The following is a 72,089-nucleotide window of genomic DNA, read 5'->3' on the forward strand; positions in this document are numbered from 1 at the left end:
TGCAGCTTTTAAAATCAGATCCTTTTTATACTTCATCCTATGTTTCTGAAAGCAGATCGTGATCTGTCACATGTGGAGAACAAAGGTATAGTCAAAAATTAAAATTTTTTCTGTCTCTTCCGAAAACAGAAAACGTCTGACATTTCCAGCTTTTAAAATCTGGTCCTTTTTATAGTTCATCCTATGTTTCCGAAAGCAGATCGTGATCTGTCACATGTGGAGAACAAAGATATAGTCAATAATTAAACTTTTTTTTGTCTCTTCCTAAAGCAGAAAACGTCTGACATTTCCAGCTTTTAAAATCTGATCCCTTTTATACTTCATCCTATGTTTCTAAAAGCAGATCGTGATCTGCCACTTATGGAGAACAAAGGTAAAGTTAATAATTAATCTTTTTTTTGTCTATTCCTAAAACTGAAAACGTCTGACATATCTAGCTTTTAAAATCTGATGCTTTTTATACTTCATCCTATGTTTCTAAAAGCAAATCGTGATCTGTCACTTATGGAGAACAAAGATAAAGTATATAATTAATCTTTTTTTTTGTCTATTCCTAAAACTTACAAGGTCTGACATCTCCAGCTTTTAAAATCATATCCTTTTTATACTTCATCCTATGTTTCTGAAAGCAGATTGTGATCTGTCATATATGGGGAACAAAGGTAAAGTCAGTAATTAAACTTTTTTTTTGTATTCCTAAAACTGAAAGCGTCTGACATCTCCAGCTTTTAAAATCTGATCCTTTCTATTCTTCATCCTATGTTTCTGAAAGCAGATCGTGATCTGTCACGTGTGGAGAACAAAGGTATAGTCAATAATTAAACTTTTCTTTGTCTCTTACTAAAACTGAAAACGTCTGACATTTCCAGCTTTTAAAATCTGATCCTTTTTATACTTCATCCTATGTTTCTGAAAGCAGATCGTGATCTGTCACATGTGGAGAACAAAGGCATAGTCAATAATTAAACTTTTTTTTGTCTCTTCCTAAAACAGAAAACGTCTGACATTTCCAGCTTTTAAAATCTGATCCTTTTTATACTTCATCCTATGTCTCTGAAAGCAGATCGTGATCTGTCACATGTGGAGAACAAAGGTATAGTCAATAATTAAAATTTTTTTTTGTCTCTTCCTAAAACAGAAAACGTCTGACATTTCCAGATTTTAAAATCTGATACTTTCTATACTTCATCCTATGTTTCTAAAAGCAGATCGTGATCTGTCACTTACGGAGAACAAAGATAAAGTATATAATTAATCTTTTTTTTTGTCTATTCCTAAAACTTACAAGGTCTGACATCTCCAGCTTTTAAAATCATATCCTTTTTATACTTCATCCTATGTTTCTGAAAGCAGATCGTGATCTGTCACATGTGGAGAACAAAGGTATAGTCAATAATTAAAATTTTTTCTGTCTCTTCCGAAAACAGAAAACGTCTGACATTTCCAGCTTTTAAAATCTGATCCTTTTTATACTTCATCCTATGTTTCTGAAAGCAGATCGTGATCTGTCACATGTGGAGAACAAAGATATAGTCAATAATTAAACTTTTTTTTGTCTCTTCCTAAAGCAGAAAACGTCTGACATTTCCAGCTTTTAAAATCTGATCCCTTTTATACTTCATCCTATGTTTCTAAAAGCAGATCGTGATCTGCCACTTATGGAGAACAAAGGTAAAGTTAATAATTAATCTTTTTTTTGTCTATTCCTAAAACTGAAAACGTCTGACATATCTAGCTTTTAAAATCTGATGCTTTTTATACTTCATCCTATGTTTCTAAAAGCAAATCGTGATCTGTCACTTATGGAGAACAAAGATAAAGTATATAATTAATCTTTTTTTTTGTCTATTCCTAAAACTTACAAGGTCTGACATCTCCAGCTTTTAAAATCATATCCTTTTTATACTTCATCCTATGTTTCTGAAAGCAGATTGTGATCTGTCATATATGGGGAACAAAGGTAAAGTCAGTAATTAAACTTTTTTTTTGTATTCCTAAAACTGAAAGCGTCTGACATCTCCAGCTTTTAAAATCTGATCCTTTCTATTCTTCATCCTATGTTTCTGAAAGCAGATCGTGATCTGTCACGTGTGGAGAACAAAGGTATAGTCAATAATTAAACTTTTCTTTGTCTCTTACTAAAACTGAAAACGTCTGACATTTCCAGCTTTTAAAATCTGATCCTTTTTATACTTCATCCTATGTTTCTGAAAGCAGATCGTGATCTGTCACATGTGGAGAACAAAGGCATAGTCAATAATTAAACTTTTTTTTGTCTCTTCCTAAAACAGAAAACGTCTGACATTTCCAGCTTTTAAAATCTGATCCTTTTTATACTTCATCCTATGTCTCTGAAAGCAGATCGTGATCTGTCACATGTGGAGAACAAAGGTATAGTCAATAATTAAAATTTTTTTTTGTCTCTTCCTAAAACAGAAAACGTCTGACATTTCCAGATTTTAAAATCTGATACTTTCTATACTTCATCCTATGTTTCTAAAAGCAGATCGTGATCTGTCACTTATGGAGAACAAAGATAAAGTATATAATTAATCTTTTTTTTTGTCTATTCCTAAAACTTACAAGGTCTGACATCTCCAGCTTTTAAAATCATATCCTTTTTATACTTCATCCTATGTTTCTGAAAGCAGATCGTGATCTGTCACATGTGGAGAACAAAGGTATAGTCAATAATTAAAATTTTTTCTGTCTCTTCCGAAAACAGAAAACGTCTGACATTTCCAGCTTTTAAAATCTGATCCTTTTTATACTTCATCCTATGTTTCTGAAAGCAGATCGTGATCTGTCACATGTGGAGAACAAAGATAAAGTCTATAATTAATCTTTTTTTTTCTGTCTATTCCTAAAACTTACAAGGTCTGACATCTCCAGCTTTTAAAATCATATCCTTTTTGTACTTCATCCTATGTTTCTGAAAGCAGATCGTGATCTGTCATGTGGAGAACAAAGGTATAGTCAATAATTAAAATTTTTTCTGTCTCTTCCGAAAACAGAAAACGTCTGACATTTCCAGCTTTTAAAATCTGATCCTTTTTATACTTCATCCTATGTTTCTGAAAGCAGATTGTGATCTGTCATATATGGGGAACAAAGGTAAAGTCAGTAATTAAACTTTTTTTTTGTATTCCTAAAACTGAAAGCGTCTGACATCTCCAGCTTTTAAAATCTGATCCTTTCTATACTTCATCCTATGTTTCTGAAAGCAGATCGTGATCTGTCACATGTGGAGAACAAAGGTATAGTCAAAAATTAAAATTTTTTCTGTCTCTTCCGAAAACAGAAAACGTCTGACATTTCCAGCTTTTAAAATCTGATCCTTTTTATACTTCATCCTATGTTTCTGAAAGCAGATCGTGATCTGTCACATGTGGAGAACAAAGATAAAGTCTATAATCATTCTTTTTTTTTGTCTATTCCTAAAACTTACAAGGTCTGACATCTCCAGCTTTTAAAATCATATCCTTTTTGTACTTCATCCTATGTTTCTGAAAGCAGATCGTGATCTGTCATGTGGAGAACAAAGGTATAGTCAATAATTAAAATTTTTTCTGTCTCTTCCGAAAACAGAAAACGTCTGACATTTCCAGCTTTTAAAATCTGATCCTTTTTATACTTCATCCTATGTTTCTGAAAGCAGATTGTGATCTGTCATATATGGGGAACAAAGGTAAAGTCAGTAATTAAACTTTTTTTTTGTATTCCTAAAACTGAAAGCGTCTGACATCTCCAGCTTTTAAAATCTGATCCTTTCTATTCTTCATCCTATGTTTCTGAAAGCAGATCGTGATCTGTCACGTGTGGAGAACAAAGGTATAGTCAATAATTAAACTTTTCTTTGTCTCTTACTAAAACTGAAAACGTCTGACATTTCCAGCTTTTAAAATCTGATCCTTTTTATACTTCATCCTATGTTTCTGAAAGCAGATCGTGATCTGTCACATGTGGAGAACAAAGGCATAGTCAATAATTAAACTTTTTTTTGTCTCTTCCTAAAACAGAAAACGTCTGACATTTCCAGCTTTTAAAATCTGATCCTTTTTATACTTCATCCTATGTCTCTGAAAGCAGATCGTGATCTGTCACATGTGGAGAACAAAGGTATAGTCAATAATTAAAATTTTTTTTTGTCTCTTCCTAAAACAGAAAACGTCTGACATTTCCAGATTTTAAAATCTGATACTTTCTATACTTCATCCTATGTTTCTAAAAGCAGATCGTGATCTGTCACTTATGGAGAACAAAGATAAAGTATATAATTAATCTTTTTTTTTGTCTATTCCTAAAACTTACAAGGTCTGACATCTCCAGCTTTTAAAATCATATCCTTTTTATACTTCATCCTATGTTTCTGAAAGCAGATCGTGATCTGTCACATGTGGAGAACAAAGATAAAGTCTATAATCATTCTTTTTTTTTGTCTATTCCTAAAACTTACAATGTCTGACATCTCCAGCTTTTAAAATCAGATCCTTTTTATACTTCATCCTCTGTTTCTGAAAGCAGATCGTGATCTGTCACATGTGGAGAACAAAGGTATAGTCAATAATTAAAATTTTTTCTGTCTCTTCCGAAAACAGAAAACTTCTGACATTTCCAGCTTTTAAAATCTGATCCTTTTTATACTTCATCCTATGTTTCTGAAAGCAGATCGTGATCTGTCACATGTGGAGAACAAAGATAAAGTCTATAATTAATCTTTTTTTTTTTGTCTATTCCTAAAACTTACAAGGTCTGACATCTGCAGCTTTTAAAATCAGATCCTTTTTATACTTCATCCTCTGTTTCTGAAAGCAGATCGTGATCCGTCACATGTGGAGAACAGAGATATAGTCAATAATTAAACTTTTTTTTGTCTCTTCCTAAAGCAGAAAACGTCTGACATTTCCAGCTTTTAAAATCTGATCCTTTTTATACTCCATCCTATGTTTCTAAAAGCAGATCGTGATCTGACACTTATGGAGAACAAAGATAAAGTCTATAATTAATCTTTTTTTTTTGTCTATTCCTAAAACTTACAAGGTCTGACATCTCCAGCTTTTAAAATCATATCCTTTTTGTACTTCATCCTATGTTTCTGAAAGCAGATCGTGATCTGTCATGTGGAGAACAAAGGTATAGTCAATAATTAAAATTTTTTCTGTCTCTTCCGAAAACAGAAAACGTCTGACATTTCCAGCTTTTAAAATCTGATCCTTTTTATACTTCATCCTATGTTTCTGAAAGCAGATTGTGATCTGTCATATATGGGGAACAAAGGTAAAGTCAGTAATTAAACTTTTTTTTTGTATTCCTAAAACTGAAAGCGTCTGACATCTCCAGCTTTTAAAATCTGATCCTTTCTATACTTCATCCTATGTTTCTGAAAGCAGATCGTGATCTGTCACATGTGGAGAACAAAGGTATAGTCAAAAATTAAAATATTTTCTGTCTCTTCCGAAAACAGAAAACGTCTGACATTTCCAGCTTTTAAAATCTGATCCTTTTTATACTTCATCCTATGTTTCTGAAAGCAGATCGTGATCTGTCACATGTGGAGAACAAAGATAAAGTCTATAATCATTCTTTTTTTTTGTCTATTCCTAAAACTTACAAGGTCTGACATCTCCAGCTTTTAAAATCAGATCCTTTTTATACTTCATCCTCTGTTTCTGAAAGCAGATCGTGATCTGTCACATGTGGAGAACAAAGGTATAGTCAATAATTAAAATTTTTTCTGTCTCTTCCGAAAACAGAAAACGTCTGACATTTCCAGCTTTTAAAATCTGATCCTTTTTATACTTCATCCTATGTTTCTGAAAGCAGATCGTGATCTGTCACATGTGGAGAACAAAGGTATAGTCAATAATTAAAATTTTTTTTTGTCTCTTCCTAAAACAGAAAACGTCTGACATTTCCAGCTTTTAAAATCTGATCCTTTCTATACTTCATCCTATGTTTCTAAAAGCAGATTGTGATCTGTCACTTACGGAGAACAAATATAAAGTCTATAATTAACCTTTTCTTTGTCTCTTACTAAAACTGAAAACGTCTGACATTTCCAGCTTTTAAAATCTGATCCTTTTTATACTTCATCCTATGTTTCTGAAAGCAGATCGTGATCATGTCACATGTGGAGAACAAAGATATAGTCAATAATTAAACTTTTCTTTGTCTCTTACTAAAACTGAAAACGTCTGACATTTCCAGCTTTTAAAATCTGATCCTTTTTATACTTCATCCTATGTTTCTGAAAGCAGATCGTGATCTGTCAATTATGGAGAACAAAGGTAAAGTTAATAATTAATCTTTTTTTTGTCTATTCCTAAAACTCAAAACGTCTGACATATCTAGCTTTTAAAATCTGATCCTTTTTATACTTCATCCTATGTTTCTAAAAGCAGATCGTGATCTGTCACTTATGGAGAACAAAGATAAAGTCTATAATTAATCTTTTTTTTTGTCTGTTCCTAAAACTTACAAGGTCTGACATCTCCTGCTTTTAAAATCAGATCCTTTTTGTACTTCATCCTATGTTTCTGAAAGCAGATCGTGATCTGTCACATGTGGAGAACAAAGGTATAGTCAAAAATTAAAAAATTTTCTGTCTCTTCCGAAAACAGAAAACGTCTGACGTTTCCAGCTTTTAAAATCTGTTCCTTTTTATACTTCATCCTATGTTTCTAAAAGCAGATCGTGATCTGTCACTTATGGAGAACAAAGGTAAAGTTAATAATTAATCTTTTTTTTGTCTATTCCTAAAACTGAAAACGTCTGACATATCTAGCTTTTAAAATCTGATCCTTTTTATACTTCATCCTATGTTTCTAAAAGCAGATCGTGATCTGTCACTTACGGAGAACAAATATAAAGTCTATAATTAAACTTTTCTTTGTCTCTTACTAAAACTGAAAACGTCTGACATTTCCGGCTTTTAAAATCTGATCCTTTTTATACTTCATCCTATGTTTCTGAAAGCAGATCGTGATCTGTCACATGTGGAGAACAAAGGTATAGTCAAAAATTAAAATTTTTTCTGTCTCTTCCGAAAACAGAAAACGTCTGACATTTCCAGCTTTTAAAATCTGATCCTTTTTATACTTCATCCTATGTTTCTGAAAGCAGATCGTGATCTGTCACATGTGGAGAACAAAGGTATAGTCAATAATTAAAATTTTTTTTTGTCTCTTCCTAAAACAGAAAACGTCTGACATTTCCAGCTTTTAAAATCTGATCCTTTCTATACTTCATCCTATGTTTCTAAAAGCAGATCGTGATCTGTCACTTACGGAGAACAAATATAAAGTCTATAATTAACCTTTTCTTTGTCTCTTACTAAAACTGAAAACGTCTGACATTTCCAGCTTTTAAAATCTGATCCTTTTTATACTTCATCCTATGTTTCTGAAAGCAGATCGTGATCTGTCACATGTGGAGAACAAAGATATAGTCAATAATTAAACTTTTCTTTGTCCCTTACTAAAACTGAAAACGTCTGACATTTCCAGCTTTTAAAATCTGATCCTTTTTATACTTCATCCTATGTTTCTGAAAGCAGATCGTGATCTGTCACTTATGGAGAACAAAGGTAAAGTTAATAATTAATCTTTTTTTTGTCTATTCCTAAAACTCAAAACGTCTGACATATCTAGCTTTTAAAATCTGATCCTTTTTATACTTCATCCTATGTTTCTAAAAGCAGATCGTTATCTGTCACTTATGGAGAACAAAGATAAAGTCTATAATTAATCTTTTTTTTTGTCTATTCCTAAAACTTACAAGGTCTGACATCTCCTGCTTTTAAAATCAGATCCTTTTTATACTTCATCCTATGTTTCTGAAAGCAGATCGTGATCTGTCATATATGGAGAACAAAGGTAAAGTCAGTAATTAAACTTTTTTTTTGTCTATTCCTAAATCTGAAAGCGTCTGACATCTCCAGCTTTTAAAATCTGATCCTTTCTATACTTTATCCTATGTTTCTAAAAGCAGATCGTGATCTGTCACTTATGGAGAACAAAGGTAAAGTTAATAATTAATCTTTTTTTTGTCTATTCCTAAAACTGAAAACGTCTGACATATCTAGCTTTTAAAATCTGATCCTTTTTATACTTCATCCTATGTTTCTAAAAGCAGATCGTGATCTGTCACTTACGGAGAACAAATATAAAGTCTATAATTAAACTTTTCTTTGTCTCTTACTAAAACTGAAAACGTCTGACATTTCCGGCTTTTAAAATCTGATCCTTTTTATACTTCATCCTATGTTTCTGAAAGCAGATCGTGATCTGTCACATGTGGAGAACAAAGGTATAGTCAAAAATTAAAATTTTTTCTGTCTCTTCCGAAAACAGAAAACGTCTGACATTTCCAGCTTTTAAAATCTGATCCTTTTTATACTTCATCCTATGTTTCTGAAAGCAGATCGTGATCTGTCACATGTGGAGAACAAAGATAAAGTCTATAATCATTCTTTTTTTTTGTCTATTCCTAAAACTTACAAGGTCCGACATCTGCAGCTTTTAAAATCAGATTCTTTTTATACTTCATCCTCTGTTTCTGAAAGCAGATCGTGATCTGTCACATGTGGAGAACAAAGGTATAGTCAATAATTAAAATTTTTTCTGTCTCTTCCGAAAACAGAAAACGTCTGACATTTCCAGCTTTTAAAATCTGATCCTTTTTATACTTCATCCTATGTTTCTGAAAGCAGATCGTGATCTGTCACATGTGGAGAACAAAGATAAAGTCTATAATTAATCTTTTTTTTTTTTGTCTATTCCTAAAACTTACAAGGTCTGACATCTGCAGCTTTTAAAATCAGATCCTTTTTATACTTCATCCTCTGTTTCTGAAAGCGGATCGTGATCCGTCACATGTGGAGAACAAAGATATAGTCAATAATTAAACTTTTTTTTGTCTCTTCCTAAAGCAGAAAACGTCTGACATTTCCAGCTTTTAAAATCTGATCCTTTTTATACCCCATCCTATGTTTCTAAAAGCAGATCGTGATCTGACACTTATGGAGAACAAAGATAAAGTCTATAATTAATCTTTTTTTTTGTCTATTCCTAAAACTTACAAGGTCTGACATCTCCAGCTTTTAAAACCATATCCTTTTTGTACTTCATCCTATGTTTCTGAAAGCAGATCGTGATCTGTCATGTGGAGAACAAAGGTATAGTCAATAATTAAAATTTTTTCTGTCTCTTCCGAAAACAGAAAACGTCTGACATTTCCAGCTTTTAAAATCTGATCCTTTTTATACTTCATCCTATGTTTCTGAAAGCAGATCGTGATCATGTCACATGTGGAGAACAAAGATATAGTCAATAATTAAACTTTTCTTTGTCTCTTACTAAAACTGAAAACGTCTGACATTTCCAGCTTTTAAAATCTGATCCTTTTTATACTTCATCCTATGTTTCTGAAAGCAGATCGTGATCTGTCACTTATGGAGAACAAAGGTAAAGTTAATAATTAATCTTTTTTTTGTCTATTCCTAAAACTCAAAACGTCTGACATATCTAGCTTTTAAAATCTGATCCTTTTTATACTTCATCCTATGTTTCTAAAAGCAGATCGTGATCTGTCACTTATGGAGAACAAAGATAAAGTCTATAATTAATCTTTTTTTTTGTCTGTTCCTAAAACTTACAAGGTCTGACATCTCCTGCTTTTAAAATCAGATCCTTTTTGTACTTCATCCTATGTTTCTGAAAGCAGATCGTGATCTGTCACATGTGGAGAACAAAGGTATAGTCAAAAATTAAAAAATTTTCTGTCTCTTCCGAAAACAGAAAACGTCTGACGTTTCCAGCTTTTAAAATCTGTTCCTTTTTATACTTCATCCTATGTTTCTAAAAGCAGATCGTGATCTGTCACTTATGGAGAACAAAGGTAAAGTTAATAATTAATCTTTTTTTTGTCTATTCCTAAAACTGAAAACGTCTGACATATCTAGCTTTTAAAATCTGATCCTTTTTATACTTCATCCTATGTTTCTAAAAGCAGATCGTGATCTGTCACTTACGGAGAACAAATATAAAGTCTATAATTAAACTTTTCTTTGTCTCTTACTAAAACTGAAAACGTCTGACATTTCCGGCTTTTAAAATCTGATCCTTTTTATACTTCATCCTATGTTTCTGAAAGCAGATCGTGATCTGTCACATGTGGAGAACAAAGGTATAGTCAAAAATTAAAATTTTTTCTGTCTCTTCCGAAAACAGAAAACGTCTGACATTTCCAGCTTTTAAAATCTGATCCTTTTTATACTTCATCCTATGTTTCTGAAAGCAGATCGTGATCTGTCACATGTGGAGAACAAAGGTATAGTCAATAATTAAAATTTTTTTTTGTCTCTTCCTAAAACAGAAAACGTCTGACATTTCCAGCTTTTAAAATCTGATCCTTTCTATACTTCATCCTATGTTTCTGAAAGCAGATCATGATCTGTCACGTGTGGAGAACAAAGGTATAGTCAATAATTAAACTTTTCTTTGTCTCTTACTAAAACTGAAAACGTCTGACATTTCCAGCTTTTAAAATCTGATCCTTTTTATACTTCATCCTCTGTTTCTGAAAGCACATTGTGATCTGTCACTTATGGAGAACAAAGATAAAGTTAATAATTAATCTTTTTTTTTGTCTATTCCTAAAACTTACAAGGTCTGACATCTTCAGCTTTTAAAATCTGATCCTTTCTATACTTTATCCTATGTTTCTAAAAGCAGATCGTGATCTGTCACTTACGGAGAACAAATATAAAGTCTATAATTAAACTTTTCTTTGTCTCTTACTAAAACTGAAAACGTCTGACATTTCCAGCTTTTAAAATCTGACCCTTTTTATACTTCATCCTATGTTTCTGAAAGCAGATCATGATCTGTCACGTGTGGAGAACAAAGGTATAGTCAATAATTAAACTTTTCTTTGTCTCTTACTAAAACTGAAAACGTCTGACATTTCCAGCTTTTAAAATCTGATCCTTTTTATACTTCATCCTATGTTTCTGAAAGCAGATCGTGATCTGTCACATGTGGAGAACAAAGATATAGTCAATAATTAAACTTTTCTTTGTCCCTTACTAAAACTGAAAACGTCTGACATTTCCAGCTTTTAAAATCTGATCCTTTTTATACTTCATCCTATGTTTCTGAAAGCAGATCGTGATCTGTCACTTATGGAGAACAAAGGTAAAGTTAATAATTAATCTTTTTTTTGTCTATTCCTAAAACTCAAAACGTCTGACATATCTAGCTTTTAAAATCTGATCCTTTTTATACTTCATCCTATGTTTCTAAAAGCAGATCGTTATCTGTCACTTATGGAGAACAAAGATAAAGTCTATAATTAATCTTTTTTTTTGTCTATTCCTAAAACTTACAAGGTCTGACATCTCCTGCTTTTAAAATCAGATCCTTTTTATACTTCATCCTATGTTTCTGAAAGCAGATCGTGATCTGTCATATATGGAGAACAAAGGTAAAGTCAGTAATTAAACTTTTTTTTTGTCTATTCCTAAATCTGAAAGCGTCTGACATCTCCAGCTTTTAAAATCTGATCCTTTCTATACTTTATCCTATGTTTCTAAAAGCAGATCGTGATCTGTCACTTATGGAGAACAAAGGTAAAGTTAATAATTAATCTTTTTTTTGTCTATTCCTAAAACTGAAAACGTCTGACATATCTAGCTTTTAAAATCTGATCCTTTTTATACTTCATCCTATGTTTCTAAAAGCAGATCGTGATCTGTCACTTACGGAGAACAAATATAAAGTCTATAATTAAACTTTTCTTTGTCTCTTACTAAAACTGAAAACGTCTGACATTTCCGGCTTTTAAAATCTGATCCTTTTTATACTTCATCCTATGTTTCTGAAAGCAGATCGTGATCTGTCACATGTGGAGAACAAAGGTATAGTCAAAAATTAAAATTTTTTCTGTCTCTTCCGAAAACAGAAAACGTCTGACATTTCCAGCTTTTAAAATCTGATCCTTTTTATACTTCATCCTATGTTTCTGAAAGCAGATCGTGATCTGTCACATGTGGAGAACAAAGATAAAGTCTATAATCATTCTTTTTTTTTGTCTATTCCTAAAACTTACAAGGTCCGACATCTGCAGCTTTTAAAATCAGATCCTTTTTATACTTCATCCTCTGTTTCTGAAAGCAGATCGTGATCTGTCACATGTGGAGAACAAAGATATAGTCAATAATTAAACTTTTCTTTGTCCCTTACTAAAACTGAAAACGTCTGACATTTCCAGCTTTTAAAATCTGATCCTTTTTATACTTCATCCTATGTTTCTGAAAGCAGATCGTGATCTGTCACTTATGGAGAACAAAGGTAAAGTTAATAATTAATCTTTTTTTTGTCTATTCCTAAAACTCAAAACGTCTGACATATCTAGCTTTTAAAATCTGATCCTTTTTATACTTCATCCTATGTTTCTAAAAGCAGATCGTTATCTGTCACTTATGGAGAACAAAGATAAAGTCTATAATTAATCTTTTTTTTTGTCTATTCCTAAAACTTACAAGGTCTGACATCTCCTGCTTTTAAAATCAGATCCTTTTTATACTTCATCCTATGTTTCTGAAAGCAGATCGTGATCTGTCATATATGGAGAACAAAGGTAAAGTCAGTAATTAAACTTTTTTTTTGTCTATTCCTAAATCTGAAAGCGTCTGACATCTCCAGCTTTTAAAATCTGATCCTTTCTATACTTTATCCTATGTTTCTAAAAGCAGATCGTGATCTGTCACTTATGGAGAACAAAGGTAAAGTTAATAATTAATCTTTTTTTTGTCTATTCCTAAAACTGAAAACGTCTGACATATCTAGCTTTTAAAATCTGATCCTTTTTATACTTCATCCTATGTTTCTAAAAGCAGATCGTGATCTGTCACTTACGGAGAACAAATATAAAGTCTATAATTAAACTTTTCTTTGTCTCTTACTAAAACTGAAAACGTCTGACATTTCCGGCTTTTAAAATCTGATCCTTTTTATACTTCATCCTATGTTTCTGAAAGCAGATCGTGATCTGTCACATGTGGAGAACAAAGGTATAGTCAAAAATTAAAATTTTTTCTGTCTCTTCCGAAAACAGAAAACGTCTGACATTTCCAGCTTTTAAAATCTGATCCTTTTTATACTTCATCCTATGTTTCTGAAAGCAGATCGTGATCTGTCACATGTGGAGAACAAAGATAAAGTCTATAATCATTCTTTTTTTTTGTCTATTCCTAAAACTTACAAGGTCCGACATCTGCAGCTTTTAAAATCAGATTCTTTTTATACTTCATCCTCTGTTTCTGAAAGCAGATCGTGATCTGTCACATGTGGAGAACAAAGGTATAGTCAATAATTAAAATTTTTTCTGTCTCTTCCGAAAACAGAAAACGTCTGACATTTCCAGCTTTTAAAATCTGATCCTTTTTATACTTCATCCTATGTTTCTGAAAGCAGATCGTGATCTGTCACATGTGGAGAACAAAGATAAAGTCTATAATTAATCTTTTTTTTTTGTCTATTCCTAAAACTTACAAGGTCTGACATCTCCAGCTTTTAAAACCATATCCTTTTTGTACTTCATCCTATGTTTCTGAAAGCAGATCGTGATCTGTCATGTGGAGAACAAAGGTATAGTCAATAATTAAAATTTTTTCTGTCTCTTCCGAAAACAGAAAACGTCTGACATTTCCAGCTTTTAAAATCTGATCCTTTTTATACTTCATCCTATGTTTCTGAAAGCAGATCGTGATCATGTCACATGTGGAGAACAAAGATATAGTCAATAATTAAACTTTTCTTTGTCTCTTACTAAAACTGAAAACGTCTGACATTTCCAGCTTTTAAAATCTGATCCTTTTTATACTTCATCCTATGTTTCTGAAAGCAGATCGTGATCTGTCACTTATGGAGAACAAAGGTAAAGTTAATAATTAATCTTTTTTTTGTCTATTCCTAAAACTCAAAACGTCTGACATATCTAGCTTTTAAAATCTGATCCTTTTTATACTTCATCCTATGTTTCTAAAAGCAGATCGTGATCTGTCACTTATGGAGAACAAAGATAAAGTCTATAATTAATCTTTTTTTTTGTCTGTTCCTAAAACTTACAAGGTCTGACATCTCCTGCTTTTAAAATCAGATCCTTTTTGTACTTCATCCTATGTTTCTGAAAGCAGATCGTGATCTGTCACATGTGGAGAACAAAGGTATAGTCAAAAATTAAAAAATTTTCTGTCTCTTCCGAAAACAGAAAACGTCTGACGTTTCCAGCTTTTAAAATCTGTTCCTTTTTATACTTCATCCTATGTTTCTAAAAGCAGATCGTGATCTGTCACTTATGGAGAACAAAGGTAAAGTTAATAATTAATCTTTTTTTTGTCTATTCCTAAAACTGAAAACGTCTGACATATCTAGCTTTTAAAATCTGATCCTTTTTATACTTCATCCTATGTTTCTAAAAGCAGATCGTGATCTGTCACTTACGGAGAACAAATATAAAGTCTATAATTAAACTTTTCTTTGTCTCTTACTAAAACTGAAAACGTCTGACATTTCCGGCTTTTAAAATCTGATCCTTTTTATACTTCATCCTATGTTTCTGAAAGCAGATCGTGATCTGTCACATGTGGAGAACAAAGGTATAGTCAAAAATTAAAATTTTTTCTGTCTCTTCCGAAAACAGAAAACGTCTGACATTTCCAGCTTTTAAAATCTGATCCTTTTTATACTTCATCCTATGTTTCTGAAAGCAGATCGTGATCTGTCACATGTGGAGAACAAAGGTATAGTCAATAATTAAAATTTTTTTTTGTCTCTTCCTAAAACAGAAAACGTCTGACATTTCCAGCTTTTAAAATCTGATCCTTTCTATACTTCATCCTATGTTTCTAAAAGCAGATCGTGATCTGTCACTTACGGAGAACAAATATAAAGTCTATAATTAACCTTTTCTTTGTCTCTTACTAAAACTGAAAACGTCTGACATTTCCAGCTTTTAAAATCTGATCCTTTTTATACTTCATCCTATGTTTCTGAAAGCAGATCGTGATCTGTCACATGTGGAGAACAAAGATATAGTCAATAATTAAACTTTTCTTTGTCCCTTACTAAAACTGAAAACGTCTGACATTTCCAGCTTTTAAAATCTGATCCTTTTTATACTTCATCCTATGTTTCTGAAAGCAGATCGTGATCTGTCACTTATGGAGAACAAAGGTAAAGTTAATAATTAATCTTTTTTTTGTCTATTCCTAAAACTCAAAACGTCTGACATATCTAGCTTTTAAAATCTGATCCTTTTTATACTTCATCCTATGTTTCTAAAAGCAGATCGTTATCTGTCACTTATGGAGAACAAAGATAAAGTCTATAATTAATCTTTTTTTTTGTCTATTCCTAAAACTTACAAGGTCTGACATCTCCTGCTTTTAAAATCAGATCCTTTTTATACTTCATCCTATGTTTCTGAAAGCAGATCGTGATCTGTCATATATGGAGAACAAAGGTAAAGTCAGTAATTAAACTTTTTTTTTGTCTATTCCTAAATCTGAAAGCGTCTGACATCTCCAGCTTTTAAAATCTGATCCTTTCTATACTTTATCCTATGTTTCTAAAAGCAGATCGTGATCTGTCACTTATGGAGAACAAAGGTAAAGTTAATAATTAATCTTTTTTTTGTCTATTCCTAAAACTGAAAACGTCTGACATATCTAGCTTTTAAAATCTGATCCTTTTTATACTTCATCCTATGTTTCTAAAAGCAGATCGTGATCTGTCACTTACGGAGAACAAATATAAAGTCTATAATTAAACTTTTCTTTGTCTCTTACTAAAACTGAAAACGTCTGACATTTCCGGCTTTTAAAATCTGATCCTTTTTATACTTCATCCTATGTTTCTGAAAGCAGATCGTGATCTGTCACATGTGGAGAACAAAGGTATAGTCAAAAATTAAAATTTTTTCTGTCTCTTCCGAAAACAGAAAACGTCTGACATTTCCAGCTTTTAAAATCTGATCCTTTTTATACTTCATCCTATGTTTCTGAAAGCAGATCGTGATCTGTCACATGTGGAGAACAAAGATAAAGTCTATAATCATTCTTTTTTTTTGTCTATTCCTAAAACTTACAAGGTCCGACATCTGCAGCTTTTAAAATCAGATCCTTTTTATACTTCATCCTCTGTTTCTGAAAGCAGATCGTGATCTGTCACATGTGGAGAACAAAGGTATAGTCAATAATTAAAATTTTTTCTGTCTCTTCCGAAAACAGAAAACGTCTGACATTTCCAGCTTTTAAAATCTTATCCTTTTTATACTTCATCCTATGTTTCTGAAAGCAGATCGTGATCTGTCACATGTGGAGAACAAAGGTATAGTCAATAATTAAAATTTTTTTTTGTCTCTTCCTAAAACAGAAAACGTCTGACATTTCCAGCTTTTAAAATCTGATCCTTTCTATACTTCATCCTATGTTTCTAAAAGCAGATCGTGATCTGTCACTTACGGAGAACAAATATAAAGTCTATAATTAACCTTTTCTTTGTCTCTTACTAAAACTGAAAACGTCTGACATTTCCAGCTTTTAAAATCTGATCCTTTTTATACTTCATCCTATGTTTCTGAAAGCAGATCGTGATCTGTCACATGTGGAGAACAAAGATATAGTCAATAATTAAACTTTTCTTTGTCCCTTACTAAAACTGAAAACGTCTGACATTTCCAGCTTTTAAAATCTGATCCTTTTTATACTTCATCCTATGTTTCTGAAAGCAGATCGTGATCTGTCACATGTGGAGAACAAAGGTATAGTCAATAATTAAAATTTTTTCTGTCTCTTCCGAAAACAGAAAACGTCTGACATTTCCAGCTTTTAAAATCTGATCCTTTTTATACTTCATCCTATGTTTCTGAAAGCAGATCGTGATCTGTCACATGTGGAGAACAAAGGTATAGTCAATAATTAAAATTTTTTCTGTCTCTTCCGAAAACAGAAAACGTCTGACATTTCCAGCTTTTAAAATCTGATCCTTTTTATACTTCATCCTATGTTTCTGAAAGCAGATCGTGATCTGTCACATGTGGAGAACAAAGATAAAGTCTATAATTAATCTTTTTTTTTTTTTTGTCTATTCCTAAAACTTACAAGGTCTGACATCTGCAGCTTTTAAAATCAGATCCTTTTTATACTTCATCCTCTGTTTCTGAAAGCAGATCGTGATCCGTCACATGTGGAGAACAAAGATATAGTCAATAATTAAACTTTTTTTTGTCTCTTCCTAAAGCAGAAAACGTCTGACATTTCCAGCTTTTAAAATCTGATCCTTTTTATACTCCATCCTATGTTTCTAAAAGCAGATCGTGATCTGACACTTATGGAGAACAAAGATAAAGTCTATAATTAATCTTTTTTTTTGTCTATTCCTAAAACTTACAAGGTCTGACATCTCCAGCTTTTAAAATCATATCCTTTTTGTACTTCATCCTATGTTTCTGAAAGCAGATCGTGATCTGTCATGTGGAGAACAAAGGTATAGTCAATAATTAAAATTTTTTCTGTCTCTTCCGAAAACAGAAAACGTCTGACATCTCCAGCTTTTAAAATCTGATCCTTTTTATACTTCATCCTATGTTTCTAAAAGCAGATCGTGATATGTAACTTATGGAGAACAAAGATAAAGTTAATAATTAAACTTTTTTTTTGTCTATTCCTAAAACTGAAAACGTCTGACATCTCTAGCTTTTAGAATCTGATCCTTTCTATACTTCATCCTATGTTTCTGAAAACAGATCGTGATCTGTCACATGTGGAGAACAAAGGTAAAGTTAATAATTAATCTTTTTTTTGTCTATTCCTAAAACTGAAAACGTCTGACATATCTAGCTTTTAAAATCTGATCCTTTTTATACTTCATCCTATGTTTCTAAAAGCAGATCGTGATCTGTCACTTACGGAGAACAAATATAAAGTCTATAATTAAACTTTTCTTTGTCTCTTACTAAAACTGAAAACGTCTGACATTTCCAGCTTTTAAAATCTGATCCTTTTTATACTTCATCCTATGTTTCTGAAAGCAGATCGTGATCTGTCACATGTGGAGAACAAAGGTATAGTCAATAATTAAAATTTTTTCTGTCTCTTCCGAAAACAGAAAACGTCTGACATTTCCAGCTTTTAAAATCTGATCCTTTTTATACTTCATCCTATGTTTCTGAAAGCAGATCGTGATCTGTCACATGTGGAGAACAAAGATAAAGTCTATAATTAATCTTTTTTTTTTTTTGTCTATTCCTAAAACTTACAAGGTCTGACATCTGCAGCTTTTAAAATCAGATCCTTTTTATACTTCATCCTCTGTTTCTGAAAGCAGATCGTGATCCGTCACATGTGGAGAACAAAGATATAGTCAATAATTAAACTTTTTTTTGTCTCTTCCTAAAGCAGAAAACGTCTGACATTTCCAGCTTTTAAAATCTGATCCTTTTTATACTCCATCCTATGTTTCTAAAAGCAGATCGTGATCTGACACTTATGGAGAACAAAGATAAAGTCTATAATTAATCTTTTTTTTTGTCTATTCCTAAAACTTACAAGGTCTGACATCTCCAGCTTTTAAAATCATATCCTTTTTGTACTTCATCCTATGTTTCTGAAAGCAGATCGTGATCTGTCATGTGGAGAACAAAGGTATAGTCAATAATTAAAATTTTTTCTGTCTCTTCCGAAAACAGAAAACGTCTGACATTTCCAGCTTTTAAAATCTGATCCTTTTTATACTTCATCCTATGTTTCTGAAAGCAGATTGTGCTCTGTCACATGTGGAGAACAAAGATAAAGTCTATAATTAATCTTTTTTTTTTTGTCTATTCCTAAAACTTACAAGGTCTGACATCTGCAGCTTTTAAAATCAGATCCTTTTTATACTTCATCCTCTGTTTCTGAAAGCAGATCGTGATCCGTCACATGTGGAGAACAAAGATATAGTCAATAATTAAACTTTTTTTTGTCTCTTCCTAAAGCAGAAAACGTCTGACATTTCCAGCTTTTAAAATCTGATCCTTTTTATACTCCATCCTATGTTTCTAAAAGCAGATCGTGATCTGACACTTATGGAGAACAAAGATAAAGTCTATAATTAATCTTTTTTTTTGTCTATTCCTAAAACTTACAAGGTCTGACATCTCCAGCTTTTAAAATCATATCCTTTTTGTACTTCATCCTATGTTTCTGAAAGCAGATCGTGATCTGTCATGTGGAGAACAAAGGTATAGTCAATAATTAAAATTTTTTCTGTCTCTTCCGAAAACAGAAAACGTCTGACATTTCCAGCTTTTAAAATCTGATCCTTTTTATACTTCATCCTATGTTTCTGAAAGCAGATTGTGCTCTGTCACATGTGGAGAACAAAGATAAAGTCTATAATTAATCTTTTTTTTTTTGTCTATTCCTAAAACTTACAAGGTCTGACATCTGCAGCTTTTAAAATCAGATCCTTTTTATACTTCATCCTCTGTTTCTGAAAGCAGATCGTGATCCGTCACATGTGGAGAACAAAGATATAGTCAATAATTAAACTTTTTTTTGTCTCTTCCTAAAGCAGAAAACGTCTGACATTTCCAGCTTTTAAAATCTGATCCTTTTTATACTCCATCCTATGTTTCTAAAAGCAGATCGTGATCTGACACTTATGGAGAACAAAGATAAAGTCTATAATTAATCTTTTTTTTTGTCTATTCCTAAAACTTACAAGGTCTGACATCTCCAGCTTTTAAAATCATATCCTTTTTGTACTTCATCCTATGTTTCTGAAAGCAGATCGTGATCTGTCATGTGGAGAACAAAGGTATAGTCAATAATTAAAATTTTTTCTGTCTCTTCCGAAAACAGAAAACGTCTGACATTTCCAGCTTTTAAAATCTGATCCTTTTTATACTTCATCCTATGTTTCTGAAAGCAGATTGTGATCTGTCATATATGGGGAACAAAGGTAAAGTCAGTAATTAAACTTTTTTTTTGTATTCCTAAAACTGAAAGCGTCTGACATCTCCAGCTTTTAAAATCTGATCCTTTCTATACTTCATCCTATGTTTCTGAAAGCAGATCGTGATCTGTCACATGTGGAGAACAAAGGTATAGTCAAAAATTAAAATTTTTTCTGTCTCTTCCGAAAACAGAAAACGTCTGACATTTCCAGCTTTTAAAATCTGATCCTTTTTATACTTCATCCTATGTTTCTGAAAGCAGATCGTGATCTGTCACATGTGGAGAACAAAGATAAAGTCTATAATCATTCTTTTTTTTTGTCTATTCCTAAAACTTACAAGGTCTGACATCTCCAGCTTTTAAAATCAGATCCTTTTTATACTTCATCCTCTGTTTCTGAAAGCAGATCGTGATCTGTCACATGTGGAGAACAAAGGTATAGTCAATAATTAAAATTTTTTCTGTCTCTTCCGAAAACAGAAAACGTCTGACATTTCCAGCTTTTAAAATCTGATCCTTTTTATACTTCATCCTATGTTTCTGAAAGCAGATCGTGATCTGTCACATGTGGAGAACAAAGGTATAGTCAATAATTAAAATTTTTTTTTGTCTCTTCCTAAAACAGAAAACGTCTGACATTTCCAGCTTTTAAAATCTGATCCTTTCTATACTTCATCCTATGTTTCTAAAAGCAGATTGTGATCTGTCACTTACGGAGAACAAATATAAAGTCTATAATTAACCTTTTCTTTGTCTCTTACTAAAACTGAAAACGTCTGACATTTCCAGCTTTTAAAATCTGATCCTTTTTATACTTCATCCTATGTTTCTGAAAGCAGATCGTGATCTGTCACATGTGGAGAACAAAGATATAGTCAATAATTAAACTTTTCTTTGTCTCTTACTAAAACTGAAAACGTCTGACATTTCCAGCTTTTAAAATCTGATCCTTTTTATACTTCATCCTATGTTTCTGAAAGCAGATCGTGATCTGTCACTTATGGAGAACAAAGGTAAAGTTAATAATTAATCTTTTTTTTGTCTATTCCTAAAACTCAAAACGTCTGACATATCTAGCTTTTAAAATCTGATCCTTTTTATACTTCATCCTATGTTTCTAAAAGCAGATCGTGATCTGTCACTTATGGAGAACAAAGATAAAGTCTATAATTAATCTTTTTTTTTGTCTGTTCCTAAAACTTACAAGGTCTGACATCTCCTGCTTTTAAAATCAGATCCTTTTTGTACTTCATCCTATGTTTCTGAAAGCAGATCGTGATCTGTCACATGTGGAGAACAAAGGTATAGTCAAAAATTAAAAAATTTTCTGTCTCTTCCGAAAACAGAAAACGTCTGACGTTTCCAGCTTTTAAAATCTGTTCCTTTTTATACTTCATCCTATGTTTCTAAAAGCAGATCGTGATCTGTCACTTATGGAGAACAAAGGTAAAGTTAATAATTAATCTTTTTTTTGTCTCTTCCGAAAACAGAAAACGTCTGACATTTCCAGCTTTTAAAATCTGATCCTTTTTATACTTCATCCTATGTTTCTGAAAGCAGATCGTGATCTGTCACATGTGGAGAACAAAGGTATAGTCAAAAATTAAAATTTTTTCTGTCTCTTCCGAAAACAGAAAACGTCTGACATTTCCAGCTTTTAAAATCTGATCCTTTTTATACTTCATCCTATGTTTCTGAAAGCATCGTGATCTGTCACATGTGGAGAACAAAGATAAAGTCTATAATCATTCTTTTTTTTTGTCTATTCCTAAAACTTACAAGGTCCGACATCTCCAGCTTTTAAAATCAGATCCTTTTTATACTTCATCCTCTGTTTCTGAAAGCAGATCGTGATCTGTCACATGTGGAGAACAAAGGTATAGTCAAAAATTAAAAAATTTTCTGTCTCTTCCTAAAACAGAAAACGTCTGACATTTCCAGCTTTTAAAATCTGATCCTTTCTATACTTCATCCTATGTTTCTAAAAGCAGATCGTGATCTGTCACTTACGGAGAACAAATATAAGGTCTATAATTAACCTTTTCTTTGTCTCTTACTAAAACTGAAAACGTCTGACATTTCCAGCTTTTAAAATCTGATCTTTTTTATACTTCATCCTATGTTTCTTAAAGCAGATCGTGACCTGTCACATGTGGAGAACAAAGGTATAGTCAATAATTAAACTTTTCTTTGTCTCTTACTAAAACTGAAAACGTCTGACATTTCCAGCTTTTAAAATCTGATTCTTTTTATACTTCATCCTATGTTTCTGAAAGCAGATTGTGATCTGTCATATATGGAGAACAAAGGTAAAGTCGGTAATTAAACTCTTTCTTTGTCTATTCCTAAAACTTACAAGGTCTGACATATCCAGCTTTTAAAATCAGATCATTTTTATACTTCATCCTCTGTTTCTGAAAGCAGATCGTGATCTGTCACATATGGAGAACAAAGATAAAGTTAATAATTAATCTTGTTTTTTGTCTATTCCTAAAACTTACAAGGTCTGACATCTCCAGCTTTTAAAATCTGATCCTTTTTATACTTCATCCTATGTTTCTAAAAGCAGATCGTGATATGTAACTTATGGAGAACAAAGATAAAGTCAATAATTAAACTTTTTTTTTGTCTATTCCTAAAACTGAAAACGTCTGACATCTCTAGCTTTTAGAATCTGATCCTTTCTATACTTCATCCTATGTTTCTGAAAACAGATCGTGATCTGTCACATGTGGAGAACAAAGGCATAGTCAATAATTAAACTTTTTTTTGTCTCTTCCTAAAACATAAAACGTCTGACATTTCCAGCTTTTAAAATCTGATCCTTTTTATACTTCATCCTATGTTTCTGAAAGCAGATCGTGATCTGTCACATGTGGAGAACAAAGATATAGTCAATAATTAAACTTTTCTTTGTCTCTTACTAAAACTGAAAACGTCTGACATTTCCAGCTTTTAAAATCTGATCCTTTTTATACTTCATCCTATGTTTCAGAAAGCAGATCGTGATCTGTCACATGTGGAGAACAAAGGTATAGTCAATAATTAAACTTTTTTTTTGTCTATTCCTAAAACAGAAAACGTCTGACATTTCCAGCTTTTAAAATCTGACCCTTTTTATACTTCATCCTATGTTTCTAAAAGCAGATCGTGATCTGTCACATGTGGAGAACAAAGATATAGTCAATAATTAAACTTTTTTTTTTCTCTTCCTAAAGCAGAAAACGTCTGACATTTCCAGCTTTTAAAATTTGATCCTTTTTATACTTCATCCTATGTTTCTGAAAGCAGATCGTGATCTGTCACATGTGGAGAACAAAGATATAGTCAATAATTAAACTTTTCTTTGTCTCTTACTAAAACTGAAAACGTCTGACATTTCCAGCTTTTAAAATCTGATCCTTTTTATACTTCATCCTATGTTTCTGAAAGCAGATCGTGATCTGTCACGTGTGGAGAACAAAGGTATAGTCAATAATTAAACTTTTTTTTGTCTCTTCCTAAAACAGAAAACGTCTGACATTTCCAGCTTTTAAAATCTGATCCTTTCTATACTTCATCCTATGTTTCAAAAAGCAGATCGTGATCTGTCACTTACGGAGAACAAATATAAAGTCTATAATTAACCTTTTCTTTGTCTCTTACTAAAACTGAAAACGTCTGACATTTCCAGCTTTTAAAATCTGATCCTTTCTATACTTCATCCTATGTTTCAAAAAGCAGATCGTGATCTGTCACTTACGGAGAACAAATATAAAGTCTATAATTAACCTTTTCTTTGTCTCTTACTAAAACTGAAAACGTCTGACATTTCCAGCTTTTAAAATCTGATCCTTTTTATACTTCATCCTATGTTTCTGAAAGCAGATTGTGATCTGTCATATATGGAGAACAAAGGTAAAGTCGGTAATTAAACTCTTTCCTTGTCTATTCCTAAATCTTACAAGGTCTGACATATCCAGCTTTTAAAATCAGATCATTTTTAAACTTCATCCTCTGTTTCTGAAAGCAGATCGTGATCTGTCACATATGGAGAACAAAGATAAAGTTAATAATTAATCTTTTTTTTTTGTCTATTCCTAAAACTTACAAGGTCTGACATCTCCAGCTTTTAAAATCTGATCCTTTTTATACTTCATCCTCTGTTTCTAAAAGCAGATCGTGATATGTAACTTATGGAGAACAAAGATAAAGTCAATAATTAAACTTTTTTTTTGTCTATTCCTAAAACTGAAAACGTCTGACATCTCTAGCTTTTAGAATCTGATCCTTTCTATACTTCATCCTATGTTTCTGAAAACAGATCGTGATCTGTCACGTGTGGAGAACAAAGGTATAGTCAATAATTAAACTTTTCTTTGTCTCTTACTAAAACTGAAAACGTCTGACATATCTAGCTTTTAAAATCTGATCCTTTTTATACTTCATCCTATGTTTCTAAAAGCAGATCGTGATCTGTCACTTACGGAGAACAAATATAAAGTCTATAATTAAACTTTTCTTTGTCTCTTACTAAAACTGAAAACGTCTGACATTTCCAGCTTTTAAAATCTGATCCTTTTTATACTTCATCCTATGTTTCTGAAAGCAGATCGTGATCTGTCACGTGTGGAGAACAAAGGTATAGTCAATAATTAAACTTTTCTTTGTCTCTTACTAAAACTGAAAACGTCTGACATTTCCAGCTTTTAAAATCTGATCCTTTTTATACTTCATCCTATGTTTCTGAAAGCAGATCGTGATCTGTCACGTGTGGAGAACAAAGGTATAGTCAATAATTAAACTTTTCTTTGTCTCTTACTAAAACTGAAAACGTCTGACATTTCCAGCTTTTAAAATCTGATCCTTTTTATACTTCATCCTATGTTTCTGAAAGCAGATCGTGATCTGTCACATGTGGAGAACAAAGGCATAGTCAATAATTAAACTTTTTTTTGTCTCTTCCTAAAACAGAAAACGTTTGACATTTCCAGCTTTTAAAATCTGATCCTTTTTATACTTCATCCTATGTTTCTAAAAGCAGATCGTGATCTGTCACTTATGGAGAACAAAGGTAAAGTTAATAATTAATCTTTTTTTTGTCTATTCCTAAAACTGAAAACGTCTGACATTTCCAGCTTTTAAAATCTGATCCTTTTTATACCTCATCCTATGTTTCTGAAAGCAGATCGTGATCTGTCACATGTGGAGAACAAAGGCATAGTCAATAATTAAACTTTTTTTTGTCTCTTCCTAAAACAGAAAACGTCTGACATTTCCAGCTTTTAAAATCTGATCCTTTTTATACTTCATCCTATGATTCTAAAAGCAGATCGTGATCTGTCACTTATGGAGAACAAAGGTAAAGTTAATAATTAATCTTTTTTTTGTCTATTCCTAAAACTGAAAACGTCTGACATATCTAGCTTTTAAAATCTGATCCTTTTTATACTTCATCCTATGTTTCTAAAAGCAGATCGTGACCTGTCACTTATGGAGAACAAAGATAAAGTCTATAATTACTCTTTTTTTTTGTCTATTCCTAAAACTTACAAGGTCTGACATATCCTGCTTTTAAAATCAGATCCTTTTTATACTTCATCCTATGTTTCTAAATGCAGATCGTGATATGTAACTTATGGAGAACAAAGATAAAGTCAATAATTAAACTTTTTTTTTGTCTATTCCTAAAACTGAAAACGTCTGACATCTCTAGCTTTTAGAATCTGATCCTTTCTATACTTCATCCTATGTTTCTGAAAACAGATCGTGATCTGTCACATGTGGAGAACAAAGGTAAAGTTAATAATTAATCTTTTTTTTGTCTATTCCTAAAACTGAAAACGTCTGACATTTCCAGCTTTTAAAATCTGATCCTTTTTATACTTCATCCTATGTTTCTGAAAGCAGATCGTGATCTGTCACGTGTGGAGAACAAAGGTATAGTCAATAATTAAACTTTTCTTTGTCTCTTACTAAAACTGAATACGTCTGACATTTCCAGCTTTTAAAATCTGATCCTTTTTATACTTCATCCTATGTTTCTGAAAGCAGATCGTGATCTGTCACATGTGGAGAACAAAGATAAAGTTAATAATTAAACTTTTTTTTTGTCTATTCCTAAAACTGAAAACGTCTGACATCTCTAGCTTTTAGAATCTGATCCTTTCTATACTTCATCCTATGTTTCTGAAAACAGATCGTGATCTGTCACATGTGGAGAACAAAGGTAAAGTTAATAATTAATCTTTTTTTTGTCTATTCCTAAAACTGAAAACGTCTGACATATCTAGCTTTTAAAATCTGATCCTTTTTATACTTCATCCTATGTTTCTAAAAGCAGATCGTGATCTGTCACTTACGGAGAACAAATATAAAGTCTATAATTAAACTTTTCTTTGTCTCTTACTAAAACTGAAAACGTCTGACATTTCCAGCTTTTAAAATAGGATCCTTTTTATACTTCATCCTATGTTTCTGAAAGCAGATCGTGATCTGTCACGTGTGGAGAACAAAGGTATAGTCAATAATTAAACTTTTTTTTGTCTCTTCCTAAAACAGAAAACGTCTGACATTTCCAGCTTTTAAAATCTGATCCTTTCTATACTTCATCCTATGTTTCTAAAAGCAGATCGTGATCTGTCACTTACGGAGAACAAATATAGAGTCTATAATTAACCTTTTCTTTGTCTCTTACTAAAACTGAAAACGTCTGACATTTCCAGCTTTTAAAATCTGATCCTTTTTATACTTCATCCTATGTTTCTTAAAGCAGATCGTGATCTGTCACATGTGGAGAACAAAGGTATAGTCAATAATTAAACTTTTCTTTGTCTCTTACTAAAACTGAAAACGTCTGACATTTCCAGCTTTTAAAATCTGATCCTTTTTATACTTCATCCTATGTTTCTGAAAGCAGATTGTGATCTGTCATATATGGAGAACAAAGGTAAAGTCGGTAATTAAACTCTTTCTTTGTCTATTCCTAAATCTTACAAGGTCTGACATATCCAGCTTTTAAAATCAGATCATTTTTATACTTCATCCTCTGTTTCTGAAAGCAGATCGTGATCTGTCACATATGGAGAACAAAGATAAAGTTAATAATTAATCTTTTTTTTTGTCTATTCCTAAAACTTACAAGGTCTGACATCTCCAGCTTTTAAAATCTGATCCTTTTTATACTTCATCCTATGTTTCTAAAAGCAGATCGTGATATGTAACTTATGGAGAACAAAGATAAAGTTAATAATTAAACTTTTTTTTTGTCTATTCCTAAAACTGAAAACGTCTGACATCTCTAGCTTTTAGAATCTGATCCTTTCTATACTTCATCCTATGTTTCTGAAAACAGATCGTGATCTGTCACATGTGGAGAACAAAGGTAAAGTTAATAATTAATCTTTTTTTTGTCTATTCCTAAAACTGAAAACGTCTGACATATCTAGCTTTTAAAATCTGATCCTTTTTATACTTCATCCTATGTTTCTAAAAGCAGATCGTGATCTGTCACTTACGGAGAACAAAGATAAAGTTAATAATTAAACTTTTTTTTTGTCTATTCCTAAAACTGAAAACGTCTGACATCTCTAGCTTTTAGAATCTGATCCTTTCTATACTTCATCCTATGTTTCTGAAAACAGATCGTGATCTGTCACATGTGGAGAACAAAGGTAAAGTTAATAATTAATCTTTTTTTTGTCTATTCCTAAAACTGAAAACGTCTGACATCTCTAGCTTTTAGAATCTGATCCTTTCTATACTTCATCCTATGTTTCTGAAAACAGATCGTGATCTGTCACATGTGGAGAACAAAGGTAAAGTTAATAATTAATCTTTTTTTTGTCTATTCCTAAAACTGAAAACGTCTGACATATCTAGCTTTTAAAATCTGATCCTTTTTATACTTCATCCTATGTTTCTAAAAGCAGATCGTGATCTGTCACTTACGGAGAACAAATATAAAGTCTATAATTAAACTTTTCTTTGTCTCTTACTAAAACTGAAAACGTCTGACATTTCCAGCTTTTAAAATCTGATCCTTTTTATACTTCATCCTATGTTTCTGAAAGCAGATCGTGATCTGTCACGTGTGGAGAACAAAGGTATAGTCAATAATTAAACTTTTCTTTGTCTCTTACTAAAACTGAAAACGTCTGACATTTCCAGCTTTTAAAATCTGATCCTTTTTATACTTCATCCTATGTTTCTGAAAGCAGATCGTGATCTGTCACGTGTGGAGAACAAAGGTATAGTCAATAATTAAACTTTTCTTTGTCTCTTACTAAAACTGAAAACGTCTGACATTTCCAGCTTTTAAAATCTGATCCTTTTTATACTTCATCCTATGTTTCTGAAAGCAGATCGTGATCTGTCACATGTGGAGAACAAAGGCATAGTCAATAATTAAACTTTTTTTTGTCTCTTCCTAAAACAGAAAACGTCTAACATTTCCAGCTTTTAAAATCTGATCCTTTTTATACTTCATCCTATGATTCTAAAAGCAGATCGTGATCTGTCACTTATGGAGAACAAAGGTAAAGTTAATAATTAATCTTTTTTTTGTCTATTCCTAAAACTGAAAACGTCTGACATATCTAGCTTTTAATATCTGATCCTTTTTATACTTCATCCTATGTTTCTAAAAGCAGATCGTGACCTGTCACTTATGGAGAACAAAGATAAAGTCTATAATTACTCTTTTTTTTTGTCTATTCCTAAAACTTACAAGGTCTGACATATCCTGCTTTTAAAATCAGATCCTTTTTATACTTCATCCTATGTTTCTAAATGCAGATCGTGATATGTAACTTATGGAGAACAAAGATAAAGTCAATAATTAAACTTTTTTTTTGTCTATTCCTAAAACTGAAAACGTCTGACATCTCTAGCTTTTAGAATCTGATCCTTTCTATACTTCATCCTATGTTTCTGAAAACAGATCGTGATCTGTCACATGTGGAGAACAAAGGTAAAGTTAATAATTAATCTTTTTTTTGTCTATTCCTAAAACTGAAAACGTCTGACATTTCCAGCTTTTAAAATCTGATCCTTTTTATACTTCATCCTATGTTTCTGAAAGCAGATCGTGATCTGTCACGTGTGGAGAACAAAGGTATAGTCAATAATTAAACTTTTCTTTGTCTCTTACTAAAACTGAAAACGTCTGACATTTCCAGCTTTTAAAATCTGATCCTTTTTATACTTCATCCTATGTTTCTGAAAGCAGATCGTGGTCTGTCACATGTGGAGAACAAAGGCATAGTCAATAATTAAACTTTTTTTTGTCTCTTCCTAAAACAGAAAACGTCTGACATTTCCAGCTTTTAAAATCTGATCCTTTTTATACTTCATCCTATGTTTCTAAAAGCAGATCGTGATCTGTCACTTATGGAGAACAAAGGTAAAGTTAATAATTAATCTTTTTTTTGTTTATTCCTAAAACTGAAAACGTCTGACATATCTAGCTTTTAAAATCTGATCCTTTTTATACTTCATCCTATGTTTCTAAAAGCAGATCGTGATCTGTCACTTATGGAGAACAAAGATAAAGTCTATAATTACTCTTTTTTTTTGTCTATTCCTAAAACTTACAAGGTCTGACATCTCCTGCTTTTAAAATCAGATCCTTTTTATACTTCATCCTATGTTTCTGAAAGCAGATCGTGATCTGTCACATGTGGAGAACAAAGGTATAGTCAAAAATTAAAATTTTTTCTGTCTCTTCCGAAAACAGAAAACGTCTGACGTTTCCAGCTTTTAAAATCTGTTCCTTTTTATACTTCATCCTTTGTTTCTAAAAGCAGATCGTGATCTGTCACTTATGGAGAACAAAGGTAAAGTTAATAATTAATCTTTTTTTTGTCTATTCCTAAAACTGAAAACGTCTGACATATCTAGCTTTTAAAATCTGATCCTTTTTATACTTCATCCTATGTTTCTAAAAGCAGATCGTGATCTGTCACTTACGGAGAACAAATATAAAGTCTATAATTAAACTTTTCTTTGTCTCTTACTAAAACTGAAAACGTCTGACATTTCCAGCTTTTAAAATCTGATCCTTTTTATACGTCATCCTATGTTTCTGAAAGCAGATCGTGATCTGTCACGTGTGGAGAACAAAGGTATAGTCAATAATTAAACTTTTCTTTGTCTCTTACTAAAACTGAAAACGTCTGACATTTCCAGCTTTTAAAATCTGATCCTTTTTACACTTCATCCTATGTTTCTGAAAGCAGATCGTGATCTGTTACATGTGGAGAACAAAGGCATAGTCAATAATTAAACTTTTTTTGTCTCTTCCTAAAATAAAAAACGTCTGACATTTCCAGCTTTTAAAATCTGATCCTTTTTATACTTCATCCTATGTTTCTCAAAGCAGATCGTGATCTGTCATATATGGAGAACAAAGGTAAAGTGAGTAATTAAACTTTTTTTTGTCTATTCCTAAAACTGAAAGTGTCTGACATCTCCAGCTTTTAAACTCTGATCCTTTTTATACTTCATCCCCTGTTTCTGAAAGCAGATCGTGATCTGTCACTTATGGAGAACAAAGATAAAGTCTATAATTAATCTTTTTTTTTTGTCTATTCCTAATACTTACAAGGTCTGACATCTGCAGCTTTTAAAATCAGATCCTTTTTATACTTCATCCTCTGTTTCTTAAAGCAGATCCTGATCTGTCACATGTGGAGAACAAAGGTATAGTCAATAATTAAATTTTTCTTTGTCTCTTACTAAAACTGAAAACGTCTGAAATTTCCAGCTTTTAAAATCTGATCCTTTTTATACTTCATCCTATGTTTCTAAAAGCAGAACGTGATCTGTCACTTATGGAGAACAAAGATAAAGTCTATAATTAATCTTTTTTTTTGTCTATTCCTAAAACTTACAAGGTCTGACATCCCCAGCTTTTAAAATCAGATCCTTTTTATAATTCATCCTATGATTCTGAAAGCAGATCGTGATCTGTCACATGTCGAGAGCAAAGGTATAGTCAATAATTAAAATTTTTTCTGTCTCTTCCGAAAAGAGAAAACGTCTGACATTTCCAGCTTTTAAAATCTGATCCTTTTTATACTTCATCCTATGTTTCTTAAAGCATATCGTGATCTGTCACATGTGGAGAACAAAGGTATAGTCAATAATTAAAATTTTTTCTGTCTCTTCCGAAAACAAAAACGTCTGACATTTCCAGCTTTTAAAATCTGATCCTTTTTATACTTCATCCTATGTTTCTGAAAGCAGATCGTGATCTGTCACATGTGGAGAACAAAGGTATAGTCAATAATTAAACTTTTTTTTTGTCTATTCCTAAAACAGAAAACGTCTGACATTTCCAGCTTTTAAAATCTGATCCTTTTTATACTTCATCCTATGTTTCTAAAAGCAGATCGTGATCTGTCACTTATGGAGAACAAAGATAAAGTCTATAATTAATCTTTTTTTTTTGTCTATTCCTAAAACAGAAAACGTCTGACATTTCCAGCTTTTAAAATCCTATCCTTTTTATACTTCATCCTATGTTTCTGAAAGCAGATCGTGATCTGTCACATGTGGAGAACAAAGGTATAGTCAATAATTAAACTTTTCTTTGTCTCTTCCTAAAACAGAAAACGTCTGACATTTCCAGCTTTTAAAATCTGATCCTTTCTATACTCCATCCTATGTTTCTAAAAGCAGATCGTGATCTGTCACTTACGGAGAACAAATATAAAGTCTATAGTTAATCATTTTTTTTGTCTCTTCCTAAAACAGAAAACGTCTGACATTTCCAGCGTTTAAAATCCTTTCCTTTTTATACTTCATCCTATGTTTCTTAAAGCAGATCGTGATCTGTCACATGTGGAGAACAAAGGTATAGTCAATAATTAAACTTTTCTTTGTCTCTTACTAAAACTGAAAACGTCTGACATTTCCAGCTTTAAAAAATCTGATGCTTTTTATACTTCATCCTATGTTTCCGAAAGCAGATTGTGATCTGTCATATATGGAGAACAAAGGTAAAGTCGGTAATTAAACTCTTTTTTTGTCTATTCCTAAAACTTACAATGTCTGACATCTCCAGCTTTTAAAATCAGATCATTTTTATACTTCATCCTCTGTTTCTGAAAGCAGATCGTGATCTGTTACATGTGGAGAACAAAGGTATAGTCAAAAATTAAAATTTTTTCTGTCTCTTCCGAAAACAGAAAACGTCTGACATTTCCAGCTTTTAAAATCTGATCCTTTTTATACTTCATCCTATGTTTCTGAAAGCAGATCGTGATCTGTCACATGTGGAGAACAAAGATAAAGTCTATAATTAACCTTTTTTTTTTGTCTATTCCCAAAACTTACAAGGTCTGACATCTGCAGCTTTTAAAATCAGATGCTTTTTATACTTCATCCTCTGTTGCTGAAAGCAGATCGTGATCTGTCACATGTGGAGAACAAAGATATAGTCAATAATTAAACTTTTTTTGTCTCTTCCTAAAGCAGAAAACGTCTGACATTTCCAGCTTTTAAAATCTGATCCTTTTTATACTTCATCCTATGTTTCTAAAAGCAGATCGTGATCTGTCACTTATGGAGAACAAAGATAAAGTCTTTAATTAATCTTTTTTTTTGTCTATTCCTAAAACTTACAAGGTCTGACATCTCCAGCTTTTAAAATCATATCCTTTTTGTACTTCATCCTATGTTTCTGAAAGCAGATCGTGATCTGTCATGTGGAGAACAAAGGTATAGTCAATAATTAAAATTTTTTCTGTCTCTTCCGAAAACAGAAAACGTCTGACATTTCCAGCTTTTAAAATCTGATCCTTTTTATACTTCATCCTATGTTTCTGAAAGCAGATCGTGATCTGTCACATGTGGAGAACAAAGGTATAGTCAATAATTAAACTTTTTTTTTGTCTATTCCTAAAACAGAAAACGTCTGACATTTCCAGCTTTTAAAATCTGATCCTTTTTATACTTCATCCTATGTTTCTAAAAGCAGATCGTGATCTGTCACTTATGGAGAACAAAGATAAAGTCTATAATTAATCTTTTTTTTTGTCTATTCCTAAAACATACAAGGTCTGACATCTCCAGCTTTTAAAATCAGATCCTTTTTATAATTCATCCTATGATTCTGAAAGCAGATCGTGATCTGTCACATGTCGAGAGCAAAGGTATAGTCAATAATTAAACTTTTTTTTTGTCTATTCCTAAAACAGAAAACGTCTGACATTTCCAGCTTTTAAAATCTGATCCTTTTTATACTTCATCCTATGTTTCTGAAAGCAGATCGTGATCTGTCACATGTGGAGAACAAAGGTATAGTCAATAATTAAAATTTTTTTTTGTCTCTTCCTAAAACAGAAAACGTCTGACATTTCCAGCTTTTAAAATCTGATCCTTTCTATACTTCATCCTATGTTTCTAAAAGCAGATTGTGATCTGTCACTTACGGAGAACAAATATAAAGTCTATAATTAACCTTTTCTTTGTCTCTTACTAAAACTGAAAACGTCTGACATTTCCAGCTTTTAAAATCTGATCCTTTTTATACTTCATCCTATGTTTCTGAAAGCAGATCGTGATCTGTCACATGTGGAGAACAAAGATATAGTCAATAATTAAACTTTTCTTTGTCTCTTACTAAAACTGAAAACGTCTGACATTTCCAGCTTTTAAAATCTGATCCTTTTTATACTTCATCCTATGTTTCTGAAAGCAGATCGTGATCTGTCACTTATGGAGAACAAAGGTAAAGTTAATAATTAATCTTTTTTTTGTCTATTCCTAAAACTCAAAACGTCTGACATATCTAGCTTTTAAAATCTGATCCTTTTTATACTTCATCCTATGTTTCTAAAACCAGATCGTGATCTGTCACTTATGGAGAACAAAGATAAAGTCTATAATTAATCTTTTTTTTTGTCTGTTCCTAAAACTTACAAGGTCTGACATCTCCTGCTTTTAAAATCAGATCCTTTTTGTACTTCATCCTCTGTTTCTGAAAGCAGATCGTGATCTGTCACATATGGAGAACAAAGATAAAGTTAATAATTAATCTTTTTTTTTGTCTATTCCTAAGACTTACAAGGTCTGACATCTCCAGCTTTTAAAATCTGATCCTTTTTATACTTCATCCTATGTTTCTAAAAGCAGATCGTGATATGTAACTTATGGAGAACAAAGATAAAGTCAATAATTAAACTTTTTTTTTGTCTATTCCTAAAACTGAAAACGTCTGACATCTCTAGCTTTTAGAATCTGATCCTTTCTATACTTCATCCTATGTTTCTGAAAACAGATCGTGATCTGTCACATGTGGAGAACAAAGGCATAGTCAATAATTAAACTTTTTTTTGTCTCTTCCTAAAACATAAAACGTCTGACATTTCCAGCTTTTAAAATCTGATCCTTTTTATACTTCATCCTATGTTTCTGAAAGCAGATCGTGATCTGTCATATATGGAGAACAAAGGTAAAGTCAGTAATTAATCTTTTTTTTTGTCTATTCCTAAAACTGAAAGCGTCTGACATCCCCAGCTTTTAAAATCTGATCCTTTCTATACTTTATCCTATGTTTCTAAAAGCAGATCGTGATCTGTCACTTACGGAGAACAAATATAAAGTCTATAATTAACCTTTTCTTTGTCTCTTACTAAAACTGAAAACGTCTGACATTTCCAGCTTTTAAAATCTGATCCTTTTTATACTTCATCCTATGTTTCTGAAAGCATATTGTGATCTGTCACATGTGGAGAACAAAGATGTAGTCAATAATTAAACTTTTCTTTGTCTCTTACTAAAACTGAAAACGTCTGACATTTCCAGCTTTTAAAATCTGATTCTTTTTATACTTCATCCTATGTTTCTGAAAGCAGATTGTGATCTGTCATATATGGAGAACAAAGGTAAAGTCGGTAATTAAACTCTTTCTTTGTCTATTCCTAAAACTTACAAGGTCTGACATCTCCAGCTTTTAAAATCATATCCTTTTTGTACTTCATCCTATGTTTCTGAAAGCAGATCGTGATCTGTCACATGTGGAGAACAAAGGTGTAGTCAATAATTAAAATTTTTTCTGTCTCTTCCGAAAACAGAAAACGTCTGACATTTCCAGCTTTTAAAATCTGATCCTTTTTATACTTCATCCTATGTTTCTGAAAGCAGATCGTGATCTGTCACATGTGGAGAACAAAGGTATAGTCAATAATTAAAATTTTTTCTGTCTCTTCCGAAAACAGAAAACGTCTGACATTTCCAGCTTTTAAAATCTGATCCTTTTTATACTTCATCCTATGTTTCTAAAAGCAGATCGTGATCTGTCACTTATGGAGAACAAAGATAAAGTCTATAATTAATCTTTTTTTTTTGTCTATTCCTAAAACAGAAAACATCTGACATTTCCAGCTTTTAAAATCCTATCCTTTTTATACTTCATCCTATGTTTCTGAAAGCAGATCGTGATCTGTCACATGTGAAGAACAAAGGTATAGTCAATAATTAAACTTTTCTTTGTCTCTTCCTAAAACAGAAAACGTCTGACATTTCCAGCTTTTAAAATCTGATCCTTTCTATACTTCATCCTATGTTTCTAAAAGCAGATCGTGATCTGTCACTTACGGAGAACAAATATAAAGTCTATAGTTAATCTTTTTTTTTGTCTCTTCCTAAAACAGAAAACGTCTGACATTTCCAGCTTCTAAAATCTGATCCTTTTTATACTTCATCCTATGTTTCTGAAAGCAGATCGTGATCTGTCACATGTGGAGAACAAAGGTATAGTCAATAATTAAACTTTTCTTTGTCTCTTACTAAAACTGAAAACGTCTGACATTTCCAGCTTTTAAAATCTGATTCTTTTTATACTTCATCCTATGTTTCTGAAAGCAGATTGTGATCTGTCATATATGGAGAACAAAGGTAAAGTCGGTAATTAAACTCTTTCTTTGTCTATTCCTAAAACTTACAATGTCTGACATCTCCAGCTTTTAAAATCAGATCATTTTTATACTTCATCCTCTGTTTCTGAAAGCAGATCGTGATCTGTCACATATGGAGAACAAAGATAACGTTAATAATTAATCTTTTTTTTTGTCTATTCCTAAAACTTACAAGGTCTGACAGCTCCAGCTTTTAAAATCTGATCCTTTTTATACTTCATCCTATGTTTCTAAAAGCAGATCGTGATCTGTCACTTATGGAGAACAAAGATAAAGTCAATAATTAAACTTTTTTTTTGTCTATTCCTAAAACTGAAAACGTCTGACATCTCTAGCTTTTAAAATCTGATCCTTTCTATACTTCATCCTATGTTTCTGAAAACAGATCGTGATCTGTCACATGTGGAGAACAAAGGCATAGTCAATAATTAAACTTTTTTTTGTCTCTTCCTAAAACATAAAACGTCTGACATTTCCAGCTTTTAAAATCTGATCCTTTTTGTACTTCATCCTATGTTTCTGAAAGCAGATCGTGATCTGTCACTTACGGAGAACAAATATAAAGTCTATAATTAACCTTTTTTTTTGTCTATTCCTAAAACTGAAAACGTCTGACATCTCCAGCTTCTAAAATCTGATCCTTTTTATACCTCAGCCTGTGTTTCTGAAAGCAGATCGTGATCTGTCACTTATGGAGAAGAAAGGTAAAGTCAGTAATTAACCTTTTTTTTGTCTCTTCCTAAAACAGAAAACGTCTGACATTTCCAGCTTTTAAAATCAGATCCTTTTTATACTTCATCATCTGTTTCTGAAAGCAGATCGTGATCTGTCACTTATGGAGAACAAAGGTAAAGTCAGTAATTAAACTTTTTTTTTTGTCTATTCCTAATACTGAAAACGTCTGACATCTCCAGCTTCTAAAATCTGATGCTTTTTATACCTCATCCTGTGTTTCTGAAAGCAGATCGTGATCTGTCACTTATGGAGAAGAAAGGTAAAGTCAGTAATTAAACTTTTTTTTGTCTCTTCCTAAAACAGAAAACGTCTGACATTTCCAGCTTTTAAAATCTGATCGTTTTTATACCTCATCCTGTGTTTCTGAAAGCAGATCGCGATCTGTCACTTATGGAGAACAAAGGTATAGTCAATAATTATAATTTTTTTTGTCTCTTCCTAAAACAGAATGAAATGATAGAAATATGGAATGATAGAGCCATCATCAAGCTAGTTAATTCAGTGTGAAAGAACTAGTCGAGAGACTGTTAACCCTTAGCTAGGTTAGTTGGATTCGCTTTCGACAGATGTGCGTCACGTGGAGTTTTGTGAACTTCACAGGGCACTGGACACACGTCTGCACGTCTTGGCACTCAGCAGGAACTGGATGGTCACGTGGTGTTTTGTGGACTTCGCAGGGCACTGGACACACGTCTCACGCCTCGGCACTCACCAGCGAACTGCTCACAAAGGATATAACCTAACAAACGCGAGGATGGTACCCCGCTGGGGTAGTCACCAACATGTTAATATAACTGTTAAAAAATTCTACCAAATGTCCATATTGGATAAATTGTGAATAAAAAGAAATAAATAAAAGAAAAGAAAAAATTCTTATGATCTAAAACACAACTCGGACGTCTGGAACATTGCTGCCCGAGTAGCGTCCTTTCGTACATTACCGTCTACAGCCCGTTTTCAAGAAGGTAGTTTTTGATGATTTAATTGAAAAAAACAAATTTGCTTATAAAAAGAATAAAGACTAATGAATAACGTTTTACATGGTATTAATTAATTTCCTCGTGTAGTGTTTCAGCCGCGGCTCTTCAATCGCTATCCTAGTTCCTATTATCCAAGTTCGGATAATTCGATGTGTCAGCTTATAAGATATTAAGACGAAAAATTAATCAGCGTAATTTTTTTCGACTATCCTCCTTGTCCAATAACATATGACATTCTCCTTTACTCCAGCTTTATCCCCATTCCCTTCTGTATAACTTTTCTCCTTCTCGGTTTTCCTTCCTTACAGAATCACCCAGTCTCCTTCCCCGTTGAGAGATTTTTGCAGGCTCGCACCATTGGTTTTCCAACCGCCCCACCCTTCATTCTATACGACCATCTTAGATATTGCTGCTATCCATTTCTTTTCCTCATCGGTGAATGAACGCTTTTTTCTCCCACATTTAACCGTTTCATAAGCTAAAATCATTGCTCGATGGGGAAAAAATACCGCGTTCTGATTATGGGGACTCGACTAGATGGACATAACGAGGAAAATCTAATTTACTACTGTTTTTCTTTTATTAATTGCTTTTTTAGAACTTACACTAAATTTCTATGCATTTATGCGAGTTTCTATGTATTTATGGGAAATATGGAGATGTAAAAATACAGATAATGCACATAACGTGTAAAAATATATAATGAAATCATGAGTGTGAAATACAATACGAGATGTACACATATAAAGATGATGTGAAGCGCAAAACATCTAGAGAGGAAGAATAATGAAGACAACCAAGGATTAATCGTGAGAATAAAGTATGGAAACTGAAGAGAGCAACCGGTACTGATTAGAAGTTAACAGAGGAAATTCGTTCTTTGTAAAATAGAAATAGGTAAATTAAAATACTTATTAGAGAATTGATGAGGGATAGTGCCTTGCGTATTGAGTGAGGAGAAAATAATGGAAGGCAGACGAAATGACGCAATAGTAAATGGTTAAGATCAATAGAAACAAAGCGTAAGATTATAAGGAATAATCTAATTGTCTTAAATGTAAGCGTGTGACATCGTATTATAAATTTATTTATTATTTATTATTTTATTTATTTATTTATTATAAATTTCACAGGAACATATGTGTCAAGAGAAGAATGTGCGAATTTCAGAAAATATTGTAATGCTAAGTCCATTTCCGGGCTTTAGAACCAAATAAATAAAATAACGATATTTATACATAATAATATATTAGAATAATAATATTAATACATTATTTAATATAATATCTAATAGATGAAACAACATTTTATCTAAGGAAAAATTGGGAAAAATATGAATTTCCATAAGTATCCGTAGAATAGTAAGGAGTTGACTGCCACACAAGGTTTATAGACTACTTTGCTCTGACAGCCGCAATAGATTGAAATACGCCTTGGAATTTGTGCTAGTGACACTGGTCCAATTCAGTTTACAATCGTTCATTGCGCGATGGACAGTTGCTTATCTACGCTGTTTTACAGTTTAATGCATGCAAACTGACGCAGAAGGGTAGACATTGAATACAATGAATTGGTAAAGGGTTGACTGATACTACGTAGAGGTCACCACTCATAAATAGCTTGATGGAAGGTTAATTTTAGGTAAGTTTCAAGATTACATTATGCATTAAATAATTCAATACAATTAAATTCAAGATTTGTCAACATTCCTCTTTCCTCTGATCTAGAAGCTTACCTGTCTTATGTATGTAGGAATGGAATATGACTGTAGCAAAAGTGTAAAGCATCTTCGTGGTGCTGATGCCGACGCTGTAACGTAAATCACGTCAGAGACCAGGACACACACACCGCGGGAAGGATGGTGTCACGATCGGCATACTTCGAACCCGATGGACCGATGATGGAGACACATGGCGGCCTTGGCGACAATGTATATCGCCGAAGTGCCTAAAGAGTCATCTATGTCCTAACGGTCCTTCCACCGAATGTTCTAGAAGCGTAGCAACGGTCACGTACGCCTACAGGGTAGTGGGGATAATGGGGGGATGACAAACAAAGAAGAAACAGATGCCACCGAAAGTAAAAATATTGTAAGAGCCTCACTCTCGAACGGTCACGCCTAGAGCTCAGAAGTGTCTTATAAGTGTATAAACGAGGAAAAAATAAAATTTTCTTCTTTCTATTAAATTTCTTTTTATTTTACGCGACAACGTCGTGGCGCAAGAGTTATGACAGGGGCGACTGCCTGTGTGTGTGTGTGCAAGTGTGACCATGTGGCCAACAAAAAAACGAAAGATCTTCGATGGGCGTGTTTTTTTTTTTTTTTTTTTTTGTTTATTAGAATATTTACAATCACTTTTCGTTGAGAATTTTCAGTAACTTAATTTGGCGTGATACAATGACATGGATTATAATAGCTTTATATTGTTGGTTCTAGTAGAAACTAAGGATTTAATCTAGAGGGTATTTTCTTTTTAGTCTGCGGATCTGGTCCGTCGTGTCCAGTAGTTGGGTGACTAGTGGGTTGTGGTGGTTGTTGACTCTTGTGTTGTATCTGCTTCTGAACTTGTGTATTTCATCTTTGACTGTAGGTATCTTGAGGTCACGGTGAATTGTTTCGTTGGTAACATACCAGGGTGCATTTAATAGGGATCTTAGCGTTTTCGATTGGAAGCGTTGGAGTATTTCAATGTTGGAGTTACTTGCTGTTCCCCACAGTTGGATTCTGTAGGTCCAGACAGGTTTTATTACGGCCTTGTAGAGGGTTATTTTGTTCTGTATGTTTAGTTTGGAGCGTCGGCCCGTGAGCCAATAGAATTTTCTTAGTTTTTCCTTTAATTGCTTTGTTTTTTCTGAGATATGTTTTTTCCAAGTTAGCCTCCTGTCCAGGGTCATGCCCAGGTATCTTACGGAGTCCTTGCTTGGGATTATTGCGTTGTTAATGGTGACCTGGGGGCAGGTTTGTTTTCGGAGCGTGAAGGTTACATGGGAGGATTTTTTTTCGTTTATTTTAAAACCCCATTTTTGGAACCACTTTTCCATGGTGTCGAGACTTCGCTGGAGAGTGGATGAGGCAATTGCCGGGTCTGCGTGGGTAGCTAATAGTGCTGTGTCGTCGGCAAATGTTGCTATTGTTACCTCGTTTGATATGGGTAAGTCGGCAGTGTAGATGGAGAACAGTAGGGGTCCGAGGACACTACCTTGTGGTATGCTGGATTCTATTGGGAATGTTGCGGAAGTGGCGTCTAGACATTTAACTATGAATTGTCTGTTGGTTAGGTAGGATTTTAAGATGGAGTAGTATGGGTGGGGTAGGATTTTTTTAAGCTTGTAGAGTAGCCCTTCATGTCATACTTTGTCGAATGCCTTTTGGATGTCTAGGAATACCGCTGAACAGTATTTTTTCTTTTCGAGGGTTTGGCTGATCATGTGAGTTATGCGGTGGATTTGCTCTACTGTTGAGTGTTGTTTTCGGAAGCCGAATTGGTGGTCAGGGAGTGTTTTCAATTCTTCTAGGAGTGGGAGGAGACGATTCGTGAGCATCCTCTCGAATAGTTTGGACAGGGTAGGTAAAAGACTGATTGGGCGATAGGAGGTGGTTTCATATATTGGTTTACCGGGTTTAGGGATGAGGGTGATTAGTGAGATTTTCCAAGCCTTGGGAAAGTGTTGAAGGCGGAGGATACCGTTAAAGATTGATGCGATGAGTGCAATCTCTTTTATGGGAAGTTCCTTGATTGCTTTATTTCCTATTTGGTAGTGACCTGCTGCTTTCTTGGGGTTTAGGCGACTGATTGCTTCTATTATGTCTGCAGAAGTGAAGGGTTCGATAGGAGGGGACATTTGGAAGGGAGTGTGCAGGTATTCGATAACGTCTGCAGCAGCTACGGAGGAATGGGGTTTGAATACTTCAGACAAGTGTTTGGCAAATAGGTTGGCTTTTTCTATAGGGCTACGGGCCCATCCGCCTTGCGGGCGGCGGATTGGAGGTATTATTTGTGGGGGGCGCGTGAGTTCCCTGGAGGCTTTCCATAGTGAGTAGTTAGAGTCGGCTGTGGGGGACAAGCTGGCGAGATATTTGTGAAAACGGTCATTATTGTAGTTTTTTTTGGTTTTGGATAGTTTTCTAGTTGCGTTGTTTAGTTTGCGTTTGTCCTCCGGTGTTCTATGGGTCTGCCATATCCTTCTTAGTCTACAATTTTCAGCTATTTTTTTTAGTATGTACTGGGGTTATTCGTGATTGCTGATGGATGTTTTTGCCGGTGTGGAGACGCGGATAGCGTTTATTATGCTCGCGTTTAGGTATTCCGTGGCTGCTTCGATTTCTTCATTGGTTTTTAGTGAGGTTGAGGCTAAAGTTGTGTGGGTAAAGACTTCTCTAAAGAGATGCCAGTTGGTGTGTTGGTTATGAATGGAGCCATTAGGTGTATTCTCGATGATAGTTGAACTGACTGTTACTATCACGGGGGAATGATCAGAGGAGAGATCAGCCGAGGAATTGATTTGGACGTGTCTTGACGAGATATTTTTAGTTATGAGGAAATCAAGGAGATCGGGTATTTTGATTGTGTCGGTGGGCCAGTGTGTGTGTTCGTATGTGGTAAGCTAGTTGAGGTTGTTGGTTATTATGCTGTTGAGGAGGTTTTTGCCTCTTACTGTAACCAGTCTGCTGCCCCATTGGGTGTGTTTAGCGTTGTAGTCTCCTCCGGCTATGAATCTATTGCCCAGGGTGTCCAGGAAGTTGTCGAAGTCTTCTTTGGCGATGGAGTGTCTGGGAGGGCAGTATACAGCTGAAGTGGTGATTGTACCATGACAGTCTTCTATTGCTACGTTTGTTGCTTGGAGGTAGTCTTTCTGGAATGGTGGAAGTTCGTAGTGCTTAATGTTTGATACGATTATGATTCCGGTGCCGCCGTGGGCCTTTCCGCTGGGGTGTTGTGTATGGTAGAACTTGTATCCGTTTATGTTCAGGTAGTTTTTGTCGGTGAAGTGGATTTCAGATATGAGCATTATGTCGATTAGCTGGTGTTTTAGGAAGAGTTCTAGCTCAAGTTTGCGTTGCGCTAGACCGTTGGCATTCCACAGAGCTATGCGTCTTGGTTTTATTTTGTGTCGGGGCGTATTAATTTATCCATGATGAGTGTTAATAGCGATAGCAAATTGTTTATTTGCTCTGAGTGTTTCTCAATTAGCTTTTCGAGTCTAGAGACGTTGTCTGTATTAGTGAGGTGGGGGCACTATTTTGGGGAGGATCCCTGTGGCTATTTGGTGTATTTCGAGTGCCTTGTACCGCTTGGGCATAGGAGTTTGAGGGAGTGGTGAGTTTGATAGGGCTGGGTGTTTGATTGGTTGGGGGGATTGGGGTAAAGGTGAATTTCGGCGAGCTGGGTGTTTGGTAATTTACCTCTTTTGTTCTAAGTTTGGGGTACTTGTTTCAGTACAGAGTTTTGTAGGCTGCGCAGCCTTTGTAGTTGGCAGGATGGTCACCTTGACAGTGGATGCACTTCGCTGGGGTTTCCGGTGATTTCCTGCATTGGTCGGTGGGGTGTGTTCCTGCACATTTGACGCAGCGGAAGGTATGGTTGCAGTATTTCTGCGTGTGCAGATCTTTGGCACCTTTTGCATTGCACTATCTCCTTTTTGGTTTGCGGTGGTTCGAATTTTACGATGGCGTTCATTAGGCGACTGATGTTGTAGATTTCCTTGTTGTTGGGTTTCTGTTTTAAGTCGATAAAGAATAGGGATAACGGGTCTTTCGTGACTCTATGCCTTATGTTGCTGACATTGATGACTTCGTGGCCGAGTTTAGATAGTTCGGTTTTTAGCTCGTCGATGTCTGCGGAGTGGTGGATGTTTCGTAGCACCACCCGAAAAGGTCTTTCTTCTTTGAGTTGGTAGGTGTGGAAATTGGCGTTCAGGGCCCTGAGTGTCTTGGTGAGCTTCCTGTAAGCTTCTGGATTCGTCGGCAGGATTTTTACTTGGTTGTTGGTTATCTTCAGGTTGTAGTCCTCCTTGGAGATATCTCTCTCTAAGGACTTGATCATTGTCTGGATGTCGATGACATCATTAACAAATATTGGTGGGGGAGGGGGGCTTCTCTGTGCTTGTTGGTTTGGTGGCGGGCCTGCGATTTCCATGGCGTCGTTTGAGGATTCTAGTATTGCGAACCTATTGTGGGTGTTGATTTGTGTTGTTTGCTGTTGGTTTGAGTTTGTGTTTGGTGATTCAATTTTGCGTTTTTTCGCCTTATTGGCGTCGTTGGCGCGTGGGGGTCTACTGCACTTCTGCCACGGGGGGAGTAGTGCGGGGTAGTGATGGGTTTGCACAGGCGAGCCTGGTGGTGATTGCTGGGCCATCATCGAGCTAGCTATTTCAATATAAATAACTAGTCGTGAGGCTATGAGGCAAGGTTCGGGTAGGGGTTAGGTGCGTAGGCTTTTCTTCTCTCTGGCGGGTAGGAAACACTTGGGAGAATAGGAGCACGTTGTGTTCACTTTCGACGGTTGGGTGACACGTGTTGCTTTCGAACTTCACTGGGCACTTGAGACACGTCTGCACGCTTCGGCACTCAACAGCGAACTGTTGTTTTTTCTGAGATATGTTTTTTCCTAGTTAGCCTCCTGTCCAGGGTCATGCCCAGATATCTTACGGAGTCCTTGCTTGGGATTATTGTGTTGTTAATGGTGACCTGGGGGCAGGTTTGTTTTCGGAGCGTGAAGGTTACGTGAGAGGATTTTTTTTTTCGTTTATTTTGAAGCCCCGAGTTTCGCCTGGGCAGGCGACCTAAACGGACGTGCGAAACAGTGCTCCAGGGAAAGTGCGGCAAGAGAGAAGAGAAAGGGACAAAGTTAAAGCCAAAAATAGACAAAACGTGGAATCATGCAGATTCCACCAATAAAAATAATTAACTCCGGTGAAACATTTTTCATATATAAAGCTACAGACTCTACATATGTAGAGAAAAATGATGATATTATGGAAACAACACAATCCGACGGGGAACAAAACATACCAATACACCAGGAAGAAAGCTGGACGGTGGCAACCTCCAGCAAGAAACGGAAGGTAACGGAAGGTAAAAAGAACAACGGCTACAAGATATCAAGCTGCACAATCCATTCAACGCACTGCCAGAAGAGGCAGCAACGGACCCGACGGAAAGTCCGACAGACCGTACTCCCAAAGCACCACCGATATACATAGACGCAAAAATAATTGACCTCCTCATCGAACTACTAAACAACATCGCAGGGAAAGACAACTATATCATCAAACAGATAAAAATAGACCAGGTTAAAGTGCAAACCAACACCCCAGAAATGTTCAGAAAAATTACAAGATCACTAAAGGAAAAAAACGCAGCATATCACACTTTTCAGCTCAAAACCGACAAAAGCTACAAAGCAGTAATCAGGGGACTACACCCAAAAACAAATACCGGAAAAATAAGTGAAGAACTGGCAAAAATCGGACACCAGGTAAGGTCAATTAATAACATCAACAAATACGATACCAAACAACCATTACCGCTATTCCTAGTTGAACTAAAACCAAAAAACAACAACAAAAAAATATACGATATAGAAAAATTACTAAACACAATAGTAAAAGTGCAGACACCCAGACATAAAAAAGAAATCCCACAATGCATAAGGTGCCAACAATACGGACACACCAAAAACTATTGTAATAGAACCCCGGCATGCGTTAAATGCGCAAAAAATCATCTCACGACACACTGCCCATCCACGGGAAAAATTGAGGAGGTTAAATGCTACAACTGTAACGGAAACCACCCAGCCAGCTATAAAGGATGTGAAGTAAGAAAACAATTACAACGTAAACTGTTCCCGCCCCTACGAAGCAGGACAATCACTAACACACAAGCCCAACAGGACAGCACAAAACCTGAAATAATTCCAAGTACAGAGCAAGCAACAAACACCAAACCTATCAGCACCAACACCATTGGTGGTCTAAGCTATGCAAAAAATAAAAACGGACAGACATAAAAAAATAAAAAATAAAAACATCTAAAAATAGCAGCCTGGAACTCAAACGGCCTACAATAACGGGCCCTCGAAATTAAAACATTCATATACAATAACAATATAGACATACTACTTGTCTCAGAAACACACTTCACTACAAAAAGCTACTTGAAAATACCATACTACACCATATATGATACCAAACACACCTCAGGAAAAGCTCACGGAGGGACAGCAGTGATAGTCAGAAACGATATCAAACATTATCTACACAGCCAAGTTAATAAGGAATATTTACAAGCAACCACCGTTACAGTTCACACTAGCAGCAACTACATCTAGTTGTCAGCAATATATATGCCTCCGCGAAACAAAATAACATCACAAATGTGGGAAGAATACTTCCAGCATCTAGGAGACAAGTACATCGCAGCGGGAGACTACAACTCAAAGCACACGCTATGGGGATCAAGAAACACTACACCTCGAGGCAGAACACTGGAAAAATACATTAGAAATAATAACCTCAATATATTATCCACAGGAACACCGACACATTGGCCGACTGACCTGATCAAAAAACCAGATCTTCTGGACTTTGCAGTTACAAGGGGACTAAACACAAATAAACTAAAAATAACACCCGACCTCGAGCTCAGCTCCGATCATACACCCATAATAATTGAATACAGAAACAAACCAATACACTATAGCAAACCAGAAACACTATGCAATAAAACCACCAAATGGCAAACTTTCAAAGAAATAATAGAAAGCAAAATAAACTGCAACATCCTGTTAAAAACTCCTGAACACATAGAACAGGCAGTAGCAACATTGACAGCAACTATTCAAGAAGCAGCAAGGACAACCACTACACCCGAATCAACCAGCAGACAAACAATAACAATCCCGCAAGAAATACTCGACAAAATCAAAGAAAAAGGAAAAGCAAAAGGAAAATGGCAAAAATACAGAACCGGAGAAAACAAAAAACACTTAAACAAACTTGCAAAGGAAATAAAAAACAAAATAAAGGAGCACAACGATAACGAATTCGCAAAGTTCATAGGGACACTCTCCACACACGAGAACACCAACTACTCACTATGGAAAGCCACGAAAAAAATAAGGAAGCCAATAATACCCGTCCCGGCAATCAGAAAAGCAGATAACACATGGGCAAGAAGCAACGAAGAACAAGCCGAAGAATTCTCCAACCACCTCTGCAACACATTCACACCACACATTATCAACAACAGCAACCTCAAAAGTCATAAGGAGGAGGATCCACAAACCACTATTACCACAACCGATAAGGAATACACCATACCTAAAACATCAGCACAAGAAATTAGAAACATAATTGATAAAACAAAAAACAACAAAGCGCCAGGTATCGACCTAATCAATGGTAAAATCTTGAAAAACCTTCCGCCAAAAGCAATAAGACTTATGACAATAATATTCAATGCAATTCTAAGAATTCAATACTTCCCCAAACCATGGAAATTAGCTCAGATCAAAATGTTACATAAACCAGGCAAAGACCCGCATCAAACTGCATCTTACAGACCAATATCTCTGCTTCCAGTATTTTCCAAAATACTGGAAAAAATAATATATTGCCGGATAAAAACAATAATAGAGACAAAAAAACTAATACCGGATCACCAATTTGGTTTCAGAAACAAACACTCCACGATAGAGCAAATGCACAGGCTTATAAACGAAATAATAGTAGCACTAGAAAACAAGGAATACTGTTTATAGACATAGAGCCCTCTTTATAGACATAGAGAAAGCATTCGATAAAATTAACCATGAAAGTCTACTACAAACAATTAGGAAACAATTCCCGGAGCAAATACACCAATTAATAAAATCCTACCTAAACAGCAGAACCTTCGCAATAAAAATCAAGGACACACATTCTCAAGTTAAAGACATCAAGGCCGGGGTACCACAAGGAAGCGTCCTAGGCCCAATACTATACACATTATACACGGCGAACATACCAACAACTACCAACAGCACAGTATTGACATTCGCGGACGACACAGCTATACTAATCAGGCATACTAACCCAGAAACGGCAGTCAAAATACTACAAGAACATATCATAAAAATAGAAAATTGGCTACAAGAAAAACAAATAAAAGCAAACCCCAATAAATGCAACCATATTACATTCACGCTACGAAAAAAGATACCACCAAACATCCTATTGAACGGCACGCATATAACACAAACTAAGCATGTCAAATACCTAGGACTCCACTTAGATATACAACTCACATGGAAACTACATATCAAATTAATAGTAGAAAAAATACAGAAAACAAGGAGACAGGTGCATTGACTAACAAGCCGAAAATCCAAATTAAGCATAGAAAATAAATTAAAAATATATAAAACGATCATAAAACCAATCTGGACGTACGGAATACCATTATGGGGGACGGCAGCAATGAGCCATATAAACAAAATAGAGGTAATACAGACTAAAATCCTTAGAACAATAGTAAACGGTCCTTGGTACGTCAGAAACGAAGACATACGGAGGGACTTGGGAATAACAACGGTCAAGGAAGAAATTAGCAGACACTCAGAAAAATACAAATCAAGAATAGCAACACACCCAAACCGGCTAGCTGCGGAAGCGTACAAAACCATAAACATGGACAGAAGACTAAAAAGGAAGCACCCAGCAGACCTTATAAAGGACATAACCTAACAAACACGAGGATGGCACCCCGCTGGGGGTAGCCACCAACATGCTAATTTAACTGTTAAAAAATTCCACCAAATGTCCAAATTGGACAAATTGTGAATTTTAATAAATAAATAAAAAAATCGTATCAAAATACAAAATATTGTATTAATACAAAAATTGTATTATAAACCTGTTTTGTTAATAACATTTTAATAAACGGCGACTCTTAACTGAGTTTGACTCGCTAAAGTACGGGAAGGGATTAACTAAAACTTTCATAACACTACTCAGAGTGATAATCTTGACATCATATTAAAAAATTGTCGAAATCAGAAGTGACCCGCATCTTGTGAATATTTCACAAAATTCTTCTATCTGCATGATACTGTGCTACTGTGTTTTATTAGTTGCTATTATTAGTATTTAGTATACATTGCGTTGCTACTATATTATCTCTTTATAACAGTTGTTAATTCTTAAATTTTGCATCAAAGTAAAAATTACAATTAATTACAATTGCTTCACTCATAAGCGAAAAAAGTTGACTTATAAGAGTTTAACTATTCCTATTTTGCAAACAATTGAATACAAAATGTAATGGAAATTTGATGTTTTAAAAAGGTTTATTTATTCATACAGTTTTTGATAAAATAAAAAGATTAAGGACATATTTCTGAAGAACTGTTGCTTTTTATTGTTTTTTCCTACTTCACATATATTATATCTTCCTCGTTCGTCTTGCCGCCATATTTAAATTTTGTTATATTTGTATTCATACTTTCTGTCATTTTTCATATTATATGGAATAAATTATATTAAAACATTTAAGGTAACGTATAATAAATGTCTGATGATTAAGATCCATGCTACTTTTTGCATTAATGTTTCAGATTATTGGAATTGTCCTCTGGAGAAGAAAATCTCTATAACAATAAGTAACGAATTATGTAGTGGTAATGCTTCAGGTGTCAATAACAGAGTATCCCATTTGATTTCATATTCTAATGTGTAGCATCTAGTATGTCGAGGTAATAAAAAAGACTATACAATAAAAGATATAAAAGAACATAATTCTCTCCTTTGAAAATTGGTCTATGTTGAAATTAAATTATAGTTGTTCAGTTATATGTTATCTAATATTATCTTGTAAAATTTGTTACTCAAACAAAAACTTAAAATGCAAAAAATTAACTTTGAATTAAAATTTCTGCAATCTGTTTTCTTCCCATTAACATTTTAAGAAGCTTTATTAATATGTACACACAATCTTTTATCTAACATGGTAGCTGTATCGTGTATTGCTGTGTATATTATCCTACAATTACCTGTCAATTATAATATTCTCCGATAAAAAATAAAGATTAATTGATTTTAATGAAATCAATTGGTGTTGGTTGATTTGTTTTTAAAATCACTTACTCCGCCAATTCGTGTCGAAGTGCCGATGAATTTGACGTGACAACAGCAACTAGATGGAAACCGAAAATGCTGATAGGCAACCGAACCATCGTCTTCTAGGCCTAGAAGTTGATTATAAACGAACTTTTGTTTACATGTGGTTTCGTAACCCATTGGTATGCCATACTTTATGCTGCAGCGTTGGCCTTCGTTACTATAAAAAAGAAATGGTTTAAAGATCATTTTTAAAGTGCAAGCATTTTTCCCTAATTATCGATTTATTTTGTGATGAAAGCTCCAGTCAGTAACTAAAGTCTACTGAAACCTATATCAATTTTACGAATTTAGTTAACATTTTTAACAACTTTGAACTTTATCAATGTTAAGAAGAATGCAAATGTTTACGGTGGACTTATAAGATATTATTATAATATTAAATCTATTTTACTTATAATTTTATGCAAATATAACAAGTGTATGCACTCTTTTCAAACATTGTATTTTTTATTCTTTTTACTTTTTCTTAATCTTAAGTTAAATTGTTTTACAATTTTAGTGTTAAAAGTATTAACATTCGTGACTGATTGTATGTTTTGCATGAGAAGCTTTAATACATTGAATTTCATAGCATTCTTGTATCGATAAAAATAACTTGATTTGGTTCAAGACACTTTTATCCTTCGCGTACTCTCTGAAAAAGTATAGTTATAGTATAATAGTGAGAATAAAATAAAACATATATAGACATCTTTTCTATGTTTAATCTTATAAAATTATTGAAATTGTAATAAGTAATCAATCAAATTCTGACATAATCTTAAAGTCTTTATCCTCGGGGATACGCATATCTCAGATTGAGGACCACTGATCTAGGGTATTCAATAATGAAATTGACAAAAATAAGATTTTCAATAATTATGTATTCCCATTATTGTTGTCTATGCCGTTCAATCTGTTATAATATTCTACTTCCTATATACGTAGTAGTAGTAAAATACATATTATTATATGAAGCTGTCAGCATTTTGTGGCGTGAAAGAAATAGAGTGAAAAGGGGTTAGTGAAACATTTCTTTCATCTAGGCAACAAAATATATACCTACATGCATTTTTCTATGCGTACTCCCTGTTTTAATTCTTCGTTGTTAAGAATATACTTCCACTCGTTGTTCATATTTTCCGCCGTTTTTGGAAGGACGACATGCTCCTGAAATTATTTTGAAATTATTGTGTTATGGAAGATACAGATAGAAATCGAATACTAAATTATACTTACAGATGATGCACAGAACGATTCTGTCTCAACAGAATCTTCTCCTAGCCTGGGTTTGAGCATATCTATCTGAAAGCAAAAATAATTTATAGGATTTAAGAAAAAGATAAGATAAAAGTGTTAGAAAAAGACAAATTAGTATCGGAAAAAAATTGAAGAACATGATAAATCATATTTATTATATTTATTTTACAGCAAAGCAGCTTTAAAATTCAATTAATTATCAGTCAATCTCCTATTATTAAAACTCTCTCTATATTTTTTGTGGGTTTACATATTTCTTTTTTTTAAATCCATTTTAAAGTTTGCAAAATATTAGAATTTTTTAATTTCTATTCATAATGTTGAAACATTATTTGTTTTGACATAATAGTTATACTTTTGGTTTCTATACAGCTTCGTCAACCTAACAGCTATTTAAAAGAAACTAACATCTTTGAAATTAACAGATCATTTTCATTTCCAGTTATGTCATATTAATATTCTCCTGTTTTATCGTAAGATAACATTAAAATCAGAAAATCGACAAATATGTACTTATCATGTCTTTTTCCTATAATCTTCGATTAGAAAATGAAAATACTTTTACAAAAATGGATACCAACCATGTCAACAGAAGTATAATTTACAAGATGTGGATTTCTGGCAATGATATCTTTCACCAAATTCGTAGGATAATTCGGAACATCTTCACAGTAGCTCTGTCCTTTACAAGAAGGTATTACTGATCCCACCCTCGGTTGTATCGATGCGGCATGATCATCAGGAAATGCGATGTTACCATTTTCTAATATTGTTGAAGAAAAAAGAAGGGAAAACGTTAAATAAAGTATTGATGTTCTTCCCTAACTAAAAATAAAAAAGGAAAAATATCTTTAATTTTGTTAAGAAACAAACTAGCTGTGTTCATCTTCGTCAAAGATCTGGTTTCTTCCATTGCATTGTTTTGATTTAGAGGCCACTTCCAATTTCCTAATGAAGAGGCGCGGGGTTCCTCATACGATCGACGAGAATCGCTGTGGGCACTGTTGAAGACCTTTCAAAAGATGAGATACATTAAGTTTGTAATGTTTCTGACTCTACGAATTCCCAGAAAACCTGATTTCCTTTTTTGAGAAACACTTTTTTCCTACAATATACTTATATTTATATTTATATGCATAGTTTCAAATATTTTCAGCGACAAAAGAAAATTTAAAAAAGAATAATTTATTGTTTCTTAATTCCTTAGAAATTTTCATTCATATTGATTAATCATTAAAACTTAAAAATTGAATGATTCAAATTGTACTTTGAAATTTATTGAAACTTCTGTGTGCTAAAACTGTAGAGACGGTCGCTAGTTCAAGTCGTAAAAGTAGTTTGCCAAATCAATATATTGTTTCAATCAACAGCTTTGTAATCTAACTATCCAATTCAGTCGGCTTATCACGATTATTTGGTTCGAATGTCGAAAATTTTTTATAGTTAAGGTTTAGAACAGAAATATATTCACGCTAACAGTGTTTTTTTTCGTATTTTCTTCAAACTTAAAAAATTTGGTCAATAACAGAGAGACATTATTCCACTACTAATAGACACTAGTTCAGAATGATTCAATGAATGCAACAACAAAAAAATTAGAAGCTATCACGAAAAGTATTACTAAGATCCAATCTAAACTATCAGAGCGAGAGATTCGTAAATTTCAGGACCCAATTCTTTTAGCCTTTGAAAAACATTATTTTTTATTAATTATTCATTGTAGAAACACATTTTTTCTAATGGTCGAGGACATTAAAATTCATAAGTTTTTTTATCCAAAACAAATATCATTCAATGAGACCTTCCAGAACCAACATAAAATTATTTTTTTAATTAATTATTAATAATAAAAACATCTTTCTGATTTTATAAAAAAATTTGTGTTAAGAAGTATAACGAAGGTATGAAAACACATATATATGTTAACTAATAACTTTGTATAAAGTTATTGTAAGTAGTTCGTAACCTAACCCCAATTTATTAAGGTTTTTTTCATGTTACTTACCAACAACAAGACAATTGCAACATTAAATACGGAAACTATGGTGTGATGTTCCTTCATCTTACACTGTCAAAAAGCTTTTCTCTTTTTCCGAAATGATTTCTTTTTCCTTTTTTTTCCTAAAATACAATACTTTAATTTTAACGAGAGTTTGATTTCGCTCGACAACTTTGTGTATTATTCGATATACGTATATATGTTTGCGTGTCCAATGATGATACACACTGCACTTGATACTCCCCGAATTAACGGCTGGAAGTTCGGATAACTGCCAACGACACTAAAATGAACTTGTGCTCGCCGTAACAAGTTGTTTCTGTTCGGTCTAATCATTCAACCAGACTCTAGTGTAAGCAATATCTGATAATCAAGTGTCGAGTAACGAAACCAGTAGCACGTTCAGCTTTTTGATTACTGTTGGCTATCAAAGTTTATAGTGTAGTCTGTACTAAAAGCATCAGATCCAATCATAGAGCTTATACTAATGGAGGGGCTTGCTTATGGCAAGCATAGACAAATCAGTACCAGGAGAATCAACAGGGAGGTAGATATGTTGTCGTAACTGCGCCCTTCTCTCTCCCACTCCGAGTTTTTCTCTTGTGAAAATAAGATACACAATAATATCTTCTATATATTATAGTATTATATTAATAATATATAATAATACCTCTTATATATTAAATAACAAAGCGTATCAAATACGGAAACCTCCGATAATTGACAAAAAAGAATCTCTGGATAATTGCATCATCGTTATCCCCACCACTGGGAGGAGATTCCCCTCGACGCATCATGGAGCTCGACTGGCCATCACGGTCGATTACTGTAATATGATCCAACGCCAGATATCGCTAAGACAATTTATGTAAATAATAATTCAAAAGTGAAACTTTTTTATTTTTGACGTTTTTTAAATTAAACTTCTACTAAGGTATTTCTGAGATATTTCTGGGTAAAATGAAACCAAACACGATATAGTTTGAATCATATTTATTTATTCATATTTATTATCACTTATTTAATTATCTTTTATTAAGTAAGCAAATATGATTCAAATTATATTGTGTTTGGTGTAACAAACATATTGGTAAAAGTTGTATGGGTCATAGACAAATTAAAAATAAAAAATTTTGAATTTTGAATTAATAATCTCACTTTATCGCCTTCAACAGCTTTAGAGCCTTTAACGTTTAGAGCCTGAACGCGTCGACTCTCAGTATCTTTTTCCTCTTTGATTTGTTCTTTCTACGTTCGGCATATCTAAGATGTCAGTTTCGAGGAATAGAATCATTTCTACCTGTTTATTTCGGCATTAAATGTACATATACTAGAGTATTTCTCAATATGTTTGACCAGACATGTCATAGGAAACATTTGCAAATTACAAAGGAGACTTGATAAATATATAATTCCTAAGTACTATATTGACATAAAATATTGTTATATTGGGAATATTATAACAATAAGTAATATTAAAAAACAAGTAAAGGGAAAAATGAGAAAGCTAATATTGTTTCATAATAAATAAATATAAAGTAAATTATTTTTACATTTAATAAAACGTAGGTACTGTATTTAATTCAATCTTCTCAACAGTTTTAATATTTCTTAAATATTCATTGTGTTATTTCTTAAGATCTTTTTACCGTAGATGTTTTTACCGTGCCATTAATAATCAGTCTTGATTTTATTTATTGATTTTAGTGTTATTATCATGTATTTTTTTAGTTACACAAAAAGATTTAAACAAGTGATCAAAGAAACCTTTAATATCTTTCGATAATTTAAGAAATAAAATACAAGTTTATGTGGTCGCATAGTTATGGATTTATGGCCATACAGCCACAGTTTTGACAGAAAAATATCTTTCTCTCTCTATCTCTTTGTTGATTCCCTCGGCACATCCCTAGGCCTCCATAAGCTCTATTGCTCTGATGCACTACCGATTTTCGATCAATTCTGCACCAATCACAGTGCGGATCTCGTGATCGTCGCCAGTATCTACCAACTTACAGTGACCATATCAAGTGTTACTCCCTTCTATCCTCAAATTGGCAGTGCCTGGATTGGATTCCGCGAAACCCTAGTCACCGAAATAACAAAAATATGGACGATCATTTTAAGCCCATATTCATTCCTTATCAAGTACCTATTTGTCAATCCCATTATTTTGACCGTACAACACAGTTGCTGCTGAGTGCCGAGACGTGCAGACGTGTGTCCAGTGCCCTGTGAAGTTCACAAAACTCCACGTGACGCCCAGCTGACGAAAGCAAATCCAACTAACCTAGCCAGGGGTTAACAGCCTCTCGACTAGTTCTTTCACACTGAACTAACTAGCTCGATGATGGCTCTATCATTTCCAACAAGCTCCCCGGAGCAAAATTATAACACCGCCATGTTTCCTCCCCCGTGGCAAGAGGGCAACGCAACTATCCTGGTAAATGACCATCACACGAAAAAACGAAAGCTCGAACCGACCAAGACAAATGTAAACAAGATTCAAACCAAACCATCAGCCAGCCAAGTGACTACCTACAATAGATTCCCAATTCTGGAGTCCACGGAAGACTCCATGATTACAACCGAAGAGGTAAATAATCTCCATACTCAAAGAATTCCCCCTCCCCCACCGATATTCATTAACGACGTAATCGACATACAGTCAATGATTAAAACTATCGAAAAAGACATCAGCAAAGAAGACTACAAGCTAAAGATTAACAACAACCAAGTGAAAATACTGCCGTCCCACCCAGACGCCTATAGAAAGTTAACCAAGCTATTAAAAACGTTAAACGCCAAATTCCACACATACCAGCTCAAACAAGAAAGACCATTTCGAGTGGTGCTACGCAATATCCATCACTCAGTCGATCTAGACGAATTAAAATGCGAACTGTCAAATCACGGCCACGAAGTAACTAACATCAGTAACATTAGGCATAGAATCACAAAAAACCCACTATCCTTATTTTTTATAGACCTAAAACAAAAAACAAACAATAAAGAAATCTACAATATCAATCGGCTGATGAACTCCATAGTTAAGTTCGAGCCACCTCTTGTAAAGAAAGAAATAATACAATGCAAGAGGTGTCAAAGGTACGGCCACACGCAGAAGTACTGCAATCACAACTTCCGGTGCGTAAAATGTGCAGGTAACCACCCCACTGACCAATGCACTAAATCCCCGGAAACCCCCGCCAAGTGTATCCACTGTCAAGGAGAGCATCCTGCGAACTACAAAGGATGCTCAGCCTACAAATCGCTACATAATATAAAGTATCCAAAACTGAGACCCAAGGACATAAACATACATGAACCTAAACCCCAAAAACTCACCACACCAACAGTATCCTATGCGCAGGCAACGCAAGGAAACGTGTACAACTCGAAAACACACAGTGTACACACAGAAAATAGAATTCCCACCCCACCAAGCACTGACAACTTTACCAGACTCGAAAAACTTATCGAGAAGCAAACTGAGCAAATTAACAACTTGCTGTCACTACTCACACGCTTCATGGACAAATTCATAAGCACAGAAGCAAAATAAAACCAATGCGAATAGCTCTGTGGAACGCCAACGGTCTAGCTCAGCACAAAGCCGAACTAGAACTATTCTTAAAACAACAGCAAATCGATGTGATGCTCATATCCGAAACCCACTTCACCGACAAAAACTACCTCAAAATACACGGCTACAACTTCTACCACACCCAACACCCCAGCGGAAAGGCTCACGGCGGCACCGGAATCATAATCAAGTCAAACATCAAGCACTACGAACTACAACCATTCCAGAAAGACTACCTCCAAGCAACAAACGTAGCAATAGAAGACTGTCATGGTACAATCACCACCTCAGCTGTGTACTGCCCTCCCAGACACTCCATCGCCAAAGAAGACTTTGACCACTTCCTGGACACCCTGGGCAGCAAATTCATAGCCGGAGGAGACTACAACGCTAAACACGCCCAATGGGGCAGCAGACTGGTTACAGTAAGAGGCAAAAACCTCCTCAACAGCATATTAACCAACAACCTCAACTACCTTACCACGTACGAACCCACACACTGGCCCACCGACACAAACAAAATACCCGATCTCCTTGATTTCTTCATAACTAAAAATATCTCGTCAAGACACGTCCAAATCAATTCCTCGGCTGATCTCTCCTCTGATCATTCCCCCGTGATAGTAACAGTCAGTTCAACTATCATCAAGAATACACCTAATGGCTCCATTCATAACCAACACACCAACTGGCAGCTCTTTAGAGAAGTCTTTACCCACACAACTTCAGCCTCAACCTCACTAAAAACCAATGATGAAATCGAAGCAGCCACGGAATACCTAAATGCGAGCATAATAAACGCTATCCGCGTCTCCACACCGGCAAAAACATCCACCAGCAACCACGAATACCCCCAGTACATACTAAAAAAAATAGCAGAAAAACGTAGACTAAGAAGGATATGGCAGACCCATAGAACACCGGAGGACAAACGCAAACTAAACAACGCAACTAGAAAACTATCCAAAACCATAAAGAACTACAATAATGACCGTTTTCACAAATATCTCGCCAGCCTGCCCCCACAGCCGACTCAAACTACTCACTATGGAAAGCCTCCAGGAAACTCACGCGCCCCCCACAAATAATACCTCCAATCCGCCGCCCGCAGGGTGGATGGGCGCGTAGCCCTATAGAAAAAGCCAACCTATTTGCCAAACATTTGACTGAAGTATTCCAACCCCATTCCTCCATAGCCGCAGCGGACGTCACCGAATACCTGCACACTCCCTTCCAAATGTCCCCTCCTATTCAACCCTTCACTTCTGCAGAGATCATAGAAGCAATCAGTCGCCTAAACCCCAAGAAAGCAGCAGGTCACGACCAAATAGGAAATAAAGCAATCAAGGAACTTCCCATAAAAGGGATTGCACTCATCGCATCAATCTTTAACGCCATCCTCCGCCTTGAACACTTTCCTAAGGCGTGGAAAATCTCACTGATCACCCTCATCCCCAAACCCGGTAAACCAATATATGAAACCAGCTCCTATCGCCCAATCAGTCTCTTACCTACCCTGTCTAAACTATTCGAGAGGATGCTCACGAATCGTCTCCTTCCACTCCTAGAAGAATTGAAGACTCTCCCAGATCACCAATTCGGCTTCCGAAAACAACACTCAACAGTAGAGCAAATCCACCGCATAACCCACATAATCAGTCAAACCCTTGAAAAGAAAAAATACTGCTCAGCCGTATTCCTAGACATCCAACAGGCATTCGATAAAGTATGGCATGAAGGGCTACTCTACAAGCTTAAAAAAATCCTACCCCACCCATACTACTCCATCTTAAAATCCTACCTAACCAACAGACAATTCATAGTTAAATGTCTAGGCGCCACTTCCGCAACATTCCCAATAAAATCCGGCATACCGCAAGGTAGTGTCCTCGGACCCCTACTATTCTCCATCTACACTGCCCGACTTACCCATATCAAACGAGGTAACAATAGCAACATTTGCCGACGACACAGCACTATTAGCTACCCACGCAGACCCGGCAATTGCCTCATCCACTCTCCAGCGAAGTCTCGACTCCATGGAAAAGTGGTTCCAAAAATGGGGTTTTAAAATAAACGAAAAAAAATCCTCCCATGTAACCTTCACGCTCCGAAAACAAACCTGCCCCCAGGTCACCATTAACAACACAATAATCCCAAGCAAGGACTCCGTAAGATACCTGGGCATGACCCTGGACAGGAGGCTAACTTGGGAAAAACATATCTCCGAAAAAACAAAGCAACTAAAGGAAAAACTAAGAAAATTCTATTGGCTCACGGGCCGACGCTCCAAACTAAACATACAGAACAAAATAACCCTCTACAAGGCCGTAATAAAACCTGTCTGGACCTACGGAATCCAACTATGGGGAACAGCAAGTAACTCCAACATTGAAATACTCCAACGTTTCCAATCGAAAACGCTAAGATCCCTATTAAATGCACCCTGGTATGTTACCAACGAAACAATCCACCGAGACCTCAAGATACCTACAGTCAAAGATGAAATACACAAGTTCAGAAGCAGATATAGCACAAGAGTCAACAACCACCACAACCCACTAGTCACCCAACTACTGGACACGACGGACCAGATCCGCAGACTAAAAAGAAAATACCCACTAGATTAAACCATTAGTCCTACTAGAATCAACAATATAAAACTATTATAATCCATGTCATTGTATCACGCCAAACTAAGTTACTGAAAATTCTCAACGAGAATTGATTGTAAATATTCTAATAAATAAAATAATTTTGACCGTACAAGTATCAAATCAAACCGAGCAATTTCCCAACATCTTATTCCAGTTAAATAGTCCGTTCGCGTTTTAAGAAACGTAACAGATTAAGTGGAAAGATTTTCTAGAAAGAATATACATTTGTTTTTAAAAGAGCACCAATCATATTATATTAATTAATTATAAACATATTAAATATTAATAAATAAATTTAAAATAATATGAAAAGGACATACTCGATGTTGCAGCTATACCGCGCAAAACAATGACTAATTCTGAGTTTTTCGAGACTTGTGTGGATTCACGTGTCATTAACATCCACTTCTTTGTCTTGATCTCTGATATTAGAATCCGTTTCCAGAGACAACTGTTCAACGTAACCAACTATTCATTGTTTTATCTACGTTACATAAGATACCAAAATAGGCCGTGAATCATTTCTAAAATCCGCAACAATGAAAATTTTCGCAGACAGTTTTCTACCCGAAAGTGTCTTTAGAGTGTCAGTTCCGCCTGGGCAGGCGACCTAAACGGACGTGCGAAACAGTGCTCCAGTGAAAGTGCGGCAAGAGAGAAGAGATAGGGACAAAGTTAAAGCCAAAAATAGACAAAAAGTGGAATCATGCAGATTCCACCAATGAAAATAATTAACTCCGGTGAAACATTCTTCATAAATAAAGCTACAGACTCTACATATGTAGAGAAAAATGATGACATTATGGAAACAACACAATCCGACGAAGAGCAAAACATACCAATACACCAGGAAGAAAGCTGGACGGTGGCAACCTCCAGCAAAAAACGGAAGGTAACCCCGCTCGCAAGCGCGAGGAAAATTGATACATATGAAAAAAAACAATGGCTACAAGATATCAAACTGCACAATCCATTCAGCGCACTGCCAGAAGAGGCAGCAACGGACCCAACTGAAAGTCCGACAAACCGTACACCCAAACCACCACCGATATACGTAGACGCAAATATTATTGACCCCCTCAACGAACTGCTAAACAACATCGCAGGGAAAGACAACTACATCATCAAACAGATAAAAATAGACCAGGTTAAAGTACAAACTAACACCCCAGAAACATTCAGAAAAATTACAAGATCACTAAAGGAAAAAAATGCAGCATATCACACTTTTCAGCTCAAAACAGACAAAAGCTACAAAGCAGTAATCAGGGGACTACACCCAAAAACAAATACTGGAAAAATAAGTGAAGAACTGGCAAAAATCGGACACCAAGTAAGGTCAATAAATAACATAAACAAATACGATACCAAACAACCACTACCGCTATTCCTAGTCGAACTAGAACCTAAAAACAACAATAAGGAAATATACGATATAGAAAAATTACTAAACACAATAGTAAAAGTGGAGCCACCCAGGCATAAAAAAGAAATCCCACAATGCATAAGATGCCAACAATACGGACACACCAAAAATTATTGTAATAGAACCCCGGCATGCGTTAAATGCGCAAAAAATCATCTCACGACACACTGCCCATCCACGGGAAAAATTGAGGAGGTTAAATGCTACAACTGTAACGGAAACCACCCAGCCAGCTATAAAGGATGTGAAGTAAGAAAACAATTACAACGTAAACTGTTCCCGCCCCTACGAAGCAGAACAATCACTAACACACAAGCCCAACAGGACAGCACAAATCCTGAAATAATTCCAAGTACAGAGCAAGCAACAAACACCAAACCTATCAGCACCAACACCATTGGTGGTCTAAGCTATGCTCAAATAACCAGCCAATCAACACATACACACAACCAATACCACAGCAATAGTAACAATGACACTGCAGAAATCAAAGAACTACTCAAACAATCCATAAAGAACACCGAAATGCTAACCAGAATGATAAGCGAACAAAATGCAGTATTAAAACAACAAACTCAACAAATTACAGTCATGCTACAACTAATTACAAACGTGCTAAGCAAAAAATAAAAATGGACACTCTAAAAATAGCAGCCTGGAACTCAAATGGCCTGCAACAACGAGCCCTCGAAATTAAAACATTCATATACAATAACAATATAGACATACTACTTGTCTCAGAAACACACTTCACTACAAAAAGCTACTTGAAAATACCATACTACACCATATATGATACCAAACACCCCTCAGGAAAAGCTCACGGAGGGACAGCAGTGATAGTCAGAAACGATATCAAACATTATCTACACAGCCAAGTTAACAAAGAATATTTACAAGCAACCACTGTCACAGTTCAAACTAGCAGCAACTACTTCCAGTTGTCAGCAGTATATGTGCCTCCGCGACACAAAATAACAACACAAATGTGGGAAGAATACTTCCAGGACCTAGGGGACAAGTACATCGCAGCGGGAGACTACAACTCAAAGCACACGCTTTGGGGGTCAAGAAACATTACACCTCGAGGTAGAACACTGGAAAAATACATAAGAAATAATAACCTCAATATATTATCCACAGGAACACCGACACATTGGCCGACTGACCTGAACAAAAAACTAGATCTTCTGGACTTTGCAGTTACAAGGGGACTAAACACAAATAAACTAAAAATAACACCCAACCTCGAGCTCAGCTCCGATCATACACCCATAATAATTGAATACAGAAACAAACCAATTCACTATAGCAAACCAGAAACACTATGCAACAAAACCACCAAATGGCAAACTTTCAAAGAAATAATAGAAAGCAAAATAAACTGCAACATCCCGTTAAAAACTCCTGAACACATAGAACAGGCAGTAGCAACATTGACAGCAACTATTCAGGAAGCAGCAAGGACAACCACTACTCCCGAACCAACCAGCAGACAAACAATAACAATCCCGCAAGAAATACTCGACAAAATCAAAGAAAAAAGAAAAGCAAAAGCAAAATGGCAAAAATACAGAACCCGAGAAAACAAAAAACACTTAAACAAACTTGCAAAGGAAATAAAAAACAAAATAAAGGAGCACAACGATAACGAATTCGCAAAGTTCATAGGGACACTCTCCACACACGAGAACACCAACTACTCACTATGGAAAGCCACGAAAAAAATAAGGAAGCCAATAATACCCGTCCCGGCAATCAGAAAAGCAGATAACACATGGGCAAGAAGCAACGAAGAACAAGCTGAAGAATTCTCCAACCACCTCTGCAACACATTCACACCACACATTATCAACAACAGCAACCTCAAAAGTCATACGGAGGAGGATCCACAAACCACTACTACCACAGCCGACAAGGAATACACCATACCTAAAACATCGGCACAAGAAATTAGAAACATAATTGATAAAACAAAAAACAACAAAGCGCCAGGAATCGACCTAATCAATGGTAAAATCTTGAAAAACCTCCCGCCAAAAGCAATAAGACTAATTACAATAATATTCAATGCAATTCTAAGAATTCAATACTTCCCCAAACCATGGAAATTAGCACAAATCAAAATGTTACATAAACCAGGCAAAGACCCGCACCAAACTGCATCCTACAGACCAATATCACTGCTCCCAGTATTTTCCAAAATACTGGAAAAGATAATATACGACCGCATAAAACCAATAATAGAGACAAAAAAACTAATACCGGATCACGAATTTGGTTTCAGAAACAAACACTCCACGATAGAGCAAATGCACAGGCTTATAAACGAAATAATAGTAGCACTAGAAATCAAGGAATACTGCACAGCCCTCTTTATAGACATAGAGGAAGCATTCGATAAAATTAACCATGAAAGTCTACTACAAACAATTAGGAAACAATTCCCGGAGCAAATACACCACTTAATAAAATCCTACCTAAGCAGCAGAACCTTCGTAATAAAAATCAAGGACACACATTCTCAAGTTAAAGACATCAAGGCCGGGGTACCACAAGGAAGCGTCCTAGGCCCAATACTATACACATTATACACGGCGAACATACCAACAACTACCAACAGCACAGTATTGACATTCGCGGACGACACAGCTATACTAGTCAGGCATACTAACCCAGAAACGGCAGTCAAAATACTACAAGAACATATCGTAAAAATAGAAAATTGGCTACAAGAAAAACAATTAAAAGCAAACCCCAATAAATGCAACCATATTACATTCACGCTACGGAAAAAGATACCACCAAACATCCTATTGAACGGTACGCATATAACGCAAACAAAGCATGTCAAATACCTAGGACTCCACTTAGATCAAAAACTTACCTGGAAACTACACATCAAATCAATAGTAGAAAAAATACAGAAAACAAGGAGACAAATGTATTGGCTAACAAGCCGAAAATCCAAACTAAGCACAGAAAATAAAGTAAAAATATATAAAACGATCATAAAACCAATCTGGACGTACGGAATACCACTATGGGGGACGGCAGCAATGAGCCATATAAACAAAATAGAGGTAATACAGGCTAAAATCCTCAGAACAATAGTAAACGGACCTTGGTACGTCAGAAACGAAGATATACGAAGGGACCTGGGAATGCCAACGGTCAAGGAAGAAATCAGCAGATACTCCGAGAAATACAAATCAAGAATAGCAACACACATAAACCGGCTAGCTGCGGAAACATACAAAATCACAAATATGGACAGAAGACTAAAAAGGAAGCACCCAGCAGACCTAATAAAGGACATAACCTAAGAAACACGAGGATGGTATCCCGCTGGGGATAGCCACCAACATGCTAATTTAACCGTTAAAAAATTCCACCAAATGTCCAAATTGGACAAATTGTGAATTTTAATAAATAAATAAATAAAAAAAAAACCTTGGAGAGTTTACTGTTATCGTCTAGGCAGTTAGTCTGAAAGAAACCCAGCGACTGAGCTAACGTGTCTACGTGCTACAAAATATATTCTATTGTACAAAAGAGTTTTCCCGATGACCGTGGATTCGTTATTGAATCCAAGAACATTATCAAAAGCATTCGTTAAACTTATTGTTCGTTAAACTAATTAATCGTTAAAATAATTATTCGTTACACTTTGTAAAGACATATTTATACGTGTAAATACAATCTTTGTTGCGCATCACGATGGCTAATTCTAATGAAGAATTATCACGCGCCCGAAATCATAACGAAAACCCGACATATATATTATAACCTGTTAAAATCAGCGTTATACTCATTCAACCATACTTATTATCTTAATCGAAATAGGGAATCGATCTATGCGTGGCGTCGATTATTCGAATCGTAACGGGAATTTACGAGTCCCGTTGACGCGCTTCTTCGAGATCGCATCTCCCCGCGAACGATCGAAACATATTGTTTTATTCAAGAGATATCACAAAATTTGTTCGTCTCCATAGCAACTCAGTAGTTGTTATTATAGCTAGCGTAAAAGCGCAAAACGTTTTCAAAGTTAAAAAGTTGCAATTTTTTTCAAAAGTTGATTTTTTCTTAACTGTGGGTTGCAGGGAATAATGGTTTACAGATTCGTGTCTAGTTAAATTAATGTCCAAAGTCTATAAGAACCATTATAAAATTGAAAAAGATTAAAATTTATTGAACAGTGTAATTGTTTCAAAGGACAGTATAGTGCCGGATTTTGATTTATACGTTTATCCTAAAGTGTCCTATTATCAAAACTATCTATATATATAGATTCTATTTTTCTAATATTATTTCCAAATGACATTTTGGACGGTATGTATAATGGAGACCACAAAGAGTACAATGAAACAAATATCAGTGTCGCAGTACTATGCCTGCTGTTTAATGTACAGAAACATACATCAGTTCAATCCTATTCATTATGGAGTCAGGTTATATTAGCAATACCTCATTCACGCATATATTCGAATAGAACATCGTCTAAATTACTTTCCACACAATAAAAATAAATTGAGAATCAAGTTTTATCAGTGATTAGTAAGTCACGTACCGATAAGTATATAGCAGCTATATCAAGATACAATGGCCATTGTTCCAATCTTTTTATAACCATGATTCGTAATTCGAAATAGAGGATTGAAAAAATTTAAGTACCTAAATTGGAATTATATGACCGTTAGTGATTGTAAGGATATTAAAATTAACTTAAAATTTAAAGCTTCACTGAAAAAAATGTAGCGGTCCATGGCTGTAGAAAAAGTTTCAAGTTGAAACGGAAAATTCAAAACTGAGAGATCCATAGTATTGTGCCTTGGAACACTAATGGTGTTTTGGGTTACAAGGTTTAGAAGCAAAAGAACTTTGAATAGGTTGCTATTGCTGATTTTTTTAATCTTCAGCTAGAGTTACACAAAAGGGTTAACTGTTTATGATAACCTCCGTTAAATGTATGAACGTGTTCTCTATGTTAGTATCGATTGGTATAATAGCACTGAGCGAGCAACGATTAAAACCGGTATACACTATCTCTGTATTTGTACTTGTACTTGTTCGCGATTTGGAGTGGCCGTCAGTTTATAACTCGAATTACACATCTCCCTTTTCTGGAAAGTCTGAATCGCCTACCTCCTTAAACAGTAAACTTTAAGAGACTAAAAAACACCATAAGTGCCGATGGGTCAGGGCATAGGTAATCAAATGGCAATACCAGAGGATATATAGCCAAGAGAGTACAGTTAAACCAGAGAAACCCCGGAGACGGAAAGTAAGGATGTAAGAACGAGATGAAGCTTCTGGTGGCAGTATAAACAAGATCGTAGAACCCTAGTGATCAGAACGTCACGCTCTTCGTGTATACTAAAGGTGCAAATAATCCGTCCGCCCATTTTCGGACAAGAGAAAATTCGACATGCCGTGAAACACTACATCGAGACCACGCCTGGGTCTCCCGTCTTCAGCAAACCTCAACGCCTCGTCCTCGACCGACTCAAGCAGGTAAAGATAGAATTCGAGATGATGATGGAGTAAGGAGTGATACTGCCATCAAAGAATCCATGGGCATCACCCCTCCATGTCTTTTTTTTTTTATTTATTAGAATATTTACAATCAATTCTCGTTGAGAATTTTCAGTAACTTCATTTGGCGTGATACAATGACATGGCTTATAATAGCTTTATATTGTTGGTTCTAGTAGGATCTAATGATTTAATCTAAAGGGTATTTTCTTTTTAGTCTGCGGATCTGATCCGTCGTGTCTAGTAGTTGGGTGACTAATGGGTTGTGGTGGCTGTTGACTCTTGCGTTATATCTGCTTCTGGACTTGTGTATTTCATCTTTGATTGTAGGTATCTTGAGGTCGCGGTGGATTGTTTCGTTGGTAACATACCAGGATGAATTTATTAGGGATTTTAGTGTTTTCGGTTGGAAGCGTTGGAGTATTTCAATGTTGGAATTACTTGCTGTTCCCCATAGTTGGATTCCGTAGGTCCAGACTGGTTTTATTACGATCTTATAGAGCGTAATTTTGTTCTGCGTGTTTAGGTTAGAGCGACAGCCAATGTGCCAATAAAATTTGTTGAGTTTGTCCCTGAGTTGTTTAGATTTGTCTACGATGTGTTGTTTCCAAGTTAATCTCCTGTCCAGAGTCATGCCCAGGTATCTGACTGTGTCCTTGTTCGGAACTGTTATATTGTTAATGGAGACCTGTGGGCAGGTTTGTTTTCGCAGCGTGAAGGTTACATGTGTGGATTTTTTTCATTAATTTTGAAGCCCCATTTATGGAACCACTTTTCCATTGAGTCGAGACCTCGTTTGAGAGTGGATGAGGCAATTATCGGGTTGGCGTGGGACGCTAATAGCGCTGTGTCGTCGGCAAATGTTGCTATAGTTATTTCTGTCGATATTGGTAAATCGGCAGTGTAGATGGAGAACAGGAGAAGTCCGAGGACACTACCTTGGGGTATGCCCGCTTCCATTGGGAATGTTGTGGTAATGGCGTCTAAGTATTTAACCATGAATTGTCTTTTGGTTAAGTAAGACTTTAGGATGGAGTAGTAAGTGTGTGGTAGGACTTTTTTAAGTTTGTAAAGAAGCCCTTCGTGCCATACTTTGTCGAATGCCTGTTGAATATCAAGGAATACCGCTGAGCAGTATTTTTTCTTTTCGAGGGTTTGGCTGATATTGTGTGTTATTCGGTGGATTTGCTCTATTGTGGAATGCTGCTTCCGAAAGCCAAATTGATGATCTGGCAGGGTTTTCAGATCCTCTAGGAGTGGAAGGAGTCGATTCGTTAGCAACTTTTCGAATAGTTTTGACAAAGTGGGTAGAAGACTAATTGGGCGATAGGAGCTAGTTTCGTGTACTAGTTTTCCGGGTTATGGGATGAGCATAATTAGTGACGTTTCCCAGGTTTTGGGGCAGTATTCAAGGCGAAGAATTGCGTTGAAGATTGAAGAAATGAGTGCAATCTCTTTTACAGGTAATTCCTTAATTGCTTTATTACTTATTTGATTATGTCCCGGTGCTTTCCTGGGGTTCAGACGATGGATTAATTCAGTAACCTCTAGAGAAGTGAAAGGTTTAATGGGGGGAAACATTTGGAAGAGAGAATGCAAGTATTCTGTTATTTCCGGAGCGGTATTGGAGGAATGAGGTTTAAAAATGTTGGATAGGTAGTTAGCGAACAGGTTGGCTTTTTCTATAGGGCTTCGTGCCCATCCGCCTTGCGAACAGCGAATTGGAGGGATTATTTGCTGGGGACGCGTGAGTTTCCTGGAAGCATTCCATAGTAAGTAGTTGGAGTCGGCAGAGGAGGACAAATTGACGAAATACTTTTGGAAACAGTCATTTTTGTATTTTTTAATGATTTTGGTTAACTTCCTGGTTGCGTTGTTTAGTTTGCGTTTGTCATTCGGTGTTCTATATTTGGATTTGCCATACTCTTCTTAGTCTTCCTCTTTCTGTAATTTTGTTCTATATGTAATGGGGATATTCGTGTTTGCTGATAGTAGTCTTAGTAGGAGTTGAGGAGCGGATAGCGTTTATTATGCTCATGTTAAGTATTCTATGGCAGTTTCGATATCTTCCGTTGTTTTTAGTGAGATTGAGGCAGAGGTCGAGGGATTAAAGACCTCTCTAGAGAGCTGTCAGTTGGTGAGTTAGTTGTGAATAAGACCATTAGGTGGGTTCTCGATTATTACTGAACTGACTGTTGCTATTACGGGGGAGTGGTCGGAAGAGAGTTCAGCCGAGGAGTTGACTTGGACATATCTAGGCGAGATATTTTTGGTTATGAGGAAGTCGAGTAAATCGGGGATTTTATTAGTGTCAGTGGGCCAGTGTGTGGGTTCATATGTGGTGAGGTAGTTGAGATTGTTGGTGGTTATGCTTTTCAAGAGGTTTTTGCCTCTTGCTGTGACAAGTCTGCTGCCCCATTGGATATGTTTGGCGTTATAGTCTCCTCCAGCTATGAATCTATTGTCTAGGGCGTCAAAGAAGCTGTCAAAGTTCTCTTTAGCAATCGAGTGGCTGGGAGGGCAGTATACTGCTGAGGTGGTGATTGTACCATGGCAGTCTTCTATTGCTTCGCTTGTGGCTTGAAGGTAGTCTTTCTGGAATGATGGAAGCTCGTAATGCTTAATGCCGGATTTGATGATGATTCCGGTGCCGCCGTGTGCCTTTCCAATGGGATGTTGGGTATGGTAGAAGTTGTAGCCGTTTATTTTGAGGTGGTTTTTGTCGGTGAAGTGGGTTTCAGATATGAGCATTACGTCGATTTGCTGTTGTTTTAAGAAGAGTCCTAGTTCAAATTTGTGCTGAGCTAGACCGTTGGCGTTCCACAGAGCTATACGCATTGGTTTTATTTTGTTTCTGTGCGTATTAATTTATCCATGAGGAGTGTGAGAATTGACAGCAAGTTGTTAATTTGCTCAGATTGCTTCTCGATAAGTTTTTCGAGTCTGGTGAAGTTGTCTGTGTTTTGTGGGGTGGGAACACTATTTTCTGAGTGTCCACTGTGGGTTTTCGAATTGTTTAAGTTTCCTTGTGCTGCCTGGGCATAGGAGATTGGTGGTGTGGAGAATTTTTGGGGTCTAGGTTCTTGTTTGGTTTTCTCCTTGGGTCTGAGTTTGGGGTACTTATTATTGTGTAGTGTTTTATAGGCTAAGCAGCCTTTGTAGTTCACAGGATGCTCTCCTTGACAGTGGATGCACTTTGCGGGAGTTTCTAGGGATTTAGTGCATTGGTCAGTGGGGTGACTATCTGCACATTTTACGCACCGGAAATTATGGTTACAGTATTTCTGCGTGTGACCGTACCTTTGGCACCTTTTGCATTGTACTATCTCTTTCTTTACAAGAGGTAGTTCGATCTTAACTATAGAGTTCATCAGCCGGTTGACGTTGTAAATTTCTTTGTTATTTTTTTTTTTTTTTTTTTTTTTGTTTTATATCTATGAAAAATAGCGATAGTAGTTTTTTTGTGATTCTATGTCTTATGTTACTGATGTTTGTTACTTCGTGGGCGTTCTTCAACAATTCGAACTTTAATTCGTCTAGATCGGCTGAGTGGTGGATGTTGCGTAGCATCACACGAAATGGTCTTTCTTGCTTGAGCTGGTAAGTGTGGAAGTTGGCATTCAGGGTTTTTAACAACTTTGTTAATTTTCTATAGGCGTCTAGGTTGGTCGGCAGAATTTTTACACGGTTGTTGCTGATTTTCAATTTATATTCCTCCTTGCTGATTTCTTTTTCGATTGTCTATGTCATTGATTGAATGTCAATGACATCGTCAATGAAGATTTTCAGGGGAGGGGGAATTTTTTGGGTATGTTGTGTATTTGCCGCTTCGGTTGTGTCCATTGCGTCTTCTGTTGCTTCCAGTATCGCGAACCTGTTGTGGGTGGTCACTTGACTAGCTGGTGGGTTGGTTTGTCTCTTGCTCACATTAATCTTGGTAGCTTCCAGCTTGCGTTTTATCGTGTGCGCGTCGTTTGCAAAGAGGGGTGTATTGCCCCTTTGCCACGGGGGAGGAAGAGCGGCGTTGTTGTAACTGAGCTCCGTAGAGCCCGTTTGGGATGATTGGGCCATCATCGATCTAGTTAATTCAATATGAAAAAACTAGTCGAGAGGCTGTGATTCGGGTCAGAACTTAGTAGCGTTGGATTTTTCATTAGCACGTTTGCGAACACTTGGCTAGGTTTGTTAGATTCGCTTTCGGCAGATGGGCGTCACGTGTTGTTTTGTGAACTTCACAGGGCACTGGACACACGTCTGCACGATTCGGCACTCACTAGCAGAATGAAATGAAAGTTGGCTGAACTAACGGACCAAAGTAGCTACCTAACCTTATACACCGAAAAAAGCGAAAAATATCAAACAACAAGAATATCAACAAAAATTTACCCTGTCAAAAGAATAAGGAACGATAGCAAGAAATCAGAGGAATATACGGAGAAAATATCTTCCACCTCTGAAGAAGAGGAAAATGAAGCAATAAGCCCTATTAACACCAGGGGCTTAGTGAAAATTTTGGAATCCGTCATGCTAAACAAGGCAAGAATTATGAAAAAGTCGAAATTCTCAACAAAAAGGGATCCAACATTAGGAACGTTAAATTCCGATAGTGCTAAGCGGTTGAAAAACCTGGATGGATAAATATTCCAAGGAAAACACAGCGACACAACAGAAAATAACTGTGGTCATGCAGGTAACCCCAAGAGGGGAGAGGAAGAATTGAAAAAGATTCATCAGCTCAGGGCTGCAAACAAACCCTGCTCTAATCGGAAACACAGCACCAAAGAGAAAGGTTACATCACCTTTGGAGAATAAAGAATAATGCAGAAAAAAAGCATAGACAGGGTGAGCACACATAAGAGTTCGGCTCGAGGCGCCGTAGCAAGGCTCGAGAGCATAAAACTAGCTGATATAGTAGTTGGTTACAGGTAAATGTGTGAAAAACGTATGTGGAAACATTAAAGGGAAATATTAGAAATATTAAATGGTTAACAAGTGCGATAGTGCTAGATAATTCATATAAATGAGGTGAAAAATAAGTGGCGGAATATTGGAGTAACTAATGGAATGGAGAGGAATCAATGAAATAATCAGGGCGTCAGTGGTATGTACAGTGATTTTGGTATATTGCTGACTAAGAATAATATAAGAGGGTTTAACGGAAGCGAGAAGTCGCAGGCTATAATTGAAAGGCGTCGTGTTACGCTCCAAAGCTACTATAGGCCGTGTTCCTGACCGTCTCCCTTGGTACTACAATGTCGCAGACAGATCGTCTTACACGACCGGCGAGATATACGCAAAATAGCATATGAAGATTCAAACCAAATGCATTGAGAGGTTCAGAGGAACAAAATACAGGTCGCTTAGTCAAACAAATACGTCGAGATATTTCTCTCGAGACTTTTCATAAAGTCGAATCGAATTATAAAATAAACTAGTTGTATCATCGTCAAATCATTTGTAATGTGTTAATTATAATTTTAAATATTGTTAAAAATAGAAGCTTATATTAACCCTGTTAATTCAGTGTTACAATCATTTGAACTACCTCTCTTATCCTAATCGAAACAGGGGAACGACTGATTCGCGGCGTCAACTATCAGAATCGTAGCCAGAATTTACGTCTCTTGCTGACGCGTTTCCTCGCGATCGCGTCTCTCCGCGAACGGTCGTAACACATAGCATGACTAAAAATCGATAAATTGTTTAATGTATTGAAAACAGCTTCCTACTTTCTAAATTTTGTATTAGGAAAAAATTTGGAAGCATGGAAAAATTACCGAAATAGTATATGTGTCAGACGAGCCGAAGGAACGAACGCGAGAAGGAGAAAGAGAATAAATATGAAAGAAGGACAATGCAAGCG

At 35.0% G+C, this 72,089-nt stretch overlaps 1 protein-coding gene and 2 long non-coding RNA genes across 28 annotated transcripts; 1 reads left to right on the forward strand and 2 right to left on the reverse strand.

Annotated features, from left to right (window-relative positions):
* Positions 1–7,478: 7,478 nt before the first annotated feature.
* Positions 7,479–36,136, forward strand: LOC126924787 (uncharacterized). Of its 24 annotated transcripts, none has more exons than XR_007713690.1 (3): positions 7,479–7,585; positions 22,602–22,651; positions 36,080–36,136. It is a non-coding gene; the product is annotated as an uncharacterized LOC126924787 (long non-coding RNA). The 24 variants fall into 24 exon arrangements; XR_007713672.1 differs by lacking the exon at positions 7,479–7,585 and adding an exon at positions 9,354–9,464; XR_007713673.1 differs by lacking the exons at positions 7,479–7,585; positions 22,602–22,651 and adding exons at positions 9,354–9,464; positions 24,191–24,240.
* On the reverse strand, positions 34,624–36,946 carry LOC126924788 (uncharacterized). 2 transcript variants are annotated; one of them, XR_007713692.1, is made up of 3 exons: positions 36,845–36,946; positions 36,482–36,554; positions 34,624–34,746 (listed from the first exon to the last, which is right to left on the reverse strand). It is a non-coding gene; the product is annotated as an uncharacterized LOC126924788 (long non-coding RNA). The 2 variants fall into 2 exon arrangements; XR_007713691.1 differs by lacking the exon at positions 34,624–34,746 and adding an exon at positions 36,080–36,192 and having other exon boundaries at positions 36,845–36,942.
* A 12,050-nt stretch (positions 36,947–48,996) lies between these two features.
* On the reverse strand, positions 48,997–53,575 carry LOC126924780 (protein spaetzle-like). 2 transcript variants are annotated; one of them, XM_050739618.1, is made up of 8 exons: positions 53,213–53,575; positions 53,026–53,141; positions 51,894–52,032; positions 51,602–51,783; positions 51,000–51,065; positions 50,827–50,930; positions 49,746–49,938; positions 48,997–49,249 (listed from the first exon to the last, which is right to left on the reverse strand). In XM_050739618.1, the coding sequence occupies exons 2-8, from the start codon at positions 53,080–53,082 to the stop codon at positions 49,205–49,207; spliced, it is 786 nt and encodes a 261-aa protein (XP_050595575.1). In that variant the 5' UTR covers positions 53,083–53,141; positions 53,213–53,575; the 3' UTR covers positions 48,997–49,204. The 2 variants fall into 2 exon arrangements, with proteins under 2 accessions (XP_050595575.1, XP_050595574.1); XM_050739617.1 differs by having other exon boundaries at positions 53,248–53,574.
* Positions 53,576–72,089: the final 18,514 nt, after the last annotated feature.

Source organism: Bombus affinis, chromosome 15 (assembly GCF_024516045.1).
Source record: "Bombus affinis isolate iyBomAffi1 chromosome 15, iyBomAffi1.2, whole genome shotgun sequence".
Classification (NCBI taxonomy): domain Eukaryota; kingdom Metazoa; phylum Arthropoda; class Insecta; order Hymenoptera; family Apidae; genus Bombus; species Bombus affinis.

Bases quoted from the DNA above. Each gene is read 5' to 3' on its own strand.
- LOC126924780 (XM_050739618.1), bottom strand. From the start codon at position 53,082: ATGAAGGAACATCACACCATAGTTTCCGTATTTAATGTTGCAATTGTC. The intron at 51,784-51,893 runs GTTTGTTTCTTA...CAACAATATTAG, and splicing joins GACGAAGATGAACACAGCTA to AAAATGGTAACATCGCATTT. The intron at 50,931-50,999 runs GTAAGTATAATT...AAATAATTTCAG, and splicing joins AATCGTTCTGTGCATCATCT to GAGCATGTCGTCCTTCCAAA.